A 64,371-nucleotide genomic window follows, 5' to 3' on the forward strand; every position below is an offset into this window, starting at 1 on the left:
TGGCATTTGTGGTTCCTTCCCGCAATGACCCGATGAGATAGGGTAGCCTGAGAGACAGAAAGCTGATCTGCACAACACAGTAAGCCAGACTCTGGTTTAGTGCCACTGTGAGAATGTGCAGGCTCTCATGAAGGAACGTGCAGCTGCCTTGATTACAGCTTCATGCCTAGTGAGGAGCCCTGTTTAGGGAAGTTTTTAATGTTTGAAGTTTTATCCTGTTTTTAGTCCTCTGTTGGGAGCCACGCAGAGTTGCTGGGGAGGCCTAGCCAAATGGGTAGGGAAAGATAATAATATCATCATCATCATTATTATGATTAACTTAACCATGAGTCTCACTTTAGAAGGCACACTAAGCCAAACCTTGGCTCAGCACAGCAGTAAAAAGGACTAAGCAGGAGCAAAGTTGTTGCCAGCTCCTCTCTGGGAGCTAGGTCATAGTCTCACTAAACCATAGCTTGATTTACTAGCTATACCAGTATACCTGAAGGAGCATCTCCACCCCCATCGTTCTGCCCGGACACTGAGGTCCAGCTCCGAGGGCCTTCTGGTGGTTCCCTCACTGCGAGAGGCAGAAGGGAACCAGGCAGAGGGAACCAGGGAACCAGGCAGAGGGCCTTCTCGGTAGTGGCGCCCGCCCTGTGGAACGCCCTCCCATCAGATGTCAAAGCGATAAACAACGACCTGACATTCAGAAGACATCTGAAGGCAGCCCTGTTCAGGGAAGTTTTTAATATGTGACATTTTAGTGTATTTTTCATCTTTGTTGGAAGCCGCCCAGAGTGGCTGGGGAAACCCAGCCAGATGGGCGCGGTACAAATAATAAATTATTATTATTATTATTACTACTACTACTACTACTACTACTACTACTATGATTTGTGAACCAGTGTCCTGGTCTACCTGGTGACAAGTCAGTAAGTCAAGTCCTAAATTTAAAATCCAGGGGACAATCCATGCAAGCAAAGACCAAAGTCGAAAGGTCAGGAAACACAGCCCAGGGTCAGTGCAAGTAAGCCAAACCTGAAGTCCAGCAGTCAGGACACAGTCCGGAGTCAAGCCCAAAGCACAGTCCCATGGAGGTCCAGGAGAATCCAAGCCAAGGTGCATCAACAAGGGCAGTTGAGCAGAACCCAAACCTCAGCTCTGCTTCCTTTTTGCATGCTGATTGCAGCAGCTGGGCTTGATGAGGCAGGGGACCTTCACCTGTTCCAAGCCTACTCCAGCTGAGGAATCACACACCTCCTCACAGAACTAGCGAGCCCCACCTGGCCAGCTAGGGAGCTGGGCTGTGTGCCCTTGCCTGTCTTAGCCTCCTGGAACACCCCACCCACTGTTCCCTACACCACAGAGCCCCCTCTATCTCTGGTGATGGGTCCTGTTGTTCTGGTTCCTTGCACTGAACCGCATCCCCTCGCCAACCTGTGAGTATGTCCTTCCTCATCCCCTGTCCTCCTCTGAAGGGGGTGGCTGGAAGTCCAAAACACTCACAAACCCATAGTTTTAATTGGACTGTGCTGCAGGGAAAGAATGAGGAAGAGGTTGGGGAAGTAAATGAAAATTATATATATATATATTACACACACATACACACACACACATATATATACACACATACATACATACATACCTAAATATATATGTACATAGCTTAAGTTAACTGGTTTACAAGTATGTACTAAGGTGAATAAGAATAAACTTGAAAGACATTTTGGGGATTATTTTATAAAAGAAAATTGTTGGAAAATGCAAACTAAAACATGAATCCTTTGAATTTCAGCTCCACAGCTTTGTACCAGCCTCATCTATTCTGACTTACAGATGGCCCTAAGGAGTTGACTGTGGCTTATTCACATTGTGATAAATGGAACTACAGCACAATGCAATGATGAGACTTGCATCTCTCAGCACCAGCTCTTCTGTCTTCCAAATAGGTTTTCTTCAATAGGGAGAAAGAGTGCCTAAAAGTAGCCCTGACTTCCATTCATAAAGTGAGGCTTGGATGATGCTTTCAAAATTGATCCTGGGTTTGGGGAACAAGGACTAGGGCAGGGTGAGCAACTCTCAGTCTAGGCCTGCAGCCAGATTTCATTAAGCCTTCTGGCTCCCAACCCACCAACTGCACCTCAGCAGAGAGTGCGAAAAAGGCTTTGATGTTGTGCAAACTGTGCACATTGCGGCACCTTACTCTGCAAAAAAGATCTGCTGGGGGGGGGGGCGGAATGGAAGGGAAAATTTCTCAGAAATTTCTGTTCCTTGGAAACATGCAAGAAGCTGTAAACTTCTGCAACTGCATGTATGCAATTTTCAGAAGGCAACTGTATTATAGTTCCTGCCTTTGTTCGAATAGCTGTAACTCAGGACTTGCAGTTTAGCTGTGCACCGACCTCACTGGCATTCTTCTGCTGGGATTGCCAAGTCTCTTTGCCTTTTGTAGGGTCAAAACTTGGAGGACGCTGCCCTATACTGAGTCACACTACATGTCAATCACTATATTGTCTACGTGGACTAGCAGTGGCTCCTCCCAGTCCTACCTGTAGATGTTTGGGATTAAACCTAGAACTTTTTGCAGGCGAAACGTGCTCTACCCTTGACCTATGTCCCTTTCCCAAAGAGAAAGTACCCTATACATAAAGGGTATTGGTGAGCTTCTTCTTCTTCTTAAAAACAAAAACACTTTTCTTCCATTGAAGAAAATGCTAGATAAAGCTTGAGAGGAGTTACTAAGAATGAAAACATGTGCATCTTTTTCTTTGGGAAATAGCTTTGTGGGTCTTACTATTTGATGGTTTGGCTTTGCCAACTTCTGAAACGCAACCCTCAACAGCACTGGAGTAAAGTGGCCATTGATCTGTTAAAGGTTCTCCACCTACGGGCTAGAAAGTTGCAGGGTAAAGAGCAAACTGAGGAAAGGAAGTGGATTCGTCCTTTTGTACAACACATGGACTTCACAGCAACGGTGTTAAGTACCGGTTGTCTTAGTGTAGCATAGTGTTAAGATGACAGGGTTGTTTTATAATGGCAGAACACAGTTTAGAGCCCAGAGGTCACCTGTTCAGTGCTCTAACTCAGAGCACCCTAGTATTGGACAAGCAAGAAAGAAATGAACGAAAACAACCAAGGTGGTGGTAGAGGTGCCTGAAACGCTTTACTAAATTTACCCTAGAAATACTACTAATCCTTGCTCTGGATTTGTGATGCAGTGTAATTCGGGTAGTATGGATTTATATGGGTAGGCCAGCCTTCTCAACTTGGTGCACTTGAGCTGTTTTGCACTTCAAATCCCACCAGCTTCTCTGGTTGCTTCCCCACCGACTTCAATCTGCCCTTACCCAGCCCTGGCTGCCTGCCCTACATCCAATCCAGGGAGTGACACTGGCTGTTGGCTTCCTCTTCCATAGTCTAATATTGGCACTATAAAATTCAGGAGGGAGGAAGTTAGGGGCAAATTAGTTGGTTCTGTCTGCCATTGGTTCTGGTTCCACCTACAGCCTCACTCACCTCACAGAGTGTTTGTTGTGGGGGAGGAAGAGAAAGGAGAATGTTAGCCGCTTTGAGACTCCTTAGGGTAGTGATAAAGCGGGATATCAAATCCAAAACTCTTCTTCTTCTTCTACAGTTGGCCTCTCTGGCATCTATCTGCTCTACTAGTTTCCACAGGCAGCAACCACCACCACTGGTTCTAAGGACAGAAAAATAATAGTTGTCTACTTTTGTATTTTCAAAAGGGACACACACATAGACTCAAGGTTCATAAAAGAGGAGAAAACAGCTGATGGGGAGAGGGCTGGAAGTAGCCTTTTTGTAGAGATGAGCCTAATTTGCTGCAAATAATTATTGTCAAGACCCTTATTTGTATTTTAATGGCAAAGATTCTCTGTGAATGTTTTTTTTATTTTGATATGCAGCATTTTGACATCAATGGTTTTCAACTGCAGTTCATTTTAACAGTACATGATGAACAATTTGAAATAGGATTTAGGAAGTTCTCTATTTGTTCCAGTCATTTGTTTAAATCACCTTAGTTGAATGACTTTCCAGTCTGAATTATGGGATTAAGTTTTGATTCTCAGAACGCAGGTTTTGGAACAGTTCAAAAACTTCATTTTAGCTCTACTACTTTGACAGGTTTCTGAAAACATCTATATAACTGCATAATATCAGAGTGTTCTACTTTTATAACAACCTCAGCTACTCCGCACACTTTTTTAAAGGCCACACAATAGTTGGGAGAGAATAGGTTAGAGAATGTGTGTGATGCTTGTTTCTGGCTGTATCCAATAGGTGCCTGAGCCAGAAATAAATTTCTCATGGCATTATATCGCACCAATTGCATTTGGCTGGCAACCACAACCAGCAAGGCCAATTCCAGCAACATTGCAGTGAGCACAGGACAGTCACTCTTGAATTAGCTGAATCGGGTCAATTAAACCAGCCCTACGCTTACTGCACAGGCACTCAAAGTGAGTTGCAGACTGTTGCAGACTCAAAGTGAGTAATGGTGACCTAAACCAAGGTTTCGTCACCACTGGCAATCATCCCTATCCTCTGGAAGTGGCCTACTGGGTGTTAAATGTGTTTTTGTTCTCCTGTTGTTTTACCACCACGCTGCACTTGCCAAAGATGGATGCAAGCTGTTACATAAGTACGCCCATCAGAATTCTTCCAGCCCTTTGACAGTGATATCCACGGTGCTAGTGTGCCATCTAGGGGCTACACTGCACACATAACCTTCAGCAGGAAGGGGTATTCTCCAAGACCTTTACAATTTGGTTTTTACAATCAACTCCCTCAAGAGGAGAAAAAGGAGCCTGTTGCTGGAAGACAAACCCCTCTCCACCTGTAGAGGCTCATTGCTCATTAATACTTGAGCCTCGCCGTTCAGTGAGGTTTGCACAGAGGCCACACACTGTTTAGGGAGACAACATTAAACTCCAGAAGCCAGAAATTAAGGACGAGAAAAATGGCTCTAATGCAGCATCCAATTATCTTTAAGCCACCAAAGGATTAAGGCAAGAATCAGATAAACACAAAACTACTAGAATAAGGAATGTTATTAAGGAAACCCCAGGGAGGAAGCGATTGTTTTCCATTGCGCTCTCTCCCCCCTCTCCAAAGGCCCAGATCTTTAATCTTGGCTGCACCAGCCTGCAGAGTTAATTTTTAAATATGCTTGGTGAACTGAGGCTATTAAATATTCATGGTTTTATCTTCAATAAGTTTGGGTTCTTCCCCCCTCACCAAAACTAGTTTAGCTGTATATTTTATTTGTGATTACAAGCTGTCTGCTCTACTTAAAAGCAGAAGGAGCTGATTACATAATTCCTATTCACACATGATTTTGGACCCCCGCTCCCTAGTTCCCATGTAGCATGAATGCCTGTATTTTTGTAATCGCGCCATGCTAATTATTTATTATTATTTATTAATTAAATTTGTATACTGCCCTATACCTGCAGGTCTCAGGTTTACAGGATACTGTATTAATAAAGGATACTAATGAAGTCAAAATGGCAGATTTCATGCTGGTACTGCCAAAAGTGCTTTTGCCAGGACATATTTGCAGGTAGAACGGATGGATTTTAATTTTATTCTGCTTTCATAGGAAAGCAGGTATTTCTAACAACAACCCCAGGTGGTCTTGTTGCAAGATTCTGTAATCATTAGTTTATAATTAAGACATTTTGGTTTGCATCTGATGTTGCACCAGTGGGGTTTCAGTCACACAACAGGACTTGTTTTCCTCTCCTCCCCACATGCACCCCCTAAATCTGCTCCAGAGGGCCCCCCAACCTTCTGGAGCCAATCTTGAGGGTGCATATGGGGCAGGAAAGGAAAAGGAAGCTCTGTTGCATGTGTCAGCAGAGCTGCAGCACTGGATATGGCCCGTTGATTTTCAGTTTCAAAATACTGATTTAAAACCCCAGCATGGATCTTTGTTCAGTGGGATTCAGCTATACTGGCAAGTATGGTTCTGATTGGAACTAAGCTCCTTGCCTGGACAAGACATACTCAGATTGCAAGGATGCCTGTGAAAAAGGCAAACACCACCCCCCCTTCTGGCAAAAGCTCTGAGTAAGCAGGGCTGCAGCCAACTCTTAGTGAATAGAGGCTGTTTCGACAGCTGGCAGCAAAGCTGGAGCCTGTGCCCTTCTGGAAAAGCATAGTTCTGGCCAAGGCAGTCTGAAATTTGCTGCAGCTGAGAAACTGTCCTGTGGGTGACGGTATTTAGCTCTGCAGCAGCAGGAACAGCTAAGAGAAAAGTAGGGCAAAAGTTTTCCCTCCTACTAGAAGTGGCATCAGGCCAAGTGCGTGACTTGAATATCAAACGTGAGTCAACCATCACTCCCTGCAGCTGGGGTGCCCAGTGCACGTTTTTCCAGGGCTCATACAGGTGTAGCCTGCTGGTTTAGCAGGTAGCAAAGATAGGATCTTACTACCAAGAAAGGGCAGAAAAGGGTGGAGCAAGTCAAAGGCTTGGAGCATCAAGCAAGCAACACGGCAAAGGAGAATGGGAAGCCAGGATTTGTTTTTTTGGGGGGAAGGCTTTATGTTAGGGGGGCAGAACTGAGTTATCCGCAATGTAATTGGGTCAGTTAGTTATGTATTTTATTTATATACTTGATGGGGGGGCAGCTGCCCTCCCTGCATCCATCCTGGCTACGCCCACGATGGAAGCACAAACATCGTCATCAGAAAAAAAGACTATCATAATGAATTCTAAACCAGTGCCAGTGCATTCCTGCAAGCTAGTAGAAAATGGTGGAAATGTACTGGAAACTGTATTTAATACTAATACAGTGGTGCCTTGGTTCCCGAACAGCTTGGCTCCCAATCAAATCGGCTCCCAAATGTCACATACCCGGAGGTGTTCCGGTTTGCAACTGTTTTTTGGAAGCCGCATGTCCCTTTCGGCTATCGGCATTGTTTCAAGGTCCAGTCAGCCAACCAGAAGCCATGCCTTGGTTTGCAAACGTTTTGGAAGTTGAACGGAGTTCCAGAATGGATTGCGTTTGGGAACCAAGGTACCACTGTAGTTGGCATTTCATAAAGTGTTTAAAAGTGCATTGTGTTGTTGTTTAGTCAGGTACTCCTATCTTCCACTGCCTCCCGCAGTTTGGCCAAACTCATGTTCGCAGCTTCGAGAACACTGTCCAACCATCTCATCCTCTGTTGTCTCCTTCTCCTTGTGCCCTCCATCTTTCTCAACATCAAGGTCTTTTCCAGGGAGTCTTCTCTTCTCACGAGGTGGCCAAAGTATTGGAGCCTCAGCTTCAGGATCTGTACTTCCAGTGAGCACTCAGTGCTGATTTCCTTAAGAATGGATACGTTTGATCTTCTTGCAGTCCATGGGACTCTCAAGAGTCTCCTCCAGCATCATAATTCAAAAGCATCAATTCTTCGGCGATCAGCCTTCTTTATGGTCCAGCTCTCACTTCCATACATCACTACTGGGAAAACCATAGCTTTTACTATACGGACCTTTGTTGGCAAGGTGTAGCTTCTTGTCCTACATAGAGATTTCTCAGGAGACAGATGAGGTGATCAGGCACTCCCATTTCTTTAAGAACTTGCCATAGTTTGCTGTGGTCGACACAAAGGCTTTTGCATAGTCAATGAAGCAGAAGTAGATGTCTGTCTGGAACTCTCTAGCTTTCTCCATAATCCAGCGCATGTTTGCAATTTGGTCTCTGGTTCCTCTGCCTCTTCTAAATCCAGCTTGCACTTCTGGGAGTTCTCGGTCCACATACTGCTTGAGCCTTCCTTGTAGAATTTTAAGCATAACCTTGCTAGCATGTGAAATGAGTGAAATTGTCAATTTCAGTTTCTTCAGCGCCAGTAGTTGGTGCATAAACTTGGATTACTGTGATGTGAAAAGGTCTGCCTTGGATTCGTATCGAGATCATTCTATCATTTTTGAGATTGCATCCCAGTACAGCTTTCGCCACTCTTTTGTTGACTATGAGGGCCACTCCATTTCTTTTACGGGTTTCTTGCCCACAGTAGTAGATATGATAGTCATCCGAACTGAATTCGCCCATTCCCGTCCATTTTAGTTCACTGATGCCCAGGATGTCAATATTTATTCTTGCCGTCTCATTTTTGACCACATCCAACTTACCCAGGTTCATGGTTCTTACATTCCAGGTTCCTATGCAATATTTTTCTTTACAGCATTGGACTTTCCTTTCGCTTCCATGCATATCCGCAACTGCGTGTCCTTTCGGCTTTGGCCCAGCCGCTTCATCAGCTCTGGATCTACTTGTACTTGTCCTCCGCTCTTCCCCAGTAGCATGTTGGACACCTTCCAACCTGAGGGGCTCATCTTCCAGCGCCATAACTTTTATATGCCTGTTGTCTTTGTCCATGGAGTTTTCTTGGCAGGGATACTGGAGTGGTTTGCCGGTTCCTCCTCCAGGTGGATCATGTTTGGTCAAAACTCTCCACTATGACCTGCTCATCTTGGGTGCCCTGCTCGGCATAGTTCATAGCTTCTCTGAGTTATTCAAGCCCCTTCGCCACGGCAAGACAGTGATCCATGAAGGGGAAAGTGCATTGTATTCAGCCTTAATTCTGAAAGGAAAGTCAACCTCCGTATTGCAGAAGGGAACCTGAGAGTGAGAGAACAGCAGCATGCGCAATGTCCCCTCAACAATATGGTTGAGATGAAATCTGAACCAGGAATTCTCTGAGTCACAAAACCACACTCCCTTAGCCACTAAACCACTTTGATATGTCACCTTAAAATGCAATTTTAAAAGCATTTGTGTCTCTTGACTTTGGCATTTGTACATTTATACATTTGGTTTACAAAAGCTCAGGACAGTATCTTATTAAAAGCACATGTAATATCTGCAGAAGTTAGCATTTTGATATTTACTTTTTAAAAACAGTCTTGCCAGAACTCGTCGCATGTTTGAATGTGGATTGTTTTATTTCTTCTCTGCCCTTCGCCGTAAGGTCCCTGTGCAAAAGTGCAGTATTAACATTAGCTAAAACAATTTACAATCAAATTAATAAGGTGGATTCTTAAAACATAGCAAAGACCATGGTAAAGATGTGCATCCTCAAATTATGACAAAAACTATACAATGCAGGTGCAAGATACACTTCTGTGGGGGGGGGGAATACCACATCTTAGCTCCCCCATACCCCTTCTAAAGGTGCTAGAACTGCCAAGGCAGCCTCTCTGCTGATATTAAAACTCGAGAGTGTCTGTATGAGAGGTGGCAATCACATAATCTAGTATGAGGTATGGTGACCAAACTGCAGGAGGCAGTGGAAGACAGGAGTGCCTGGCGTGCTCTGGTCCATGGGGTCACGAAGAGTTGGACACGACTAAACGACTAAACAACAACAACATGCTGGATAATCTCTGAACAATTAACAAAACACTAGTTTTGACACATATAATCGAATGTATCTATGGTTCTTACCTTTATCAACCAACACCACCAAGACTGGTAGTATGCTAAGTCTAATAGATTAACCCTCTGGAGTTACCAAAATGGCCCTGGGCCAGTACAATGGGGGTTACAATCTGGAAGTAATCTTCCATCTAGATTGAAGGGATCCCTGAAGTGGTTGTTGGAACTAGAAGTCCCTAAATTGGTACTTGAAGCTCAGCCAAAGGAGCAGGTGGACAGGTCTGTCACATATTTCATTCACAGTTGCTCAGAAAGCTCTGCTCAAAAGTATCTTTTACTCAGGGGATTGAGTAATGGTTAAGCCATGAAGGCCATAGCTGTGTGCCCTACATTTGTTAGCCTAGGGACTTTTAACTCCCTGTGCAGATAAATGCATTTGGTGTCAGCTAAAGAGGCACAAAACATTATCTTTCCCTTGGCATACACACATTCAGGAACTAAGTGACGCAAAAGGTGTATAGCTTGAATTCAACAGAAAATAATTTGCTGTTCAGCTGGAAAGCAGAATACTGGAACAAAGCCGTGATAGATAACACAGTACTTAATTACAAAATTGTGAATGGCTGCCACGGCACATGCAAGCAGTTAAGTGCCAATTCTCAGATATGGGATGGCCAGTTTTGAAACATCCAAATGCCAGCTGGCAGTCTTTTTAAAATTTAGGTTTTATTGAATTCTCTTTTATGAGATTGGTTCCCCCATGTGCAGCTCTGATACTGAGAATGATGGAAGGAAGGCAGGCCGTTAAAGACTATGCAATGCTTTGGAGTTCAACTCCCATCAGCCCCAGCCAGCACAGCTGGTTGGCCCAGGTTGATGACAGCCATAGTCCAAAGTATCTGAAATACACCAAATTGGGGAAGGTTGTATGTAATACACCCTTCTGAAATCCTTTTTCAACCACTTCAGACCTCTCACAGAGAATATTCAGATTCAGTATTTTGCTTTCCTCAGATAACAGTGGCTTAATTTAATACATTTTTAAGATTAATATGGTGGGGAAATTAGTGAATTCACACAATCCCGCTTCTAACATTCTGATATATGTTAAAACATGTAACCCATCCTTGGGTAAACGTGGAAAATGTGTTTCTTTAAATGAGATCTTTGATACCAGATGTCAAAGTGAACACAGAGCAAAGTCTGTTAGCGAAGCACAACTCAACCCACACTAAAGGCCAATTTTAGTTACATGCTGAACTGCTTCTTCCTCCACATATATTTCAAATTGAATGGCTAATTCTGCATACAACGCTGTCTTGCCCAATTAAATCTATAGTGTGAGTTGCTTTCTTGATCCAAGCTGAAGGTGTGGAGCTGCACAGCTTCATAGCATCCATGCATCTGGGTGCTATAAGCCAGAAAATTCTTTAGGACTCTCATTTGTTGGGGTCCACATGCCAACATTACAGCAAATAGAAACTTTGGTATACACTTTCACTGGTACTCAGACGTTGGGTGCATATTGAAGTTTTATGCCTGCCTCCTGTCTTCATTTTGCTTATGAGAAGCCCTGAAAGTAATTATGGGGTAGCAACTTATTTATAGCAACATTGACAGCCTAGTACTCATAGCCTTGCAATATGTTCATATCATTTGCAGACAATTCTTTTCAACATATGCCAGTGGCTTTAACAGATAAGTGAAATTCCCAATGTAATTTCAAGGCTGTAGCAGCTACCTAAAGTCTCTTTTTTCATGGTGGTAGCTTATTATCATGTCACTGGAATTCAAGGCTCAGGAGTGGATAAAAATCAAGTTCAGACTCACTCTAGTTATTCAGCATGCTCAGGACAGCCACTTACAAGTTACCAACATTCCAAGGAACAGAAATAACATTCAACAGGAACTCATTCCTTCAGTACAAGTGTAAAATATATTCATACTGGACACATGAAATGGAGTACGCACTTAGTTCTTTGTAAGACTTTCCTCTTCCTCTATATTTACCATGAAAAACCAAGGAGTTCACTGTGTCTCTTTATTGGATGAAGGTATATTACAATAGACAAACATATTACACATGCTATACAAAATATACATTCTGATAAGTGAGAAAAATATAAATAGATACAAGGAAATGACAGCTGCAAGCAAGGAGGCATTGGTTTGTGCTGCCTTAGAAATGTCCAGCTACAATTACTTTGGCATTGACAAAAATCGAAGTATTAGTCAGTGGAAAGAACTTTCCTCCCATCAATTTAAACACAGAGAAGAGATGGGTGAAGCATGTTTCAAAATTAAGTGCCCTTGCTTCAGTCCCAAACAGTATCCCTTACAGTGCCTCTTATTTTAGAACGAGAGAAAAAATTCACCCAAGGAGTCCCCCCGCCCCCCACAATTTATACCACACATAGAATGAGGCACTTCACAATTCTTAGATTCTTTCCTCTGCGTGCAGGAGTATTCTCAGCTCAGCTCAAAGATCCAGCTCTACTGCTAAATCCCATCACTCCTCTAAACCTGCGTGAATTACCATATTTTTTGCTCTATAAGACTCACTTTTTCCCTCCTAAAAAATAAGGGGAAATGTGTGTGCATCTTATGGAGTGGATGCAGGCTGCGCAGCTATCCCAGAAGCCAGAACAGCAAGAGGGATTGCTGCTTTCACTGTGCAGCGATCCCTCTTGATGTTCTGGCTTCTGAGATTCAGATTTTTTTTTTCTTGTTTTCCTCTTCCAAAAACTAGGTGCGTCTTGTGGTCTGGTGTGTCTTATAGAGCAAAAAATACGGTACTTTACACAACAATCTTGCCACGATGGTAAAGCACTGAAGTTGAGTGACGAAAAGGCTTGGGCTGGTAAATTTCTCTCTCTATTTATGCTTTTAAGTTTCTAGCGTGAACACTCAGCACCATTTATGCCATGGTTCATGTGAATCCTGGCATATCTCACTCCAGTAATGCATGTTGATACAGGATGAGACCTTGTCACTGTACACTTTGCCAGCCTCTTTCCTAAAACCTGAATAAGGCATACCGGATTTTCTATGGGAAAGTCAAGCCACCCTAACTTTTTTGGGGTGGGTGGGAAGAGAGCTGCAAGTGCTCATTTACTGGAACAGCTTTACATCAGGCAGGAGAGGAATGCTTTAACTGGAGGCATGTGCTGCTGTACATGCAGAATCAGCAACATGAGATACCACTGCAGTACAGCCTTCCATTAATGAATGATTTTAACCACAGTGTGACATCATGACACACTTTTGACTTGGATTACAAAAGAGCAATTCATGCCAGTTGCCCTTTCTTCAAAAGATGTGAAGCAGACCAGATCAGCTTTAGCTACTGCATTACTCTTACCCTTAAAAGCACGTAGTACTTCACAAGGGGCTGTCTAAATGAAAGACACTTCTCTTGCACAACTCTTGGCCTAAGACCAAATCCCCTGACATCTGAGACTAAAGTGCCTTTGTTCTGTGAATGATGGAATGGCTCTCCTCCTCCCTCTCCCCACCCAAATATTGCATATCCAGTATTTTCACTTTTGCTGCTATAGATCAGATATGGGCTATCACAGACAATAAGGCATCAAGCAGTGAAGGAGGCGGCAGTTAGCAGTGATACTCTAATGCTGATCATATACATTCAGTACTGTGAAGCAAACACCTGGCAGAGACAAAGATAGATGGCTACATCTCTCTGCTCCGAGAAAGAGCGAATTTAGGCTTCTCGTGGACCACAAGCTGACTTGGCTTTAGATGTTTAAGACACTTTTGAAGGCCCCTGCTTTAGAACCCTGTAAGACTTTTGGGCGTAATATAAAGCAGGAATAAGCAGCATGAGAGTTGGCACTATCCACTACTGCCTATAAAATAAAGGCAAGGAACTGCCATGAAATGAGTTTGCACTTGTATAGCTTAGGTGCCTGGCTGGGCTCTTGCTGTAACTGGGACAAGCCCTCTGGGGATTCTTAAGTACAAAGGAAGAAGAAAGTACAGTTGTTCTCAGCTAGAACTCCGGCTTCATGTAAGAGGATACACAGCCATAAGAGAATCCCAGAATTCTAACTACTAAAAGGAAGCCTGCAATCAACCTGGCCCAGTCTGATTCATAATGAGCTGTATGCAAATAAGTTAACTTAACTAGGATCTCGATTGTCCTGGCAGGACTTTCTTACCCACATCATCTTAATATAAAATGACACCCAAACAGTCCAGGTAACACCTTTTACTGGGCTGTATGGAAAGATTGCTGCACAGAACTTGAGTTGTGGCTAATCTGCACATATAGTTTTTATGTGTTTTGTTCTGACTTAAGAAAATGCCAGGCCATAGATAATATAATTATCTCTAATTCCATGTTTACAGCTTGCAGGATGTCTTCAGGCTGCACTCTAGAACCCCAAAATGTCACAGCATGCTAAGATTAGTAAGAACTAATAGTGTGACCTTCTTTACCCTGAGTTAACATTTCTTTGCTTGCAATTTCTCCCCAAATCCCCTGACTTTTGATCATGTGCTATAGGAGACAATTTGGGGTACAACAGCATGTTTGAAGGTTGAGAACTTCCTTTCCATTCCTGCTGTGACAGCTGGAATAACCAAGATTTCCTCTATGGCTAGCTACAGGTGTTCGCCTCATTAAATCTGAAGACACATGTATGTCCGACACTTGATTTCTCTCAGATCTCACTGGAAAGCATTATTTGAGATATAAAAGTTCTACCTAACCTTTGACGGCTCATCCACATATAGACATTATCACTTCCATCTTTCTAATCTCTGGGACACAGTGCTGCCATGGTGTTAATCTTTCACAGCAGTCGTGAATTTTAGAAAACGACCCAACTTGACAGCTCATTTACCTAAGACTTTCAACAGTAACTGACACAGGAAAACACTTGAGCTAAGTTTGGTGCCCAAATTACATATATCTCACCTTGTTTCTTCTCCTCTGCAAGGCCAGCCCTACCATTAGGTAGAATGAGATGGCTGCCTCAGGCAGCAGAAGCTGGGGAAAGAGTAGCAGCAGTGCAGTGTTGGAATACACACATTTGAGTGCCCCCATGGCTTATCCTGCACTTCTTAGCTAGTTTGTTGCCCTCATATGTGACAGGGATGCTGCACGCTACCAGTGTTCAACCATCAATCCATTTGGCTTCTGTACAGAAAAGGGGCAGGGGCACCATGTTTTCCTTCCACCTCAGGTAGCACAATGACTTGGGCTTGCCCTGGTATGGATCAGTTCACATGAAAGCCCCATGCAAGACAGCTACTACCCGCACCTAAGACAAAAAAATGTGTGAAGAGCCATCACATAAGTGAAAACTTCTACAAACAAAGTATCATATGGTAATTATAACCATCGTGTGCAAAACATGATTGTATAAACTGGCCCTCAAGCCTTCAATCCTAGGAAACAAGCCATTTATAGTATCTGGTCAGCAAATGTCCAAATGACAGGACAATATGTAGTTTTTGGCATAGTGTTTTTTAACATTTCAGCCTGAATGTGTTTAGTAGTGTATACAAAATATTTATATTATGCAAATGTATTTACAACTGAAGTATTTATTCACAGAAAGGGTAGAGTACGTTTGTGATTGGGCACAATGATATGAGTCCCTGCTAGTCATCAGGAGGAGAATATAAGTCAATCAAGTGCTTCATGCTTACGATTACTGAGGGATCTTGAAAATGGGCTCTTACAAGTTTATTTCTTCAGCAGGAAACAACATCTGTGAAGCTTTCAGGGGATTGCTCCCAGGCAAACAAAAACCTCTCATTTATCATGTCCATTGCTGTGTATCCTTTATTCTTTTCTGCCCACCATTCAGTTCATTAGACTGTTGAGCCTTGTGCACATCTTAGGCAGAACAGAAGGAAAGGACTCTGTCATTCCTTTCTCCCTCCTTACTTGTAGCTTGTAGTCACTGATTTAGTCCACTGATGCTGCAATGCTACACACATACACCTGGGAGTAGGACCCATTTAACTTGAAAGAGACTTACTTCTGGGTAGAGATGCCTAAGATTGTTCTGTAAGCCTCTGTTGCAAGCATGGAACATCTTTGACCATGAGGCCAAACCTGAGGTAGTAAAGATACTGTTAACTCCAAGCCTGCTCCTAAGGCTTCTTACTTTTGATGCATTTTATGTAGCTTCATGATGTTCCTGTATGTTCCGAGTCCTGTTAAAGTCAAAGTTATGTTCATGTAACCTGTGGCAAGGTTTGGGGGAAATAGCTTGCTCACGTTCAGTCTCTGTGATGCATTCACTTTGCAGAACTCGAGGCACCTCATGGGTCTTTGGTTGAGTTGAGAAGTGAGAGTGCAATGATCCCATATCTTTATTGATGCCCCATAAAGGCAGCTGAAAAGGATCTGTGGAAGGAAAATGAAAAAAAGAAAGACTGAATTTATGAAGAAAGCTCCCAGCACAACGGTTCTCCATTGTCTTTGAAATTCTGGCAGCGAGAGGCACATTATTAAGTCAAACTGGTTTTGCTCTTCCTAATACTGCAAAATTATTGCTACAACCAACAAACACAAGCCTAAGAAACAAGAGGCTCCCTAGAAAAACACAACCACAAGAATGGCTGACTGTTGAACCTGCAAAAACCAGAACAGATTTCTAAGTGATCTGAAGCAAGTGTTAAGAATATAGTCATTAAGGAATACTTGTATCATATCACATACCATATCATATCATATTGAAAGCAGAATGTTTGATTTTATTTTGTAATGCAGCCACTTAGTACTTTAACTATCTGTTCTGTGACAGACTGCCTTGCTCTTATTCAGCTGAAAATGGAATAATTTTAAAATCAAGATACAATAGCATCAAAATACACTACTTACCACTGCTGCATGGTTGAGAGCATGGCTTCCTCTCATGTAGTCTGTCTTGATTGTTAAGGAAAACAGACATGTCTCTGTCACCTGAGAGACTATCCAGAGTGATGGCTTCATGCTGGGGGCAGACTGGATAGGGCTCTTTAGACATCTGCACCATTAGGCTGGAAAGCGTTTGATCAAGTGGGTCATCTTCGGTGATGTATGTGTAAGGGCAATATTCTCTGGTTCTGGAGTAGATGTTGGCATTGTCATAGCAATCTGAGCAGATTACCAATGGCCCTGTGCCACCTAGTGGAAGCAGAATAGTGGGTAGTTAGCAGAATATTCTGGCATGGGTCATCACTATAGACCCTTACAAGGTGGCAGAAGCATAAAGCCTAGCTTGCAGAGATGGCAGTCCTTTGAGCCAACTGGCTGGAATTGGCATCTGTGCATATATTAAACTCTGTGCATATTAGGAAACAACTTTGAAAGCATAGAAGAGTCTTATCAGCAAGTGTCACAGACCCAAGAAGAAAGCTTCAAAATAAAATTCAAAGAGTGAGGCACTTCTACACATTTGCCGAAAGGGAAAGGACTCTTTCCCCCATCACAGTTAACATAGTAGCACTTAGGGTTTTTTTTTTAAAGAAGCACAGGAACACAAAAAAACAGAGAGCGTGGGTGTGTGTTGATTCCAGTATTTGACAATTTGCCTACACAGGATAGAAGCTGTGAGCATGTATTTGGTACAAGTACCTTGTTATTTGAGAAGATATCTGCTCCCTTGAGGCTAACTGTGATAAGCCAACAGAAGGAGAAAGGAAGGCAGAGGGGACTTTCAGCGATGTAGCAAGTGAAGTCTCATGCTGGGATCACTTAACACATAAGTTATGCTTTGAGCATGCACTTTTGCTTAAGAATGCAAAAAGTGTTTTGCTCAATCACATCAAGCACCACAAAGTCCAGCATTCTTTGCAATAACTTCAGCAACTAGCAGGCACTTGGTGAGCCACTAGAAACTGGCCAGTGGACCATGATCTATTTTCTGTCCCCCTCTGATCAAGAGAATCAGGGCTTACCATCTGTGCCTTTGTGCACATATCCGTTGGAGGGAGGCATAAGTTGCTGGTTGCTTCCTGCTTCAGAATTACTATAGCCTTCCTGTGGCTCTGACAGAGTCCCTTGGGAGGATAAGTAACTGGGAATGTCAGTAGGTAAATTTACCTCCTCTGAAAGAGAAAAAAACAACAGCAATATGATACTGCATTTTTGCTATGGCAACAAAATCATCCAGCAGATGTCTGTAAAAATGATGGTGCTCACATAGACCTCACAGTATACAAGTAAATAAAGATCACCTTGTGGGGATAGAATGCAGTTCCTAGGAATATTTTCCTTTTATTCCTTTCTAATGCTGATTTATGGCAATCTTTCACAACTGTAAAAATGAAATTTCCCTACTGCGATACAACACCCCTTTGTCAAAGCATAATGAACCAATATTCTGAACATTTGCCATTTATAATGGCAATTTCTCTCTCAAATTCTGTGGCTTTGTTGAAAAGCTACAAGATCATCACAAGCAGCCAGACTAAATCCTGTCTATGCTCATTTACTGGTTTGAAATACTCTCCTATCCAACCCCTACTTCGTCCCTTTGCTCATTTGACTGTTACATGGTATCAGAGACTGTCCATACCTATGTGCATATAATATCCATTATATACCCTCTCCATCAGATGTCAGGCTGTTTTCCAAATGAAGAACCACCCTGGCAAAGGGACCACATACCAAAACTCCTAACCGTAACACAGGATTTTCTTCTGGTCACGCTGAGCTGAATGACTCCAATCCCTTATCAAAGCACACATACTTATGCCGAGTGCTCCTCACCTGTGCTAGTGATGCTGTAGTCTTCACTCTTCCTTCTCATATGGTAGATAACAATAACCCATATCAAGGAGGTGCCCACAACGCAGCAGACTACAACAATTATCACAATGCCAACTGTCGTCCAACCATCTTCTTCCATGCCACTTTGGGAAGTTTGGGAAGAGTCGCAGTTTGGTGAGGATATGACATTCAGGTAAATATGGCCACGCACTGTGCCAAGTGTATTGGACATTATGCAAGTGTATTTTCCAGCATCCTCTAATCCAGCATCTACAATGATGAGGAGTTGATTGGCGGCAGCAAAAAAATGTCTTTCTGTTACTGTGAGAGGCCCATCATCTTTGGTCCAGTTAAGGCGAGGGGCAGGACTGCCACTAGCAATGCACTGCAACACTGCTGTTTCACCTTGGGCCACAGTCCTGTCTTCCAGGGGCCTGACAAATGAAGGTGTTTCTGAACACAAAAAAAGGACCAGATTAGATTTAATGCTACAGAATTACAATGACAACTGCATGAAACCAAAGATACACTGCTACATATATGCAGATTGTGATTTTGAAGACTGATCTGACAGCAATGTAGCTCATGGACAAAACAAAAGGGGAATGTGTGTGTTTTAGGCTATACTCTCTCTGACAGAGAAAGAAGCCTGGTGTGGCTAACCTGTGGCCTTCAAATTGTTGTGGAATTACAACTCCAGCCAGCCACTGGTTAACTACCTCTGCTGAAAGTGTTTAGGGGTGTTCTGCTTAATTACAGACTTTGTCCAGTTCATGAGCCAAAGCTCATGGGAGTATGAGAACAGCCACCTTTAAAAGAGTTCTTGGTTTTCTAAAGACGAAGTAGTTTTAGGGGGACATATCATTTGTTTAATTAAATTCTTACTGCACATGCATGCCCTATACAGAGTCTGTCTCTAAAAACTTAGCACAGGAGAGCACAGCAGTGACAGCATATTAAACCAGATCTCTTTCAAATTATCCAAAATTAAGTGGGTCAGCAGCAGGCAACCATACTAAAAACAGATGCTCTTGAATTATTTGTGTCAGGAAATTTTTTTAATGGGAAATACCAGACCAGCTTCTTCCCAGATTGTAAATCAAACAAAAAAGGAAGGAGAAAATTGTGGTGTCCCTTTTCAATGCTGCAATTGCATCCACTGGAATGAGCTCAAAACTACTTTTGAAAAGTACCACATAACTTTAGCAAATCCAAACCAGTAGGCGAAGCTGATTCAATTAACTTATCTCCCAAGTTTGTTCCTACCCCCCAAATAAGGTGAGACTTAGAGCAGTTCTCAGACTTGTAGGCTTCCTCCTCCTCCTTGTATGCTTCCTTCATTTGCCTGTGGGGTAGCTCAGTCGGTAGAGCATGAGACTCTTAATCTCAGGGTTTGAGTCTTATATTGGGCAAAAAGATACAGTGGTACCTTGGGTTAAATACTTAATTCGTTCTGGAGGTCCGTTCTTAACCTGAAACTGTTCTTAACCTGAGGTACCACTTTAGCTAATGGGGCCTCCCATTGCCGTGGCGCTGCTGCCATGCGATTTCTGTTCTCATCCTAAAGCAAAGTTCTTAACCCAAGGTACTATTTCTGGGTTAGCGGAGTCTGTAACCTGAAGAATATGCAACTCGAGGTACCACTGTATCTGCATTGCAAGGGGTTGGACTAGATAACCCTCACGGTCCCTTCCAGCTCTACAATTCTACGATTCAATTATCTTTTCATCAGAAAAGGAAAAATCTAAACTATGAGATCCTGTACTTATCTGAACATCTGGCCTACTATAATCCCAAATATTGAAACTATCCTTTAGTAATTTGAGTACCTTGGTTACTAAAGTAATGCCATGTTCAGATAAGAATGGGCTTTCAAGATTGGGTGTCACCTTCTCCACATGGTGAACGGAGATGAGGATGAAGTGCGTGAACTTTACTCCTCCTGCAGCCAGAGCATTCAGGCAGCCCACAAATACCACCAAATACAAGCATGAAAATATACAGTAATCAAATAACCCATGCAGGCTTCAATAATTTGCTTACCTAACACTGTCAATGTGGCATTTGCCGACAGACTCCCGGCCACATTTTGTGCCATGCAGCTGTAGATGCCCATATCTTCTATTTTCACATTTGCGATGAAAAAGACATCGTCTTCTGGCATCACATGCATGCGCCTTTCACGAGCTGCAGGGAAGTCTGTGCCTCCATCTTTCTGCCAGGAAATCTGAGGTGGTGGATGGCCTTCTGCAGCACATTCCAATTTAGCTACAGCTCTAGTCCGGATTGTTAGATCCATTGGCGTTTTCACAAAAGAAGGCAGTTCTGAATGAAGATACACATTAAAATAACTAAGTAAGGTACCTAATACTAGTCACAGCATCCCTAACTTTCACTTTGTTAAGAATGGCATAACCCTTGTTAAGTTTTTCAAGCTCTTTAATTTAGATCTGTAAGAATTCTAGCATACTGCTCTTAAAAACCACCCTAAACAGCAATTCAGATCTCACGAGAAAGGAGGATGTTACACCTAGCCTTTCTTTAAAAGAAATAAATAAACTGGCACACAGCAAGCTTGTAAGCAAGCAAGTATTAGGAAAGCTCATCATGTTTGAGCTTTTTTCTTGAATGAGGTTGCTTGCAGAAGTTTTAACACTTTTTCACAGGAGAGACAAATGATTTTTTGCCTTTTTCGAATATGCCACCCCTCGAGAGCTCTCTTTCTGTCCCTCTTACACCCATTAATACTGATTACAGCGGATGTGAGTTATTTTAATTCAGCCAAAGGTAAGTAAAAACCTGCCCTGGCAAAGACAACCCCATTAGGCTGCTTTCATTTAGTAAAGGGTAATACACAAGGGAATAATTTGAAACTGGCTGCACCTTTAGCAAGGCAAGAGAGAATCTTTATTTGCCTCGCATAATAAGCAGCTGAAGCTGCTTCTTAGACATGAACTAGTTCTAAAGAGGCAGTCTTGGATTGATGAATCTGTGCACAAAGAGATTACAGCTGGTACAAACACTGCTCATTTCCGAACTAGAAAATGCTCGGGGAAAATGCTGCTGTTTGGGCAGCTCTCTCTGTCTGGTTAGGAGGACTCTCTGGGGACTTGTGCAATCCAAGCTTTTTTTACATCCAAAACTATTCCAATGTCTTCAGCTTCCCTAGTGCATGGGTAGGCAAACTAAGGCCTGGGGGCTGGATCAGGCCCAATCGCCTTCTAAATCCGGCCCACGGACAGTCTGGGAATCAGCAAGTTTTTACATGAGTAGAATGTGTCCTTTTGTTTACAATGCATCTCTGGGTTATTTGTGGGGCCTGCCTGGTGTATTTACATGAGTAGAACATGTGCTTTTATTTATAATGCATCTCTGGGTTATTTGTGGGGCATAGGAATTCGTTCATTATTATTTTTTTCAAAATATAGTCTGTCCCCCCACAAGGTCTGAGGGACGGTGGACTGGCCCCCTGCTGAAAAAGTTTGCTGACCCCTGCTCTAGTGGATTAACAAAAGAGAAGACCTCTGGGGGTGCCTTTCCTTTAGGCCTCTGAGTGAACGATCCAAAGTTTCCAAACCATTTTAGTGATTTTTGTGTGTGTACGTAGAAAGGAAAAACAAAAACTACTGCATACCATTGACAGTCAACTTGGCCTTGTTGGAATAATTAGATCCAAAGTGATTGGAGATGATACACTGGTATTTTCCTTCGTCCGTGAAGTTCACATTGAAAAGGTGCAGGAGAGTAGTGTACTCCAGTACTTCGCCATCTTGCTGCTGGTACCTGACAAAATTCTCAATGTCTGCATCATACAGTATTTCACTGTCTTTTCTCCAGGTGGTGGACATAGGCGAATCACTGCTGCTCACCGCCTTGCAAGTCAGGGTGACGTTGGTGCCTCTTAGTGCAATGGCAGTCTCAGGATGCACTCTGATCTGTGGCTTGGGAAAGTTATCTGTGAAACACAGATCACATTTCTTCAGCATGTAACTAAGCTAACAAATACTGGTGCAGACTGTAACAATTGAGATTGTGCTGGAGGTGACACTTGCCCTTAATTCCTCAAACTAAGAGATTTCTATTATCTATGTGATCACACTAGAACTGGCTATGTGGGAATGAAGCAGGTTGTCAGTGTTACGAGTATAAGCAAGAGGTACACTGCAAGATGAAGGGATTTTGTCATGAGTCCTTAGAACTCACCGTTAAGGAATATGAACATGAATAAATCTCCAGAAGGACAGTTGCAAGGTCTCTTAAAACCCAGTTGTGGATCTCAATTGGAGGGGGAAAGAACCACTTTATGCATTCAGCACAAGTGTTATTACCACTTCCTTGTCACAATGTTTGCTAACTAACAATCTGAATGCTACCTACTTTCAGGAATTAAGCCATACTTCACTGGGCAATATTAATTTCCTTCCCTAATTACAATTTAGTTGTTAACACACACTCATCATTTTCCTGAGTATTTTGGCAATGCATACATATTGTGTGCAGCCAATTGTTGCTCGTAGGAAGAGAGATAAAGCTCCTGATACTCAAGCTCTCAGATTCTGCCTGCCTAAAGGACTTCAAGAAGATCCAGACTACAATGTTAATATCTACAATTGCTTTTTTTAAAAACCCAGTTAAAAGTCTTTGCAGTTAGTAGCAAAAATTCAACAGTAGTACTAAACAAAAATACTGCAGCCTCTTCTTAATAGATTTTTGGATTAAGGGGTAGTCAACATGCATATGTCAAGGTCTTTTCTGGTAGCCCTGAGGGGACCCTCCTCTCTCTGCTGCAATTAGGCTTGAAAAAAATGTCATTTATTGTGGCAAATAGAAGGCTCTTTCTGAAGGCTAATTACAGCTTGGGCTGAATTTGGGTGTGGACACCACTGTGACATCCGCCCACCCCCACCTGTCAATTAGCCTTGAAATTTTTTTTCTATTGGCTACAGTCTCTGCAACAGAGGACGGAAAATTTCAGGACTGCCACAGCTGGGGAAAGGAAGAGTTAACCCCAGAAAATGTAGCCCACCCGCAATTAGATTTGAAAATTAGATTCTTGCAAGCCTAATTGTAGCAATGTCTTTAGGCTTGAAACAAAACAAACAAACAAACAAACAAATTTTTTTTGCAAGTCTAATTGCTGGGGCTGTAGTGTGGGGTGGGTTGTCCCCTCAATAGTTTCTTATGTTCTGAGATGTGCCCATGGGCCAAATGAAGGTTGGCACCCCCTGGCTTAGATCCTGGGAAAGGAAGAGCTTTTACCTTTCAGCATGACATAATTCCACTGGCTTCAAAACAAAGGCTTCTTTCACACTCTCTGCCCCTAACTTTCTCCCTCCACAACAGATTTCCCATAGGCCTTTCAGTTATTGCTAGACTATGACTCCCATAATCCCCACATTCTGTCATGCTGGCTGGGGCTGATGAGAGATCAAAGTCCAACAACTTCTAGAGGCCCACAAGTTCTCCACCCCTGATTTACAGTGACTTGATATAATGGTTCCACTGTGGGAAAACTCCTACAGATGATGATCTAGAAGTATCTTTAAATGAACCAGTGTTCCTGTTAATCTCTGGAATCTGGATACAAGAGTGCCCAATATACATAAACAGGAAGCATAAATGTTGCCTTGTAACACTGCAGGGAGGGCATCACAATCCATGAAAATCCAATTCAGGTTGCAATCCAAAACACACTTACAGAAAGTAAGCCACACAAAACTCAATGGGGCTTATGTCTGACTAGACATGCATAGGATTGTAATATATCCACTGAACAAGTCAGCGAAGCCATTTCCCCTCTCCCCAACTCTCACACATGATTATTTTCCAAGGCAGATGTGGTAAGGGCAATGTGCCCTGGGAAGCTATGATACAAATGCAGTAAATAAATAAAGCCGTTAAGAGCACAAACCACAGATGAAGTCTTCAGGGTTCACACTGAGGATGCTCTGGCCAGACAGCCATTCGGGGTGGGCACAAATGACACCGACAGCATCCTGCAAATGGTTGTGGTTAAGCCACTGGGGCAGCCATTTCAACTGGCAGTCACACAGTAAGCTGCTAGTGTTCAATACCCTGAAAATGTAAAGGCAAAAGGAAAATGTCTAAGTTTTTGTAAGTAAGCAAATGACACTTCATCTGCAGTCACCAAGCAGATCCCCCCCCCCATACATCTGCTAAAGTATTTGTAACACTATATACGTGAACTGCCTGGTAATGAGTCCTAACTGTATTCTGAGTAGCTTCAGCGTCTCTCGTTGCTGTAAACAAATTCACATTTCTCCATCTTCACATATAATGTGTTATTCTAAATGAGAGGCTGTTCCACAAAAAGGTCACCTTCCTACAAAACACGTTTTTTAAAGCATCCTTCGCAGGACAGTAGCAGTACAATCACGTAAAGGACAAGTAAGAAGAAACACCCCCCCACACACACTATGCACCAAGTCAAGAGGGTAAAAAGACATTAAGAGATGCTCTTTATGTTTTAGACAGCAATAGGGAACATCTGGTCCTATAGGTGATGTTGAACTCCTAACTCCAATGGCCCCACATGGCCATAAATTGTGGGAGTTGAAGGTCACTGGCTTCCAGGGGACCACGGGTTTCCTATCTCTGTTTTAGACAGTTCAGGGGATCGCAGCCCTTTAATATAAAATATACTGTAGTGTAAATATGTGGCAAAAGAATATAAATCCCAATCTATACCCTTAAAAACTATATCCACACCCACAATCATGCCTCAAGGATAAACCTAAGATTTCCATCAAAACAATGAGCAGTCTATGAGAAATAAAACATGACACTGTAATTTGACTGTTTAGATGATGCTGAGCAGAATACCTCTGGGACTAAATCAATTTCTAGCATTGCATTATACACATGTATCTTATTGGTTATATAACTGATTTCATAATAATGCCTTTCACAAATACTGTAATTCTGAAAATGCCTCCCATTCTTGACAGCAGGTATGAAAGTAACTGGTGAAAACCCAGAGTAATGTATCAGTCCATTTGAGAATTCTTTTCCTGAACACACACAGGAAATGGTCCTAAATTGCTCAAGTGCAGAGCCAATTTTGACCTCTATACCCTGTGCAGGGAAGAACCTTCAGCAAGACTGCATTTTACAGTCCATCTGGTAAGAATTAGCTGAGAAGCAGTTTTAACAAACAGTCTTCATATTCTTCATTTTAGAGAGTGCTTATATGATATTGCTTGTAAAGGAAAGAGCAGGGTTCTGAAAAAACAAGCCTGATGCTTAGAGGACAACAACTACTCACAAGGCAGAGAAAAATACTAATTTCCACAAGAAAATAATGTGGAACAGCATTCTCCATCTTTTTCCAATTACAGAGAAAGCACTGTGACCTTGGCCCTTTCAAAGTACACAAAGCTGTCTCATTACCTTGCAAGGCTAGATGTTTTCTTATTTTTCTCTCCTAAGCCTCACTGTCCATTTTCTCACCAGTATTACTTTCAGGTACTCATTTCATGCCAATTTTTGGAACTCAGTCCTGTGAATGGTGTACCAGATACCTGACTAGCCAACCACCACATGCTCCACGCCACCCAAAAATATGACTTGCTGGGCGTGTCATGAATCTGTTTGCATATCTGTGTTTCATGCAGAGCTTCAACAGATGGTTGCTGCCTGAAAATTACCTTGTGTGGAACTGAGTTGTTTGCCTCTAGCACCTTGAGAGGGGGGACTGTTCAGTTTTCTGATGTCAAACCATATTAGCATTTTGCTTCAGACATCAGGCTTACCGTATATGTATCCCGCCATTTCTTTTGTAAGAAAACAGTTGGTATTCCATATTCATTCTTAAAAGAGTCATCTAACCACTGGCCTCTCAGATGAAACACCACAAATATTTTCAGGACCAGCTTTACCAGCCCCTCCCCCCATCTTGAACTTCTATTATCAGCTTAAATGTTTATGTATGACTTAAGGCTGTCTTTAGAGTATTGCATATACTCTACAGCAAAAATGAACTCGTATACAGATTGTGGTGTACTTCAGACCAGTACTATGTCATTAACTGAAACTGTCAGGAAATTTCTAAAGCCATTTATATTGTTAGCCCAGTTTGCATGTTATATTAAGCCATAGTTTAAAACAAACTATGGTTCAATGTGAACAAGCAGTGTGCTGGTGCACCTGCTCAAATATTCCCAGGGCATTTATTCCCAACGCCTGCCATGCTGCAAATGAAACAAGAGTCTGTCTTGTCATGTCATCCAAACCCTGAAAGAAGTGGTTTGCTTCTCTCAGACCATGAGGAGTAAGCCAAGAACAAGCCAAGGAAACTAACCATAAGCGTAGGATCAGACAGGACAAGTAAGACTTTGGCTTGTTTTATCTGTGGTGCAACAGCAGGAACAAGGGAGGAGAACCAATGGAGCATTTGAGAATGTATTACTAAAGACCATGAAGAAATGAAACTGAGTTCCAATATACTTTTATTGATCACAAGTGCCTTGCAAGTAAAATATTTATACCAGTTGTAACATTTCTATTGAAGTAAAATATGTAGGACTAGATACTTACAGTTCTTTAAGAAGAGGCTGGGAAAAAGCACTTTCTTGAACAGACATTATAGCATTGTTGTTCAAATCTCTGCAAAATTAAGTAAGAATCATGCCTGCATGAGTGAATTGTGTTCTGCACCTCTGAAAACTGGGATGCATGCAAATTTGAAGAGAAAACTTGCTTGACAGAGAAAAGGTTGCAACATATACTTACAGATATTCAAGAGCCTGAAGGCTAGAAAATGCTCTCTTTGTGATTGACTTAATCTGGTTTCCTTGCAGAATCCTAAAATATAGCACAAAGGAAAATCTTAAGTAATCTTAAGTAAATTAACCAACATTTGTTACAACAACAGAATCGGGGAGCCTGGTAAATAAGTGTTTAGGACCCCCACCCCCACCAACTCTGATGCAGAATGTGTTGCTACTATAATGGCTTCAAGCGCCCCTCCTACTTCTCTGGCCTTAAGATTGTAAAAGAGGAGGAAGAGGAGAGTATACACATTTCCAAAGCACAGAATTAAGGGTCAGAAAATAACCAGCAGGAGGGAAAGGCAGCTTGCAGAGACAGGCAGTCAAGTGGTAGGCACGTCACAAATTGCATGGGCAGAATTGGGAAAAGATATAAAGATTACAGGTAAGGGGTCCCTGACAGTGGCTAGAAGTTTCTGGCTAGAAGTTTCCCCATAGCTATTTGTTTTCCAATAAACATACAAGAGGGGAAAAGTAATTTGTGTCCCACCACATGGTGGTGCAGGGGCCTTTTCTTCATAAATTGTGAGGGTAAGAAACCTTTAGTGTGATCGGTGGAAGGGAGAGGAAGAATACAAGCTGAACTGTGCTATCTACAAGGCTACAAAAGCCCTTGGACCCTGAAATCAAAAGGTTAAAAATTACCCCTTGCCTGACTTCCCTTCCAGGTGGGATGAAAATGAGCATGACTTTGAACCATGCCTGTAAGAATATATTATAAAAGACAAATTACCTGAAAAATCCTAGCTCAAATATGGGATGTCCAAGCCAGTTTTTTTCTTGATGTACTAGTGATCATAAGTGTTACTAAATAGATTTTTCAATTCAGAGTAAAACTCTTAAGGTGATCATTTGTATGAGTGTAATCAAAGCTCTAAATTGTGTAGCAGGGAGCTTCCAATAATAGAAGAGGCTCCCCAGTTCAAAAGAATGCCTTAATTCATGGTGGTTGTAAAGATGGATAGGCTAACAAGGGGGGTGGGGAGGCTTTGCAGTACAATCACATGCCTGAGTGGGGCTACTGTTGCATAAGTTTTTGAAGTTTTTACTAAATACAAATATTTGGGTCTTTACTTCCTTTCTGGTAGGGATGTCAATTCTATAACGAGTAAGACTTACAATTTACTGAGCCTGTCAAGTCCAACAAATGCTTCATTTGAGTCTTCTATGGCCCAGGAGATCTCATTATTTCGCAAGTCTCTAAAGAAACAAATGCACCAAAGAACAACACATGAGAACTTTAGCCACAACTCCAACACCAGCTCCCCTCCGTTCCCTTTGCTGGCTTGTGATTTTTGAAACGTAAGATGTCATCTTTGCAAAGAGATTGTCTGCCTGTTTTACTAGACTGGGGCTATAAATCCTCATAATGAGAAATCTGCTGGCTTCAAAATGGCAGCACTCTTCACAGAGACAGTAACATTAGTGCATAGTACATACTCTACCCTACCCCGTTATGATCAGACATCTTTGCACGAAAGCAATTTTGGGCACTTTCAATATGTGAAAATGTCCCTATGGAACCAATACAAAGTGAAAGGCAACTGCTCAGTCAACTAAAGTTACCAGCATGCTTAGGACTCACATGCCCTGCAGCACTGTTTCCTCAGCAGAGTAACATCTGTTAATCTAGTAAACACAATATGCCATTGACCATGAACTGGGGGAGCCTTCATAAGAGACTTATGAATTGAATTAATGCTGCCTTTACATTGCTTAATCTTCTGGAGTGAGAAGCTTGTAATAACGTTAGCATATTAAGAGATTATATACAGGTCAGGTGAAGAACGGCTAGGCATAAAAGAGTAGAGTTTCAGAGAGAAGTGTGGGTGGTTCTGCTCACAAATCCTGTTACAGGCTAATGGGATTTCTGTCTGACCCTTACACTGCACTTCTACCCCCAGCACAGAAGAGAAGGCTCTTGTTTAAAACCAATTCAGCAAGCTCCTCTTGGGCAGGGGAAGATGCTTCATTAAGGTCTAATAGATTCAGCAGTGCATTTCCTTTACAAGGCAGGTCATAAATATATCACAGCAACAATTCTCATTTTGTTTACAGCTCAGTGAACAGAAGAATTTAGAGCTTAGCCAGCAGTTTATCAGTGACAAGGCATATAAGACGCAATCAATACTGCATTTTTAAATAGGAGGATTCTGCTGTTTGATACAATCTATTGGTATATATCACAACATTAAATATGTTGTTTCATTTGTTTCATTAATATTATAAAGTGAGAATACACTTGAGAAGATCTGCAATGCTTTACACATAACTGCATAAGCGTCTGTAGTTCAATGCCTTGCCTACTGACAGGTTCCATAACTAAAAAGTTTTCTCTCAATGGCTGTGTTCACAGGTCACACTAAAATTAAGTGGCTAAACCATAGCTTAGCAAAATATGTATAGGCCAAAAGAAGTTGCAGCAAGCTATGGGCTTATGCATAATAGCTCTTCTTTTTCTGTGTGGTTTCTGCTTCCCTGTGGTTTTTTGTTCTGTCCAAATCATCAAATTGTAGTGGGGCTGTGGTTAACACTAGTATGTTTGAAACAAGCCAAGTTAAATCACAGTTTGTTGGTTCAGAAGCTTCAGAAAGCCTCTTGCTGACCCTGTGGGAAGAGGAGATGGGAGGGGGGGACCATGTGAGTCTGAGACTCACTATGGCTGATTCTACTTACTGAAATTGTGCTTAACCAGGGATAGCCAACGTGGTACTTTCAGCCAGCATGACCAATGGTCAGAGATGATGGGGGTTGCAGTCCACAACATCTAGAGGGCACCACATTGGCTGCCTCTGCACTAAGCTGCTTTAGAGTGATGTATTAACACAGCCAATAGGTCCACTAGAATTAACTTACACCTTACAAATGCAAAGAGAAGCTTGTACAGTGGTACCTCTGGATGCGAACAGGATCCGTTCCAGAGCCCTGTTCGCATCCTGAAGCGAGCGTAACACACGACTGCGCATATTGCGTTTTGCCACTTCCGCGCGTGACGTCATTTTGAGCGTCTGCGCATGTGCAAGTGGTGAAACTGAGAAGCAACGCGTTCCGTTACTTCCAGGTTTCCGCAGAGCGCAACCCGAAAATGCTCAACCTGAAGCGTATTCATCCCGAGGTATGACTGTACTGCATAACAAATCTTCTATAGCCCACTTTTCAGCCTGGAACTAGGTCCTTGAAGTGGTAAAGTAATAAAAATTGAATATATTCAATTTTATGAGAATTTTCCTGGCTGTTAAAATTCCCACATTTCCATCCCACTTTGAAGCATGGCAAGTTCTTTTGAAGAACTTAAGAAACTCAAAGCAGGCCCTTATTGTGTGGGCCAGCTGAGTTTGCTGTTCATGCCTGGTTAGGCATGAATGCTTGGAGCCCTGTTAAACATTTTCACCCCATTGTCTAAAGAGCCAGCGACCCTGAACCAAAAAGCCTGTGGGTCAGCTGCCTGACACCTCCTAAGATTCTAACAAAATCCACTAATTAAACTGCTGCTCTTTTTCATGCTATTGTAAGTCTAAAAGATTAGTTTTAACTGGATCATTAAAAGTTTGTATTAAGATTAAGAGACTATATAACTGCTTACATAAGCTTTTCTGAAGACTGTGACTATTTAGGCGTGTGCTAAATGAACCAACATTTGCATTCATTTTTTCATTTAAAATCTGCTACTTTTCATTGGGTTTTTACTTATCACAGTGAATAGTTATACTCTTCATAATAAATGTCTACTTTATTTGTCTGTTTTACACACTTACAAAGACTGTAGATTTGAAAGTCCTTTAAAAACACCATCCGCGATATGACTGACTCTGTTGTCACTCAGATTTAATCTCTCCAATAAACTCAGTCCAACAAAAGCAGATTCATCTAGGCGGGTCAGCTGGTTGTAAGATAGATCGCTGAAATGTAACACAATGGAGAGAGAAATTTAAATAAGATAAAAAAGTAGAAGTGCAATGACATCACGAAACTATTTAAGAAGAATGAGACCTTTTTGTTGGAGAAATTAAGCAACTTTCCCTGAGAAAGGAACTAAAGGAAGATCATTTTTGTTACTGATTTTATTCCAGTTAACATCAGAAAAAAGCCCCAAGGAATCAAATCATAGTTCTTACAGTTCAGAAAGCCTTTGGCAGAACTCCCACGCATCAGGACTGATCCTGTTAATGGCATTCTGGCTGATATAGAGCTGCTGTAATGCCTTCAAACCATACAGCCAACCCTTGTTTATGTCTGTCAGGTTATTCTGTTCCAGTTCTCTGTAGAAGCAAAAGCAAATGTTATATGTGAGCACTATATTTTTCTACCACTTTACTGGGGACACATGCAGAGTGATTTACAAATACTAAGCTTCATAATAGTCCTCAACACACAAGTAAAAATCAGAGGGTGCAGTGAAATAAAATGTGAAATAAAATAGTTAACTAGGAAGCAAGAGACATGGGGAAAGTGAGGCAGGAACAGGGTCAGCTGATGAATTCAGTAACTCAGTTCCATTTACGATTCTATTATTTAGGATAACATGACCTGCCACCATTCTATGGAAACCTAGAAGTTACACAATAGGGAACAAACTGTTAAATGTGATGATTACACTCTCTACCAAATCCACTTAGCCAGCTTGCTCCAAACTACTCAACCCTGGGAGACTGTTCAAATCTCTAGAGGCATCCACTTATCGTTCTTTGCTTCTTCTAAAGTTAAAAAAGTGGTGACCACTTTAACACTATGAAGACATTGTAATAATGTGTTTTGTCCTATGAAGGAACATAACTGAGAAGTAATCAACTCAATCAGAAGACATGCCAGTAATTCAGCATAGTGCTCAGGAGATGGCTTGTCTGATGGAATGATCTTCCTTCTCTGTGCCCTCCCAGTTCTGGAAGTTCTCCCACCCATTCATCCTAAAACAATGAGGAGGAAGGAGAGCGGGGAAGAGACCCATTGTGCGAGTGGATGTCCTTGCATGGGCTTCTGCTAGCAGGACCGGTTAGTTAAATCCAGTCCTAGGTTTGTTGATTATCAAGTACAATCCTCCAGGCCTTCTTATGAAGAAACCATAACAATGTGTACTTACAATTCTTCCATGTTATCCAGTCCAAAGAAGGCACCATCCATTAGCTTGTTAATTCCATTCCGCTGCATTTTTAATGATTTTAAGGAGTCCAAGCCTTGGAAGGTAAGGCTCTCGATTGTTTTAATTCGGTTTCTTTTAAGTTCCCTAAATAATAGTATTATAAATGTTAGTTGGTTGAAATCAGAGTATAATCTTTATTTGCTCTATGCTTCTTGTCTCACAAAAACGCTAGTAGTACTATTAAGATTCTGATCTATGCGGATGTCATTTAGCCATTCAAAAGGGAAGTAGCACAACTGCAAAAAAATCAAATGCAAGTGAGCAAGAACTTAGATGCAAAATCATGCAACATGGATTCACTGATTATCAATATGAATTTCTCTACCAATTCTCTGCAGTTTTGGAGGAGCAATACACATCCGGACCACAGCACGGAAGGAACTGCTCCCCACCTCCTGCAGTGATGATTATCCCACTGGAGGCTACTTTCATTCTTTAAAAAATGTGCACATAAAATGCAAAGATATATTTAATCTCACACCTTTTTGATAGCGCTTAGCAGTAGCAAATGAGTAGGGTGGAGTGGTAGCAGTGCCCTCCCAGCCAGTTGGCAGGTTGGGGAAGAATGAATTGTCCCCATCCTGCCAACTCTGATTGGCAGCAGCGGTGGCAACCCTGCAGATGCGCCTGCACCTGCAAGGTGGACCCCATTGGTGACCTAGCACTCCTCCTGACCCTGTTTCAGTCCAGTGAGTGAAGCACCCACACCCTAAGTCCTGTTGCTAACAGTGCTTGACATATTCAGCATGAAGGTTCAGAACCCATAGGGTATAATCACTTACAATAACTGTACATGAGGCAACCTGAAGGTCTTCAGTGGAATCGTGCTTATTCTGTTTCTGTTTAGTTTCAAAACGATTAAGAAGCTGGTTAAGTTATCGAAACAGCCTGCTTCCAGAGTAGTGATTCTGTTGTTGCTCAGATTCCTGTTAAAGCACAGTCAAAAGGAACACACAGTTTTATATCATTGAATCTTGCCTGACAAACTACACAATAATTTCAAAGGAGCTGCTATTCCTTCCCTCAAGGAAGCCCAGTTTCAAAAAGGAGAAAGTTTATTGCAGGTTATTTCACTGATCCTGAGTGGCTACAGTCAAGAGCTAATCAAGGACAATTATGTACATAAGAATATAAGAGCAGCCAGTTGGATCAGGCCAAGGGCCCATCTATTCTAGCATCCTGTTATCACAGTAGCCAACTTAATTCCTGTAAGAAACCAGTGAGCAGATAAGCATATGAGCACTCTCTCCTCCCTTGGTTTCCAGCAACTGGTATCTGGGAACACTGTTGCCTCCAACTCTTCTCCATGAATGTGTCTAATACTATTTTAAGGCCATTCAAATTGGTGGCCATCAATGCCTCCTGGGGAGAACTAATTTCCACTTCTTTATGTCTGTTTGAATCTAGTGTGGGGTCACCAAAGCAGCACCTGTGGGTGTCATGCCACCCATGAAAGCTTCCAGTGGTGCCCCTGAGCAGATGCACCAGCTTTCATTAAAAAAAAAAAAGTAAGTCTCTAGTCCTCCTATAAAGTAGTTTTGGAGCAAAATGTGCAGTCGCCTTACAAGTGATTTCCATGAAATTGGAGTGGTATGGCTACGCTGTATATTTTCCCTGGTGCTGAGGAATGTTCCCTGTTGTTATTAGACAGAAATAGCATCTGTGTTTGTGTGTGTTCTCCATAATCAGCACCAGCAGGACATAGCTGACTTCCCAGGGTAAGAATGAAGTTATTGAGGTTGGTCGTCTCTACTTTTGTGTCATGCCACACTCCACACAGCAGCCATTTTGTGTTATGCCATGCTGCCTCCATGGCAGCCATTTTGTAACTGGTGCTCTCTCTCAAAATTCAAAATGAGCCACTCATCAGAAAACATTGGCAAACCCTGATCAAGTGTAAATCAATTTCAGTTGAGTAATCCACACCAATGAACAATTATATAAACATTTATCATGTTCATCCTCCTTGCCCCCTCCAGCAAACAGAACTGCATGTTCCTGCAATCCAAAGGGATTCGGTTACAAGACCTTGAATTATGAAACTATAGCATTTCCTGACCACATTAGTAATCAGAACAGATTTACAACTTTGTTTCAGAAATCATTCTGCTGTTGAAAAGTTATGTGAAGATGAAACATAAAAGAATTCCGTTGCACAGCATTCCATGCTAGTTCTTGAATCCTTTGGGAAAGGTGTTGAAGATGGATATACAGATGTTCAAGTATGTGCTTTCAACATAGCAGGTTAGCAACCTCCTCCTACTTACAGATACTTCAGCTGCATCCGTGGGAATGAAGAGGCTTTGATTTCAGAGATTAGGTTAGAGCTGAGGTCAAGGTTCTCCAAGGAAATGTAATGCTGTAGCTGATCAGGGACAATCTCTGAGATTGTATTATGCACTCTAAAAATAGAAAGAAAAGTGCTAGACCATTCCTGAAGTTCAGCAGCAAAATTTAAAATATTTTAGGCTAATGCAATGTGTCTCTAATGCAACACACAGAAGTTATTTTGATGCTTGTAGGAATTTGGTTTAAACAGCCAGTTGAAAGCTGAACCTCATTCTCTTAGTATGAGTGTAAGGTTGAGTTTACAGCAAAGCATCAAGGGATAGAACATTTCTCTTTGGGAATTATGATTCCAGAACAACTTAACTGAACAGCCCACTGTCCAGGGGCACAATGTAACAAAAGTCAGAGTAATCAGATGGGCAAGTTAGAAAGATTATGGACACTATTCTGCTATTAACTGGTGTTTCGTAATGTAAAGACATACAATACTTCAAACATAGATTTACACTGAATAATAATAATAATAATAATAATAATAATAATAATACCCTGCCCATACCCAGCCACTCTGGGCAGCTTACAGTATATATAAAAACATGAACAAAACATCAAACATTTAAAAAACTCAAGTGCATGCTTCAATTTCCTTTAACAATGTTCCCACCAGTCCATGTTTGTGCACTGCTCATGCTCAACTGCAGATTTTAAAAACCCATAAATATTTACTTACAGCGAGAGTTGTGTGATATTAGAAGTCAATTCACCAAAGTACGGAATGTCAGTTAGCTCATTGTAATTCATTTTTCTGAAAGAGAGATTCCTTTACTGGCACTCTGAATATACAGGTGGTCAATAAAGACAAAGGGTAACCTAAACACTGTATGTATTTAAATATCATCACAACCCTTTCATGCTGGTTTGACACCTGCAAAACACAAAGCTAGCATATTCCTCAACTATGAACATAATTACAAGTCTGGAAAGCTAAGCAATTCAGAGCACATAACTGTTTTACTTAAATTAGTAAAACCAAGAATTTCAATCATCATGGCTGGGCGAAGAATTCAGCTAGCAAGATTAGTAGTAGTACTATAAAATTGGCCCTGATACACCTTATCAATGAAAAGTAAAGATTTCCCAACAACACAGCACTACTATTTCTATCTTAATAATCAGAAATTAAGCAACGGAAGTGCAACAAAAAGCGCACACTCCCAACTAACTGTAGTTGATTAATATCAGTATTCAAATGACAACCTTCTATAGTTCCTGCCACATTTACATCTTCTAATCATCTCCCCTTCCTGGGACCCTTCCTCTGGGCTGTTCCCTGAGCCAACCCTACTGTCAAAAAGACAGGCAACTGGTGCCCTCAAGATATTGTCAGGACTACAACTCTCATCGGCACTGACCACTGGATCTACTGGCTGGGGCTGATGGGAGTTGGGAGTCTAGCAACAACTGAGGGCACCAGGCTGGCCATCCCTTTCTGCTTAGCTCATTTTTTCTATTTCTCTTTTCCTAAACCTCTGTCTGTTCTGTCCCCCTGAAATATTACAGCCTCTCAGCTGTTTGCTGACGGAAATTACATTACTATGCCTACCACCAAAACAAACCCATGGCATATTGCAATATAGCTAGAAGAACTTACACTTCTTGTAGTGTTTGACCCGATGAATCAATGCTCCAGTTAGAAGATAATAAATGACTCAAATCTCTGAGGATGGAAAAAGAAAATTGCAAGATTATAAATAGTTCAGATAGTATAAAACTAAATTTATAAAACTTCAATGATGCTAGAGGTACAGTGGTACCTCGGGTTAAGAACTTAATTCGTTCGGGAGGTCCATTCTTAACCTGAAACTGTTCTTAACCTGAGGTACCACTTTAGCTAATGGGGCCTCCCGCCACCGCACGATTTCTGTTCTCATCCTGAAGCAAAGTTCTTAACCTGAGGTACTATTTCTGGGTTAGCGGAGTCTGTAACCTGAAGCGTCTGTAACCTGAAGCATCTGTAACCCGAGATACCACTGTATTTGCAAATTGATTACATACAATCTTATGTTACATCTAAGAGACAGAGAATATTCTAGTCTCACATCTGCAGCTTTTAATTCATTCATTCAAAAATTCATCTAAGTTATCTAGTCCTGAGCAACTACCACATGCCAATCTGTACTTCAAACTAGTAGTGCAAAGTCCTAATACACTGGAAAAGCTCACTAAAAGGGGGACAGGGGGTAAAATGTGCTTTAAATATTCTGACTAAAAGTTTGGTTAAAAGGTATCAAATTGGGCAAACTAATCTACACTGATAACATGGATCATGGCACCCTTGGTTCTTTTATACAACTGACTGAATAGACTGCTTAGCTAGAACATGGTTTTCCCCTAGTATGTTTTAGATGTTCTAGATGTTTTAGAAACGAACCCAGATTGCTTGTGATATCCCAATTGGACAGGTGCCACCTGAATAAATTACCAATTACTGAATAGAAAACCAATGTTTGCTATTAGTTTGAACAAGCATCTATTGCACTCCCTATGTCAGCTTTAAAATGGACTGAAGAAATTAAATGTAAAATGTATTTGAGACAAATGCCAGCTCCAAATCAAGTGCTAAAGTGTTGAGATAAAAGCAAATAAGCCAAAATATATCAACTTTTGCTTGGGGGGATAATTAAACAAACCTATTGAGAAAAATCTAATTTTTCAAGATTTGGCAAGGTAACATATGTATTACTCAGAAAAGGTTTAAATTAGTAATATTATATTATTAATATTAAATACTATTAAACAGTCAACATACTGGAAATTCTGAGTTAACTAAGACCTTTTAACATACTGCAAGACATAAGTGTGGGAGGAATGTAAAGAATATAGTCTCAATTATATACAATGTTTTAAAAAATAAGTCACCTGACTTGCAAAATAAGTCACCCGACTTACAGTAGAATCAGGATTTACAACAAAATATTTCAGATTTGACTATAGGGATATAATCTCTCATGTTTTTCAATATCAGCTTCCATGAAAGAAGCAATAAAATAAAATACTATTACAGTATAACTGAAATGAACACAGGTTGAAATTTTTAAGTAGAGAAACACATTTGATGGAGCTGTCATTAGAAGATCACAGGGCAGTTCACAAGATAAAAATACAATGCAAAGGCACAAATAAATAGTTAAAACAAAAACAACAAAATAATAACCCCTCCCACAAACACATCTAAAAGGCTGTAGAATATCAATCTGTCAAAGACCTGATTAAAGAAGAACCTGAGATAAATCAGAAATACGACTTATAATTATGATATTACTCCAGAATGTATTGCTTGAACAAGAGGTGAATGGGCTCAACAATAGAAAGTGACTAATCAAAGTTCAGGAAATAGCAGGAATTGACAAACTGACTGATTCTGTGTATCAAAAGTAGTAAGCTACATTTTCAAGTTACTTACTGTGAACAATAGTCTCAACTGATTATTTAAATATTTGTGGGCAGAAACTGTTGAAGGCACACTTGTTAATTTATTTAATTAACAAAATATAACTTAAAATAACCCAATACCAGAGTCACTTCAAACATGCAGTTCCTTACACTATAAAGTTGTGGGCCTGTACTCTGATACTTCATATGGCTGGCCATTTGTTTTATATCACACCACATGTCAAAAGATTATATCAGATATATAAGTTACTTCTGACATGCACTTTTCCTATGAGACATAATTTTTGTAGGATTACTAGCCTCATACAAACATGCTTAAGTCTAAGTAACACATGAATTTACCAAACGTGTGGTGTTTTTCTGTGCTAGGGGAAGTGGGAAACTTTGGAAGGAACTTGGAAGAGCATGTTTTAAAGGTCAAACAGCCTCTATTTCCACACTTTATCTTGCTGCGTATTTTATGATTTTAAATCTCTGCTGGGGTTCTTTCACCAAAACACACTTGCCCCCAAACTGGATCTTAGAATCCAGGGAATTCTCCTTTCTATATATATTCCACCACCACTCTGGCAAACTATTTTGAGGTAGGTAAAGCTTTATGCAAGGAATCATCTGTAAGAAATCAAGAGGAACTTAAACATTCAAACAATACCAGAGTTGACAGGTGGGGAACCATACATATCCAATCAAAATATTCAACGCTGAAACGGCGACTTCATTATAGCAAGGCTTATAACCTAACTGAAAGCTTTCAGAAAACGTGCACACCCTTCTACTAAATCTTATGTAGCCAATATTATTTGAGTGTTACAGCAAATGTCTAAAAATCTGGTGAATGTTTACAGTTACACATGAATGCCAACCACGCCAAGATGAATTTTTAACTGTCAAAAAATTGTTTCATATTTTATTCACCTTACGTTATAAATGCTTAGAGTCATGATTAGGTAGATGTATGTAAGTTTTTGAACATTTACAAGATTTGCCTGGAGTTTACAATATTCACAAGACAGAACTGTAACATGGAATATTATGGTAAATACATATGTAGCCAAGGTGGTGCCCCTGCTAGAATGGCCAATGGCCAGGGACGATGGGAATTGTAGTCCAGTAAATGTGTGGTAGACACCATGTTAACTATCCCCGTGATAATATATTTGGGAAACCTATTGGCTGTGAGTCCTGGGAGACCTGCTCCCTGCCTTGCAGGCCTTTTCCTACCTGGCCTAGGAGGGCAAGACCCTGACTGACTCCAGCTACAAAAGCTGAGACTGCTGAAGAGGACAGAAACCATTCTGGTGCAGACGCAAGTCATTGAGCCTCAGCTGTCACCTGCCATGGCAGGTTTAGCAGTAACAGCAGCAGATATGCTCAATGGTTATGATAATATTTTATTCTCTCGTTAATTATGTTGTTTTAAATGTGCATTTTCTAACTGGCTTCCTTTAAGTAATGTTTTCTTTTGAAATGTTTTAAGTTTTTTTTGTTAACTTTGCTGTTTAAGATAATATTTTCGTTTCCTGCCAATTTGTTGCTCTAAATGTAATTTTATATTTTACTTTCTTCATTAATGTTTTGTTCTGGATTGTTTTATTTGATGTTTTAATGTGTTGCAAACCATTCTTGAGATTTTTTTCTTTAAAATATAAAACAGTATAGAACTGAAATTAATAATAATGCTCTGAAAGGTGAATGAAAAAGAAACTTATTCTGTCAACATCAGCATGATTGTATGCATTTTATGGAAGGTTCTAACCTGAACTTTCAGAGGGGGACTAAGTTGCTGTTTCTTATTGCAAGAACAATTTCCCTGCTGATTCTTAAGAGGAAGACCTTGGGCCTAAAACTGGCGCTCCTAAAACAACTACAAACATACAATAATCAAAGCAGACTTCTATTTTTACCTTGTTAATGCGTTTTGGCTCTCTTCCAGAAAGGAGATGAGACCCAGGTTGCTTGTGCTGACAGCTCAAGCACAGTATGTGAGAGAGCAGGGTTGGCACCTAGAGCAAGTTTATGAAACAGTCCAGATAACAAAGATGGCAAGCAGTTTATCTTGTCAGAATGAGCGAACTGTTGACGGATGCTGGCATGTTTGAACAATATCTCCATTAAAACAGAAAGTTCCAGCCCAGCTAGTCAGCCATACCTATCTATCGATGAAGTAGTAGCTATTGCTCCCCTGATTTTTCTAAAAGCTTTGTCCCCAGTGCTAGCTGATAACAGCACCTGCTATTTACATTTTATAGCACCTCTTTTTAAGATGCACTATTATTATTGCTATAATGGAAGTGCTACACCAAAACAGGAGACAGAAGATCAAAAATAAATTCTCATTAAAAAATAAAAAATCTGGTTTGAGCAGACTCAAGAGGATACACATTTGCTGCTTTGAACTTTCAACCTTTGAGTTATGTCAGATTATGTCATACTTAGAGTATACCAATTGAAATAATGGACTTAAGTTAGTCATGAGTCATAAGTTCTCACTACTCTTAAATATGGCTTAGTTAGTCTGATACATACCTTTACTACAAAGCAACTCAGTGGACAATTAGGAGCCAATTCACACACCACTGTCAGGTTAGTAATGAAATATGTGGAACATTTCCTCAAAATAACTTGCCCTGTTATTCTTTCTACCAAATCTTGCAATGACCAGCTTCATATTTTGAATCCTACTGTAATCCAGTAACCTGCCACACCATCATGACGTTGCAATATTTAGCTAGTAATGTTTTAAACAGTAACAACAAACAGGTTTTCCAAAGGCAGCTCTGCTGCTTGTGTTGCAAAAACAACATGCATATTAGGCAAAAATAACTGCACTTTGTTCTATGAAGCAATCAATAACTGGTTAGGAACAAAGTGATCATCATATTCAAGCAGATGATTTCCCCCTCCCCTTTCCAAACATGTCAGAGCATACAAAAGTCATGCTAAGGCAAGTAAGAAATTCATAATAACCTTAAATGGAAACAAAAAGCTGACTCGAGTTTTGCTGCTTAACTGTTCTACCTCTACTGGGTATCTGAAGAAGGTATCTGAAGAAGTGTGCATCCACAGGAAAGCTTATACCCAGAACAAACTTAGTTGGTCTCTAAGGTGCTACTGGACAATTTTTGTAATTGCTTCGACTGTGTCAGACCAACACGGCTACCTACCTGAATCTATTCCACCTCTACTGTTAGAGGCAGAGTGCTTCTGAATGCCAGGTGCTGGGAATCGCAAGTGAGGAGAGAGTTGTTACTTTGGGGCATCCGGTTGGCCACTCTGACACTAGGATGCCAGTTGGGCCATTTTTCTGATCCAGCAGGCTGTTCTAGTGTCCTTAATCAAGCAATCTATTTTGTCATTAGGTCACAACCAGTTATAATTTTATGACACGAATCTGGCAAATAAGTCAAATTCATTGCTACACGGCTGGTTTGTTTATCTTGTAGGTTTCTGTTTTTGCTTTGGCAAGGACATTAGCTGGTGGACTTTGAAGGGCTGACTACAAGATCAAGCAGATATATCTTTGCTAAAATAAGTATAACTTAAACCTGTATAGGAGGGACAGCTGCCTTAATAAAATCTAGTTACACCTGTCTACAACAGGGATTTCATGGAGAGTTGCAAAACAAACAAACAAAAGGCAATTAAGAAATCTCTAAAGAGAAAGCCTTCCCCTGTCACAAAGTTTAACTGTATAGAAAACAAACCGCAGAAGTGAAACAATTTTTGTTACTGTATAATGGAAATGGAAAATTGCTCGTGTCAGGTTTTTTAAGTCATTAAAGTACTTTACACCAGGGTGGATTTGATTTAAATCCAATCAATTTTAATCACGATTTTAATCACTAGTCAGTAAGACTTGATTTAAATCATTTTTTTACAGAAAGACTTATTCTTCCTGGTATCATCTTAATATTTACAACCACAGAAAGGTTTCATTTTTGGAATAATAAATTTTAAGAGAAGTTTTTATAGTTGAATCAAAAATTACTGATTTGGTTCTACTATTAGAAATACATAGACAGATAATTATGAAATTATTGTGAGGTTTAATAGGTTAACTGTTTATATTTGGACAACTTTTCTGCTGTACTTTATTGGAAGGAGAAAAATAATCATTTCCTTATTAACAATTTAAACAATTTATTTAACTTAAACAATAACATTATAGCATATGTATCCATGCTTGTTAACTGATGTGATTAAACAATATTTTTTTTAAGAGACTGAGTTTTAGCACACACTAAAAACTTAAAACTAATCCTTATTTCCTGATGAATAGCCTTTGGACTATAATGTAACTTAAATAGAAAACTATCTTTATAAAGTTTTTTCCTCCAAAAACATTTTATTTTAAAAATCCAATTTCCTCCCGCCGGGCGCGCGAGGCTTGGGGCGGCAGCCTGAAGCACAGGGAGCCCTCCGGAGGTGTGCGCAAGGCTTGGGGCTGGAGGGGGGATAATTTTTTTTATTCATTTCCCCCCCAAAAAACGAGGTGCGCCCAAGGGCCAGTGCGCCCTATAGGACGAAAAATGTGATAAGTAAACATAAGGAAATTTACATCAGTAAACTTTCCCGTTCTCTCATTTGTCTTCTAAAAAGCCTCTGTAGGAGGTAGAGAATAGAGGGCTCTCATGGACAATATGGGATGGGTTGCTGCTGGGATGAGAATCATCCAATACCCTCCTATCAAACATTGTTCAGGAGGGACTCCTGAAATAAACAAGAGGCTGGAGGGGGGAAGAAGAAGATAGGATACTAGCATGAAATTTTATGGATAAAGCCCGTTAAAACTGTCTTCTCTTCAGTTTTTCAATACTATACATACTATGAGACTATCAACAGGAAAAATACACTAATGCTGGTCTCAGCAGGGAAAGCGGTTTTTACTGCTGTTATAAACCAAGCATCTACATATTCTAGTCTACAGGGATTCAGCTGTAGTAAGCAATGAATTATTAAAATACCAGTATCATGTAGTCAGAGGTGCTGTTAATGTAGCTGTTCGGTACCATGAAGCTGTAAATAATTCAGGGAAGGTATGAAGAATCACAGCACGTTTTTGAAGCAGTTAGGTCTGAATTTTACAAAGTAGCAGAGAAGTGTGGATGATCTTTCCTTCCTCAGCAATCAAAACAAGGGCAGCAGGGTTTTTGTTTTGTTTTTTAAAACCCCCATTACTCTTCAAATATTAGCTTGGAACACTTAGAACACCAATTACATATTAATGGTGCTATTACAGACTTTGGCAAAGACATCTACAAAACTGTGCTGCAATCTGTAACTGTGCTATATTTGTAAACTGCAAGTGGGGCCTTTATTTTTGTATTTCTTCCACAGTATGAAATTGCCAGAGAAACTGTACCTTCCTTCAGGCTCATGCTTCACAGTAGGAAAAAAGAGCATTGCTGACTAGGGACTTGTTCACACTAGAATGGGTCCCTGAGGCAATGAATGAGGGAAGAACATCAGCTCCTTGGTGCCAGAAGTGATGTTAGTAAAAATGCAGATGTTTCAGAGGGAAGCAGCAAATAAGAGACTCACACAAATACTCACAGTGACTTTACAGATACAGCTTCGCAACATTAAGACCTAGAACAGACTCCAGTGGACTTGAGGCACCCTCACAGAAGCTAATCATATCTTTGTCCCACCATCATCACTTATGGTAAAAAGAAAAAGGTTTTAGCAACCTTTCATGCTTAATCAGGGCCCATCCAAAAACCACAACCTATACCAGGGCAAAAAGGGATCAAGGATTGTCTTAGCTGCACAGAAATTCAAACTGCATTGCCAATTTCCTTCTGTCTGCGGCTTCTAGACCCAGATTAATGGTACAGCTGCCTGATGTCAAAAGTCTCCTCTTTCAAGAAGGTCAAACTGACACCATAGGTCTCTAACATTAAGTCAGTGTCAGCAAAGTATCCTGCTTGATGTATGGTATTAGATCATCATTTCCACAGTCAACAGAAATGACTTTCTAATAATACTGCTCCAAGTGAGCAGTTGCTATAGTTATTAGTTAACTGCAAATAGGGTAGAACTTTCAGATAATATTATTAAGCAGCAGTTTGCACTATGTACAGGTTGAGAAAGTCTGCTACACAGCATTCATTATCATGCCCATATCAGAAGATGCTTGCATAAAATTCTTCCTTTGGCTAGCTGTGCTTTCTTGGGCTTGTGAAAGAGATGAGTGGCAACCTTGGAACTTGGAGTGGTATCATTTTCATCCACCTAGGAATCTGTGTATGACTGCAGAAATGCAGCTAGCCATGTAAGCTTTATGGAAAACTCCTCAGTTTGCCAGCCATGCATCTAGCACCACTCAATTACCATTAATATTTTTAAAATTATTATTCCTATGAAGTTTTAGAGGTTTGCTATGTTAAACATTTCTAGACATTTGTTCTACACTGAGCACATTTTTATTTTGACACTGCAAGGCTTCACTTGGCACTCGTAAGCAACACTCTAAAGGGTGACAGACTGGTTAGAAATGGAAGAGAAAATAGTAATCACTTTGATTATATTGAATACCCCACCACAGAGCCTGTTTGACTGCATCAGCTATTAGCACAAAGCTACCCCCATGGGAGTATCCAACTTGCTATTTTCCTTTGCCATGAATGATTCATAATTCAGCCCTAGAAAAACAGCCTATGGTATCTTTCACCACTATGCCAACAGAAACTGCCAACAAAATCCCCTGAGGTTCTGTTCTGCAAGTTATGAACTAATGGGCAGATGTGCCAAGGGCAAAGAAAGCCCTCGTGCCCTACATCACAATAAAGTGTGACATCTGGCAACTGATTTTTGTCTTTGAAAACCTATTATAGACAGTTCAAGTGAAAAGTAATAATTTTACACACTATTAACTTGCTATTTGTCAAAATACTCCACAATCACAATGAATGTACCCATGCTGTTATTTACAGCACTTCGAAGATTGCATAACATGAGAACCCCACCTTCTCACTGTATTTGCTGCTAAGCTGTTCTGTATACACAATCCTTTGCCTGCTTGGACATAAGGTTTTTTTTTGGGAAAAGCTAAAAATCTGCTCTCATTACAAATGTCAAGGAAAGATTTTCTTTTGTTTTCCTAACGAAACACCTCACTTATTCTTGATGAGGAAACCATTTTTCTTGGCAAAGGCTTACATGTAACCTGGAAGAGACTTGAAAGGCTTGTTAAATGTAATAAATTCCTAAATGGTGGAACATTATTAGTGCACTTAAGTAATATTAAGCTCAACTTCATAGGTACCACAGGCAGAGCATTTCCTAGCTAGCATGTTTTGAGTGAGGGAAAAAAGGATTAACTTTTAAAGTTACAATTAACATGAACATTCTCACATTTTGGCAGTGCGGATGGTTCTGAATGATCAAATGTCTAGTAGTTGATGCAAAATAGTTTTTCAGCTTCTTAGAAATGAATGATGATAGAAACCCATGTCAGTGTCAGAGAACTGTTTGTGAATATACCACAATTGTATACTGATGATTGTGTTGATAGGCAGTTACAACACAAATAAGATGATTTCAGTACTGGGACTGGTCTACCCAGTCTGCTTTGTAGAGTTAAAGCAGGAGTATCTCGTTTAATAAAGCCTACTGTTTCACTTGAATTCCATCAGGAACTACACTTATTTTCTGAATTATCATAAAGTGTTAATGAACCAAAATGTAACTCTGACCTATTTGTACCGCTTTAGAATGAAAGCAAGGTTTTCACATGATCCAATACGCCACATGGAAAACAACCCTTCCGCAGTTCAGCCTCCATACCCAGGGACTGGAAACAGCCAATGTAACACCATTTTTTAAAAAAGGAATCAGGTGGGGGGAGGGCCTTTCCTGCAAATCACAGGCCACATAGCTTAACGTCTGACAAAATGCACTGTTAAAGACAAAATCACCAAATATACAGAAGAATAAGCCTTGCTGAAGCACAGCCAGCATGGCTTCCACAAGGGTAAGCCCTGTCTCACTAACCTATTAAGAGTTCTTTTACAGTATCAACAAGCATAATCGGAAGAAGTGATCTACTTGATATTATGTATGTGGAAAAAGCTTTCAACAGACCCCCAAGTAAGTTTGTTGTTGTTGTTTAGTCGTTTAGTTGTGTCCAATTCTTCGTGACCCCATGGACCAGAGCACACCAGGCACTCCTGTCTTCCACTGCCTCCCGCAGTTTGGTCAAACTCATGTTCATAGCTTCAAGAACACTGTCCATCCATCTCGTCCTCTGTCATCCCCTTCTCCTTGTGCCCTCAATCTTTCCCAACATCAGGGTCTTTTCCAGGGAGTCTTCTCTTCTCATGAGGTGGCCAAAGTATTGGCGCCTCAGCTTCATGATCTGTCCTTCCAGTGAGCACTCAGGGCTGATTTCCTTCAGAATGGATAGCTTTCATCTTCTTGCAGTCCATGGGACTCTCAAGAGTCTCCTCCAGCACCAGAATTCAAAAGCAACAATTCTTTGGCAATCATGAAATAATAAATAAGTAGTTCCTATTCCCCAATAAGTAGTTTCCTATTCAACAGGAAGCAAAGAGCAGGAATAAATGGACAACGTTCCTGATGGAGGGAGGTAGACAGTGGAATCCCTTAAGGATCAATACTGGGACCTGTGCTTTTTAACTTGTTCATAAACCATCTGGGGTTAAGAGGTGAGCAGAGAGATGGCCAAGATGCTAATGATACTAAGTTGTTCAGTTGTTAAAACAAAAAGGGATTGCAAAGAGTGGAGTTGGATGGTCAAGGGAATGGAGAAACTCCCCTATGAGGAAAGGATGTCAAATTTGTAGCCTTTTAGTTTAGATAAAAGGTGAGTAAGAGGAGAAGTGATAGAAGTGCAGAAAATTATGCATGGCATGGAGAAAGTTGATAGAGGAAAAGCTTTTCTCCCTCTCCCATAATGATAAACTCATGAACATCCAATGAAGCTGAACATTGGAGAAGTCAGGACTGACAAAATAACTCTTCACACAGTGCACAGTGATGGCCACCAACTTTGAAAGAGAATTAAACAAATTCATGAGTGTAAAGGCAGTCAATGGCTAATAGAGAGAACAGGATGCTGGACGAGATGGGCCACTGGCCTGATCCAGCAGGCTCTTCATATGTTCTTAAGAATGGCTACGATACACTTGCCAAAACAAGTACTTTTTAAATTACAGACTTTATAGTTTTAAAAGAGATAGATCATTGTTTTGTTTCATTCACTGCACGTTATAGTAATGGGGAAATGCTGTTGCTCAGTGACAGGGCACACACTTTGCAGAAGGTCCTTGGTTCAATTCCTGGCATCTCCAGAGGTGAGAAAGACCCTGTTTGAGACCCTGGGGAGCTGTCACCAGACTCGACAATACGGAGTTAGATGGCTCAGCAGCCTTAAGCTAAATTTTTAATAATGTAACAAGCAAGAAAGGGGGAAAGTGTGTTGTAGCTCCTCCTCCCCCTTCTTTTTGTTGGAAACCAAATACTGAGTTAAAGGGGGGGGGATTGGGAGGGGACACAGAAGAGAACTTCCTTTGTTTCAGATTTAAGTAATTGTAAAATCATAAACTGTCTTGGCTAGGACTGGCATTAAGAACATTTAAAATTTAATTAAGATAAATACTTGGCTATAATACAAGAACTATTTATTTTCAAGGTGTGAACTGATTTAATCCCAAACCACTTATAGGTTGTGAGTTCTTGCTCATCTCCACCCCTTCAATTTAGTGAATTTGAGGAAATTAACACATATGCATTCCAAATCTTACATGTTTACTTTGAAGTACGTATCATTGTGCTCAAAGACGTTCAACATTTATTTTATTTCAAGGTGGCTCTAAGGGCATGCAGAAGATCCTAGGCGCAGTCCCTAGTCTCTCCAGGTAGGGATGAGAGATACTCTGCCTGAAACCCTGGAGAACTGTTGCCTGTCAGCATAAACAATACTGAGCTATGGTTTGATTTGGTATATGGGTGCTTCCTATGTTCCTAATAACACTTCATCACCACAAGGACACCTTATGGAGCAACTGAATGATCCCCACTTTCCTCCCCCGCATCTCCTGATTCTGTCCCCAACCCTCCAGAGCAGATCTGAAGGCACACACAAGGGGAGGAGAGACAGGAAAGCACACTGCACTAGCACAAAAAACCACCCATACTTTTTGTTATAAGAAAACTCAAAGCAACTAAACTTCTGTACAAGACTCAGGATTTGAGTGCTTTGCATTAATCCAATGACCACTACACCTACAATCCAGAGAGCTAGCAAATACACAGAATCATAGACTTGTAGAGTTGGAAGGGACCCTGAGGGTCATCTAGTCCAACCCCCTGCAATGCAGGAATCTCAACTAGATCATACATGACAGGTGTGTATAGCTCATCATAGTGTACATCTTCTAATTTATGGGCTTTAATTGAGTACTTGACACTCTCTGCAAATGCTTTTTTGGGGGTGGGGAATATGATGCTCAGACATTGTTTGTTAATGAAGAATCCTTTCCCAGAAAGACACCTGGGCTATATACAGATCACAGTTAAACCAGTCACAGTTAAAGCAGTCAATCCATAAGACAATACCATCATCCATTCTCCACATGGACACCATGTTAAAATGCATGGATTGGAAGTTCAAGTGGAGATTTTGAATGGAAAAAAATATGTTTATTTAAAAGACAGAGAGGCAAGGAGGAAAAGAATGGATGAACTGATGGTGTGCCTTCAACATGGTGAGTGAAATAACGCAAGATGAAATCTTATATATAGCAAGTCAGACCAAAAAAAGGTTAGGAAAAAAGTAACATATCCTTACATACTTTGGAAAGAGAACAGCAGCCCCAATGAGCAAGATCAAAGGCCTATCCAGACCAGCAATACATTTCAGGGAATGGCCAGGGCACAAAAGCAAAATGCTCTTCCATAGTTTGTCACCAGCACTGAATACTGTAAATTATATAATGCCTCTGAACCTGGAGGTTTTATTTAACTAGCAGTTTGACAGATTGTGAATGGATCTATCACTTTTGCCGGGCTTAGGGTGGTGCACCAACTGCAACTAGACTTAATTTTTGCAATGCACTCTATGTGGGACTTCCTTTGAGGAGCCTACAGAAACATCAGTTGATCCAGAATGTATCAGCAACAAAACTAGTTGATGTTTGTCTACATGAGCATATTATACCTGTTTTACAACAGCTGCACTAGTTGCCTATTCACAATTCAAACTGTTGGTGATTATCATTGAACTCATAAACAGCATGTGCTCAAGATCCCTGAGGGTTTGTCTCCTCCCGTATCAACTTGCCTCCACCCTAAGATCCATTAGGGAAGCTCTTCTTCATGTTTTGATTGTGAACAAGGCACAGCTGATTAGATCACAGAAGTGAGCCTAGATTGTGAAACTCCCTATCTTGGGTGCCAGTTTGGCCTTCTCTCTCCTTGCTTTTTGCCACTTTAAGACGTTTTAGTATTAGTCCAACAGGCATTTGACATGCTGAGTTTTTCAGGATACTTTTGTGATCTGATTTTAAAGACTGGTTGCATCTTCTGCACTTGCCTTTTTTCTGATGTTGGACGCCTCTTGAATTCCATTGTTATTTAAAATGTTAGGTCCCTGAGAACTAACAATTCTGTAGAAGGGTGGGCTATAAATATTTTTAATATCACCATAGTCTGTGGACTCCATTAGCTGCTGTACAGCATGCAGAGGGTCAACAATCGGCTGGTATTGACTGCAAGTGAAGGTTTGTCATCATGAACCAGCTGCCTCAACTTGGGAGAGGGGCATGTTCTTGTCTCTATCACCATACTAAGCTAAAATTACTGATTTCTTTTTTAAGTTGACTGCTATTGCAAAAGAAAATGGTGATCATCCTCTGGCTATCAAGTGATAAAGTAAAAACAGAATTAACTAAAATAAAAATGTTTAGTTTAACAGTAACTATTAAACAGTAACTATTAAACTGTGGGAGGCAGTGGAAGACAGGAGTGCCTGGCATGCTCTGGTCCATGGGGTCATGAAGAGTCGGACACGACTAAACGACTGAACAACAACAACATTAAACAGTTTTTAAAGGGGAACAAGGATTAGAAATCATAAAGCATTCATGTAAACAATAAAAAGCAAGTTTCAATGATGTATTCAAAATTAGATCAAACAAAATTCTAGATGCATACATTTTGCAGGATGAGTGTTAGGAACACTGCTTTAAGGTGCTTCTGGTCTTACTTGCAAGGCTGGTTCCAGAGAGCAATGTGGCAGGCATGTTCTTGACCCACCTGGCATTTGTATTATGAGGTGCCACCAGGCACTTTTTTGTCCTCGGTGCTATTAAATGTCCATGTGAAGACATAAGGAGCAATCACTTCAGGATTTGGAGCAAAGTGTCATCAGTATGCTATTGGAGCTTGATGAAGACTTTTTAAAATTACAGCAGATATTTTAAATAATTGTTTCTGATTTTACAGTTAACTTTAAACCATTTTATTCCCACTATATTCCTTTTGTACACCACTTAGAAACTATAGTGTTAAGCAGTATATAAGTGGTTGAAAAAATGAATAAAAGATTTTCCTGCAGCTTGGATGAAGCACTAGAGGTCTCAGCATGCTCGGTGAAAATGGGATGCTGACTAACTGCTGAGGTTTGGAGGGGCGGAATGGAATGAAGAGACTGGAACCCTGAACAAAGGATTTTCACACTGTAATGTTTTGTTTTAGGGCTCCATGTGTTACCTACCATCTATATGCTGTTTGGTATAAGTCTTGCACAACAGAACTAAGTCACACATTTATTACACAATATGGAAAGCTAAATGCCATATGACGTGGCTCTCTTATCTTGATTAAATAAAGCCCACGCTCAGTAGCAGAGCATTCTCTAAGAGGAGGAACCACAAGCAATGATAGCACTTTTCTAAACCTTTAAAAGCAAAAAAACATTTTTTCAATTAAACTTAGAGAGCAGCTAGCAGCTGTTCACCAGATTTACTTAATCAAGCAAAGTAGCAGAAAGCATCTCATGTACTTCTGCCTGCAATCCCAAACTCTTACACAGGAACATTTCCCACTGAATTCAGTGGAATTTACTTACAAGTCGATATGCACAGGATCAGACTGCAAGACTGGTAAAGCTCCTTCTCTCATACAGTTCATCCTGGACCCTGTGGTTGGTAGGCTTGTTGCACTAGGCAGTGAGGTAGGTATATGAGAGCGTTCTCTGTTGTGGTCTGACTGTCAAATATGCTATTGCTTGAAGCTGAGAAGACAGAGACCCTGACAGGTTTCTGCCACTAAAGCATTCTTATTCTCCAGGCATGTGAGGTAAAGTAGTGAGCCCACTTTTGTGTTTAAGTACTTCCAGGCTCTTCTGCTTTATTAAAAAAATACTTTTAGTGACCATTTTAACTAACATACATTCTTTGTGTAACAGCTGTTTATTTCATGACACCCTGGAAATCACTATGTGTGATGGTCTATAAATTTGGATAAATAAATTAGGCATCATATTCAGAAGTATCCAAAAATGAATCTTAAATGGTAGATTTAAGATTAGACTGCACTAAAGGATTACATACACTTCATAAACATCTATGCAGAAAAGTAATCAGATTTCAAACGGGGGTTTTACGCACTTATAACCCGTTTCTTCCAAAGATCAATATTTTTTTTTTTAATGATGCTACAGCTCCTTTATTTAGAAAGACATGTTGTGAAGGAAAACACATTAGTCTTGTATGCACATATACATCCGTGCATACAAAACTAATGGAAATTCTGAACTGTGGGGCCAACAGGACATAAAATGCAAAAGGTCTGTGACATTTCTAAGCAAGGAGCCTGTATACATTTGGGCTTTGCACAGAAATGTTACAGACCCCATTGTTTATCATTTTTTATTATTTTTTCACTCTGTACCCACATGTGTATATATAATCTGCCAACTGAGGATAAGACTTCATGAATCTTGACAAAGTGAGCTCAAGTCTACAAAATCTTATGCTGGAATACATCTGTTGGTTCCTAAATTAAATGCTGCAATCTACTCAAAAGCCCACTGAATTCAACTGGGCTTACTCCCAGGTTAGGGACGCTGGTGGCGCTGTGCGTAAAACCTCAATGCCTAGGACTTGCCGATCATATAGTGGGCGGTTCGAATCCCCGCGGTGGGGTGAGCTCCCGTCTTTCGGTCCCAGCTCCTGCCCACCTAGCAGTTCGAAAGCACCCCTAAGTGCAAGTAGATAAATAGGTATCGCTTTATAGCGGGAAGGTAAACAGTGTTTCCGTGTGCTGCGCTGGTGCTGGCTCACCAGAGCAGCTCCGTCACGCTGGCCACGTGACCCGGAAGTGTCTCCGGACAGCGCTGGCTCCTGGCCTCTTAAGTGAGATGAGCGCACAACCCTAGAGTCGGACACGACTGGCCCGTACGAGCAGGGGTACCTTTACCTTTACCTTTTACTCCCAGGTTAAATAGGGTTACAATTGCTATGTAAATTAGCTGCATTTCGTTCCAACAGGACCTGAGTCATGGCAAGTTTTTCATACTGATGTCAATAGAATCCAAGTTCTGGATTTTAAGTGCCACAATACTTTTTCTTGTGTACATGGCAAGCTTAGCCATCATCTGCTTTATTGTGCAGATTTAGACAAGCCTCGCGTTCTCTGGTCCATGGGTCACGGAGAGTTGGACACGACTAAACGACTAAACAACAACAAAAGACGCGTGACAAAAAAATAAACAAATCACACTCCTCTGGCTTGACTGTAATATCCCCAAGATATTCAAAGTCACCTAACTAGCAACTGCTTCCACAGTCAGTAGCAATACCATTATTAGGAAGAAGTAGTCTCATAATTAAATGACTTGGCATTAAGGCCAACTATGAGAGGTCAGAAACAGCCCTGGGCTTATGACCAATGACTAGAAGAGTCTCATCCGAAACAAAAACAGCAACCACACTGCAAAAAGAAATCCCAGTTCTGTCTTTCACAATATGAATTGCAGACAGATTCAATTTTTACAAGTCAAAACAATACAAATACATAAATGTGCACTACCTTACCTTTTTCACTTGCCTTTGGTATGCTATTTATAGACGCTAGCTGACTACACAGAACAATATTTAGCATAGGGTTACCTTAACCATCAATGATGCTTCAGTGTCTCACTGAACAACACAAAGACACATCCCAGGATCTTCCCCAAGCCAGGCAAGACTACTAAGTTTAGCAGTTGTCCCTCTCCCAAGTACTGTGATTCCATCAAGGGGTCATGAACTTCTCACAGAGAACTTCCAATACCTGCGACCTACTACAATTACCAAAATTAGTTGCTAGAAGTCAAATTGGTTTATTTGGTACATTTATATTCCATCTTTTCTTTCAATGAGCTCAACATGGTGTACATGTTTCATGACAACTACACTGACATAAAAACTACCAGCATGTATATTTGAGTGGATAAACACTAAGCAAAGGAATACTGGGGCAACTTATTTTCATGAAGACAGCCCCAAATTTGCCAATCAGAAAAGGGACACTCTTGAAAAGGTTGGAATCAGAACTACAGAAACAATAAGATAAATAATGATGGTAACTGATACTCAAACTTTAATAACCATTTTTAAAAGGAAACAAGAGTCATAGCTTTATATATTGCTCCACAATAACCCATATCTAATATACCATTAAGTGATACCTGTCCAACATGTTCAGTGAGATAACTGACAGGCAAGTGTAAAATCTGTGTAACATAATAGAAGGGTCCATTCATGGGGGAATAGCACAGTAGCTACCTAGTCCTTTATCTTCTAGCCAACATACTTCAGCACTTCTTGGAACACTGTCACAAGCTCCTTAATGACATTGAAAACAGTCTCCTATTTGCCTGCCTTGAAGTAAACATCATCTGATAACAGGGCTGAGCAACTGGTGTCCTCTCCAGATTTTGTCAGACCTCAGTTTTGATCATGACTACTGACCACGCTGGCTAGGCTGATGAGAGTTGGGAGTCCATCAACATCTGGAAGGCCACATGTTCTCCACCCCTGCCTTAAAATAACAACACTGTCTGATTTCCCTGATTGTGGACCCTTAGCCAGTACAGCAAAACCCCACAACTGGTGTTTTGGTCTTTTTTGCGTGTTCAGCAAAAGTTAACAGACCATACCACAGATTCACCAAGGCCAGGTTCGGACTATCAGTAGCAACTCCTGCCAACTTTTATCAAGACCAAATGGTAACGCTGTCTGAAAAAGTTCCAATAAGTGATAATAGGACACAACAGAAACCGGCAGGCGAACTATGCTGTTGTAACAGCAGCAGAACCCAAAGCAGATCCCTTCACACAAACGAGTTGCGCGTGAGCGTCCCACCATTTAGCTAACAAACACAAATCCACAGTTAGGAGGGCGAGAGAGAAGACTCATAAGCAGTTCCCATTGTTTTGAGACACGAACTTGGCACCTGCAAGCGAAGGGATCCACAAGATCCTCTTACCTGCCCATCCTTCAGCATCCACTCATACAAACCACCCCCACTCAGCTTTGCCCCGCGTCAAGGTGAAAAAACGAGACGGGAGGCGAGATTTGCCCTTTAGGATCTGAAAAGGACAACTTCTGAAACTCAGGATACCGCTTTGCCGGTGACGACTGAGGGGGGAGGTGGAAGCACCTGCCGTGTCTGCGGGGCGGAGACCCTCCTGCCCCTGGTGGAAAAGCCCCGCTGGGGAACGTGAGGAGGGAGTCGCAGAAAAGGGGAGACTCACCTGGCGGAGGAGCCACCGCTGCGAGGCAAAGGCGAGAGCAGGCCCTGCTCCAGGCTCCGGCCGGACAAACGGAGGCGGCTGCAGTCCAACACACCTCGCCGGCAAGAGCAAGGCGAGGCGGCGCACGGGTCCCCGGACGCCCCTTGGAAAAGAGGCGGGAGGGGGAGCAGCAGCAGCAGCAGCGCCGCCGGCGGGAACAGCGCCATTGGCGGCGCCCCCCGGCCAGGCCCGGAGCTCCACCGCATCCTCCGTCCCTCTCTTTCTCTTTCTCCCCCCCCCTTCCCCGCCCCCGCGAAGGCCCTGCCAAGCCAGGCCTCGCCGCTACGAGCTCGGCCTCACGCACGCCCCGCCCCCTGCTTGCTCCACTCGGCCTGCCCGTGCGCAGAGCTGAGCCCACAGGGGAGGATCCGGCCTGGGCCTGGCCGAGCTCTGCGCACGCGCGCCGAGCCTTGGGAGAAGGTTCGGAGGAGGAGGGGCGGGGCCGCGGAGGCGCCTCGGGCCGCGGGAGGGAGGCGCTTTGAGCGTCGGCGGAGGAAAGGGCGGGGCAATTGCACCGCGGGGGGGGGGGTGAAACTCCGCCCTCTACGCTCACCTTCGCCGACGGCGGCAAGGTTGACTCGGGCGCCTTCAGCAGCCTAGGTGTGTTTACCCAGAAGTAAAGTCCACTGTTTTCAGCGGGCCTTACTCGTGAGTAAATGGGAGCGGGGCTGCGGGGCTTATCTATTCACCTGCGGGGATTAGGCGTTGCCCTTCGTCCGCCCTCCCGCTCCGTGCTTGCGGGATAAAAGGGATGTGGTCAGCCCTGAAGCTGTGCGACCCTCACCGTCTCCTCATAAATACAGGAGTCCATTGGTTTTTTATATATATTTAATCCCTACACATCCACCCATCAAATTCCACATTATATCCATGTCTATGAACAGAACCATGAAAATTAGGGACATCGCACTTTCCAGCGTCACCATTGTGCAAAAACGTGAATCTAAGGCATTGATCCTGCTGATCTTACATAAAGGTAAAGGGACCCCTGACCATTAGGTCCGGTCGTGACCGACTCTGGGGTTGCGGTGCTCATCTCGCTTTATTGGCCGAGGGAGCTTCCAGGTCATGTGGCCGGCATGACTAAGCCACTTCTGGTGAACCAGAGCAGCGCATGGAAACGCCGTTTACCTTCCCGCTGGAGCAGTACCTATTTATCTTATTGCACTTTGACGTGCTTTTGAACTGCTAGGTTGGCAGGAGCAGGGACCAAGCAACGGGAGCTCACACCGTCGCGGGGATTCAAACCGCCGACCTTCTGATTGGCAAGTCCTAGGTTCTGTGGTTTAACCCACAGTGCCACCCCTTACATAGATTTCTTCAAATCCACCATCAAAGTAGAACTCAACCCCCTCCCCAAGGACGGCTCTCTATGAAGGGTGTCCCTCAGTGTGTTTGGTTGAGCATGCTAAGCTGTCCCCTCCCCATTATCTCAGTGTTATCTGTGATCCCAAACAAATGCACTTATCTCCTTTCAGACCATTCCAAGTGAGGGCTGGAGCATGCAAGGCCAGCAAGCACAGAATGCTGAGAGCAGGGCTGGTGTGTAGAACCCTTATGCCGCTTGCTCATATTGCTGAACAGTGCTATGGATCTTTTCGATTTCTTCAGGAACCCACTCCCCCCAAATACCACTATCAAAGTGCATGTATCAGTGTCCATGGATTGTACCACAAAAAAATCACACACACATCACTTTCTGATGCCACTGCTACACAATCCATCCTGAGTCTCTAGAGGTGGCTGTCATTTTTTCTTGTAACAGAGCATCCCAAAATTCTATGTGTAGCCCTTTCTGGTCTAGCAGCTGTTAAATGACCTTATTAAGGCCTTATCTTCTTGAGGGGGAAAATCAGTATTTTCTCCATACTCTTGCCAGTCAGAATGGGTGCTACCATTAGGCAGGGTGAGGTTATTTGCCTCAGGGTGAGGTTATTTGCCTCAGGGTGAGGTTATTTGCCTCAGACAACTTATCATATGACAATTTTGTCAAGTTTCTGTTTTTGTCTCTCTCCCCTTAACTGGATTAGACGTTAATTACAAAGTGGGCCTATTGTGATTTCTTGTGTTAAATATGCAAGAGGTTTGTTTACTAACAAAGGATTATAATAGACACTGTAGCTTTTTTTTTTTTTAAGAAAGAAGTCTGCTATTTGCCCTGAATCTGAGTGTTTGCTGTCAATTTACATTAAAGAGAAAATATTTTTCACTATATATATAACAAATCATGGAACAATGAGGACAGAGAGGAAAATGCGTACGTGAGGTTGCCATGGTTTGGAAAACTGCATGTCTATATTGAACCTTACTGTCAAAACAAACAACCTGCAAAAACAATTGAGCATAGATATTTGTGGTATTACCTTTTGCAACCATTTCCTTATTCATCTCATAGCACTTTTACAAATCCCTAGATTTGAAAAAGCAAAATGAAGAGAAGGGATACTGCCAGACTACTGAGCTAAGGCCCCTCCCTAGAATGAATGCATATAACTAGGTAGAGAAAGACACTGTTGTGGCACTGTTTAAGTACCTGTTTCCTGTATTTCACTGACACAATTACCTATGTTCCTTCTTTCCATTATATACAGAGGAACAACTTAATGTGAGCTACCACATATGATTAAAATATAATATGGAAAGTGGTCCTCTTAAAACTCAGCTGAAATCATTTCTTACTAAAGCTACAGGAACAAGTGACCTGATTGTGAGCCTATGATGTGGGAGAATATTCCACTGAAATTTAGTTGCTTGGGGTTGCAGCCCTATTCTCACCTTAGGGAGTAAATCCCATTGAACTCACTGGGAGTTACTTCTGTGTAAAGCTACAGAGAGGCCAGACTGTAAAAGCTGAACATTTGCTCAAGGAATGAGGAAACACAAAAGTGTATAAGCCACTTTTTGGACAGGTTTATGCCACCAACTAAGAAACTGTTGTGCAAGAAATTATAAGTTGTTAGCTACAAAACCCTTAGTTCAAATCTTGCCTTGGCATGAACTTACTTGGAGACCTCAAATCCCTGTTTCTTGGTCTCAGCCATGCATTTGCAACTTGGGTTCAATACTACCCAACTACTTGACAAGTTGGTGTAACAGGGATCAGCAAACCTTTTCAGCAGGGGGCCAGTCCACTGTCCCTCAGACCTTGTGGGGGGCTGGACTATATATATATATTTTAAAAATAAACAAATTCCTATGCCCCACAAATAACCCAGAGATGCATTTTAAATAAAAGGACACATTCTACTCATATAAAAACACGCTGATTCCTGGACTGTCCACGGACCGGATTTAGAAGGCGATAGGGCCGAATCCGGCTCCCGTGCCTTAGTTTGCCTACTCATATTAAATAGCAAAAAGGAGTTATCACATTTCCAAATATAATCCTATACTTATTTTTTTTAATTAAAAAAATACTTGGAAATGGGATGTCAAAGACTGAGCTTGCTACAACACTTCTCTTCCAGGTGTTAAGATTCTTTCATATGCAGTATAACTCTTCCTTTTTTTAAAAAATTAATCAGCTATGTAGACCTTCACATCCTCTGATGTTAGATGAATAGCTGTAAAGGAAGTACCTAGCCACACTGTTCGCTATGCTGATTTGTGACAGGAGCCAGTGGTAGTCTGCTGAAAGTGAATGTTTAGGGGCATGCTAAGGTATAGTATGGGATGCGGGTGGCGCTGTGGTCTAAACCACGGAGCCTAGGGCTTGTCAATCAGTGGGTCGGCAGTTCGAATCCCTGTGATGGGGTGAGTTCCCATTGCTTGGTCCCTGCTCCTGCTCACCTAGTATTTCAAAAGCACGTTCAAGTGCAAGTAGATAAATAGGTACCACTCCAGCAGGAAGGTAAACAGCGTTTCCGTGCACTGTTCTGGTTTGCCAGAAGTGGCTTAGTCATGCTGGCCACATGACATGGAAACTGTCTGCAGACAAACGCCAGCTCCCTCGGCCTATAAAGCAAGATGAGTGCTGCAACCCCAGAGTCGTCCGTGACTGGACCTAACTGTCAGGGGTACCTTTATCTTTTAAGGTATGGAGGGGTTTTTCTCAGGGTTTGCAAGACAGAAAACCCAAACCAAAATGAAACTCTGTTCTTATTAAGTATCCTCTATGAATGAGATTTGTTGGTGTGTACTCCCTACTACCCACAGGTAGGATGGAAGAGTTAGTCATTACAGCCTACTTCCTGTTGTGCAAGCCCTGCTGAGAACCTCCCAGGCAACATTCCATTCAGTTCTCTACAAGTGTTTATTGGCAGGACCAGTTAGACAGCTGTTGCCAAAATGCAAGAAAAACATACCCCCCCCCCCCGCCTCGGGTGCTTGCCAGGTGTGGGGGAAAGCCACCCAGGAAGTGACAACACCCTCTGTTTGATCCCCTGCTTCCAGTATTATTGTGATCATGTTTGCCTTTCTGTACAGTACAGATTCATTTCTGCTAGCTGATTTCTCTCTCTCTCTTTTCTGGGTCAAGCTCAGTTTTCCATCATTACCACCCCTCTCTCCTAGCGAGGCATCTTCCAAGCTTTTGAAGATAAAGACGTCTACGAAAACCTTGTATTTCCTGAATTACCAAAGAAAAATATGAATTCCTGCTGTATTTCTTTCTGAAAATGGACAGTTTATGTCTCCTGGTTCAAGGAGCTTCTGCGTATTCAGTGTGTCTGCTGAATCATGGGGACTTCAGCAATTCCCACCCCCCTCAGAAAAAACTGATGTTCCATCAGTTTGAGTGGCTATTATGAAGTGGAACGTTGATTTGAGGGTTGTATGTATGGACTTGGTGTGTTTACTGACTCTGATAAGCTTGTACTTTTTGTCTTATCACAGCAGGGATGAAGTAGCACCTCTTCTTTCAAAGCAGGGGCAATTATGTTATCTCTGCGGCTGCTATTTGCCAATCTTCCACATGCCCAGTAAATAAGCTCTTTCAAGTAAGCTAAGCAGCAGAGGAGGTTTGTTACACTAACATGCAAGGCTACCAGTATTTTGAAAAATTCCAAAGTCCAATCAAAATGTCAAGCTTTTGAGTCTCCTAGAACTCATAATCAGGTAGATGTTAAGCAAGATGTGAAGAAGTTGAGCGGAAAAAGCTGGCTAGGTACTGAATCCATAGTGTCTGTGTTGGTGAAAAATTCATTTTTGCTGCATAGGCAACTATCATTTTGTGCATGTTGAAAGCACCATTGCCTCCTCTCAATAAAATCAGGATGATTGCTCCATGAACAGGTCATTTAGAAGTAACCCTTGTTTCTCTGAAAGTCATCATAAAAGAAGGGGAGATGGAGGAGGAGGACAGGAGCTTTCTCTATCTGTTCATACTCCTGTCTCCTGCATTTAATGACAACCACACTTTGAAGAAGAGAGTTTGGATTTTATATCCCGCTTTATCACTACCCAAAGGAGTCTTAAAGCGGCTAACATTCTCATTTCCCTTCCTCCCCCACAACAAACACTCTGTGAGGTGAGTGGGGCTGAGAGACTTCAGAGAAGTGTGACTGGCCCAAGGTCACCCAGCAGCTGCATGTGGAGGAGCGGGGAATCGAACCCGGTTCACCAGATTACGAGTCCACTGCTCTTAACCACTACACCACTTTGGAACACACTCCCCTTGGAAATTTGGATGGCACCAACAATTTATTCTTTTAGGTGCCTCCTTCAGATTTTCTTGTTAAATAAAGGCATTTTCAGAGTAGCATTGTTGGGTATCGTTCCTGTTGGTTTTGCATATAAATTAAATGTATTTTTCATGTTTCTATGTTACTGGGCTTGGTTTTGGCTTTTGTTTTTATATCACCACAATATTTTTGAATAGTTGATGGTTCATAAATTCTTTGAACAAACAAACACAGTTATCATCTTCTAGTTAGAAACTACCTTTCCAGTGAGGACAAAGCAAAACGTTTATTTAACACTTCAGTCACACAACCTGCTCAGTGCCTGCTGAGCTCAGCTTGTGCTATCAGCAGTCATACAACCTCCCTCTGAGAATGTGCTACCAGATTGAACTCAACATACACTAACTGTATTTCCAGCGGCATCTGTGTTTCCGAGCCATAAAATCTCAGCGCAAAGTCTCCACTTCACTGCTGAGAGATCCCCGTCTCCACTCCTGCTTGCACGCAAGTAGGAGCGGGATTGGGCAGCTCAGCTGAGGAGCACCCGGCTGCCTTCAGGTGATGCAGGGGTTCTCGGATGCAGCTTCCGGGCTGCCTCCATCTTCCCCAACCCCACCTGAGCAGCCCAAATCCAGCTCCTGTTCCCATGCAAGCAGCAACGCTGCTCAGTGGAGCAGCCCAATCCCACTCCTACTTGCCTGCAAGCAGGAGCAGGCTGGGTGGGTGGGTGCGACATCCGTTGCCTGCTCGCTCGCCAGCCCAGCCCAGCCCAGCCTTCCCTCACTCAGTGCCTCTGGAGCTGGAGGAGGGGGTGGTGGTTGTGGCTGCGGCTGCAGCAGGGGCAGCAGCAGTGGAGGGACCCAGCACTGGAGGGCAGCAGGTGCCTGCTTGCTTGCTGCCCGGCCCACCTACCCTCACTCTGAAAACAGAAGTGTGGCACTCAAAACGAAAGCTATACTCAGAACAGCGCACGTTCAGCTTCCGAAAAAAGTTCCAAAACCTAACACTCATTTCCAGGTTTGAAGTGTTTGGGTTCCAAGTAGTTCAAGAACTAAACTGTTCGAAATCTGAGGTACCACTGTATTTATTTCCCCCGATTTGAACTGTATTTATTCCTCCCCCCGTGGTGATTTTCTTGAGTCAAAATGAGAGTACCCCTAAACATTTTTTAGAAAAAAGCACTGAGTTAGACCATAAAATTATATATCAAAGAAAAGATAATTTAATGAAGAATATAATGTAATAATTTTTATGAAAGATTATTTATTACCACAGCAGTCATAAAGAAGAAACGTGAAACACACAAAAAATGAGATATACAGGTTAAATTGCCGTGTTGGCCCTTTGCGATAAATAAGTGGGTTTTGGGCTGCAGTTTGGCACTTGGTCTCTAAATGTTTTGCCATCACTGCACTATAAGGTAAATGTTTCCATAAGAAGATAGCTCTGAGCGATCCAGCCCCTCCCCCCATTTAAACCTATTGCCAATTTCCCTAAATCACTCCAACTCAGTTTTCTCTCATTAATCAGGCACTGGGGACTATACCTGCAGTCTCCACTCAGGTCCATGGTATCTTTCTTCTGAGGTCTCTCAGGCATCTCTCAATACTTCTGCTGCATTCTAGGCTGAGCATTCGTTGCTAGCTCAGGTATTCAGCAAGGCTGCTGCATCTTGGCTTTAGAACTCTCTCAAAGGCTGTTTCTTAGACCCTTTTCTGTGCAGACTTCCTCAAATCCAGCTAGTGATTTCAGCTCTTGTGTTCCCTTAGGTGTTTGAAGCTTCTAGGCCTAGATGTTTTCTTCAGTTGAATTTTCCATCCTCTTCCTCACATACCTTCAAGCGGTGCTTTTTTCTGGCAGCATGCAATGGTACACAGTACCATCACTGGGGGGCGGGGGGGGGGAGGTAGCAGGAGGGTTCTTGAACCCCTTCAGAGCATCACTCTCCTTTCCTAAGCTAGGCAAATGCTTCCCGGGCTTGGAGAAGGAGGCGTGAGTTTGTGTCCCAGCAGAATGTTGGATGGTATGACCAGGGCCAGATTTAGGTTTGATGAGGCCCTAAGCCACTGAAGGTAATGGGGCCCTTTATATGTCCAGCTGTCCTTTGTCAACAACAAATTGTCACTGTTTTTTGGTGTTGAATATATGCTATATGGTAATTTATAGACCTAACAGGTATCCAAAGCCATTTGCACACAACAAATGGGAGCCTACACAACACAAAACACTGTTGCTGTATGTAAATTTTATTTTATTTGTTTTTTATCTTTATTTTGGAAATGTGCATCCAGTTTTTAATTTCCTTTAAAAAAATTTGGGGCCCCCAAGAGAGTGGAGCCCTAAGCTATAGCTTGTTTAGCTTATATGTAAATCCGGCACTGGTATGACCCTGTAGTGAAAATAGGCACGCAGAGTCAGGTACTGAGACTACAGAAAAAGGTATGGGGTTGCAGCAAGTCATTTAATTATCATGCCTCATGTAATAACTATATTTCAATATCTTAATGAAGTTCCAGTAAAGCATGTCATTGTTTTACATGTAATTGTTTTTCCTGGCCCCAATGAATTTTTGCACCCAGGGCAATCGCCCAGAGTACCAGCATCATTTTTTCTTGTAACAAAGCACTGGTCAAAGCACACAAAAATCAACATTCATAGAGGTCTGAGACCTGCCTTTTATGCCCAAACAGGGTCTCTCCAGGCAAATGTTTTAACTTTGGATGGAATTCAGACCCCGCTCTCCCCAGTCAGGCCAAAACTGATGCGATCAAGCAGTATGTTCACTGCCTTAATCAATTAGAACTCACTGGTTTTCAATCCACTGTGTCTTAAGACTGAAACCTCAATCTCAGAACAATTTTTGTTCTGACACAAAGTGGCAGTTAATTGAACAGCCACCAGCAATCTCCCCTCTGATATTTTGCATACATCACAGCTCTTAAAAGAGAACTGAGACATTTTATAGCCACTCTTCCATTTTTAAAAGTGAATTTCCTTGTCCATTCTTTTACAGTGGTACCTCGGGTTACATACGCTTCAGGTTACATATGCTTCAGGTTACAGACTCCGCTAACCCATAAATAGTGTTGTTGTTTAGTCGTTCAGTCGTGTCCGACTCTTCGTGACCCCATGGACCAGAGCACGCCAGGCACTCCTGTCTTCCACTGCCACCCGCAGTTTGGTCAGATTCATGTTTGTAGCAGAAATAGTACCTCGGGTTAAGAACTTTGCTTCAGGATGAGAACAGAAATCGTGCTCTGGCGGCGTGGCAGCAGCAGGAGGCCCCATTAGCTAAAGTGGTGCTTCAGGTTAAGAACTGTTTCAGGTTAAGTACAGACCTCTGGAACGAATTAAGTACTTAACCTGAGGTACCACTGTATATATTTTACCCCAGAAATAAAACCTGATTTCTTCAAAGGGGCAAAAAGCAAGTTCTTATGTCCTGGAGAAGACTGAGCCCAAGTTATTTTCCTTATCATCTAGTTATCTATAGGGTTTTTTGTATGGAGAAATATTCCATTAGAATTAGGTGTTGCCTACCACTGACAGATACCTGTACCTATACTGCCACCAAGTGTCTGCATGAAAGTTCACAGTCTGATACCTGATGCTTTTCTGAGCTCTGTCCCGAATGGTGTTGGCAAACACGTTTGAAAATCAGATGGCAAATACCCTGGGTTGCTCTCAACCCAGGGCAGACAATTCACAGCTACCTGCTGTATATCATAGCAATGCTGCTGCCTGCCACCATCACCGGTAGCTGCATCATGAGGGCCTCACTGATGCCAGGGATGCCACCAGAAGACATTTTGCTGAGCATCCCCCCCACGGCTGGCATCAGGCTATACCAAGAAACAGCAGAGAAGAGGATGAACATAAAGACTTGTGAAAGGGTGGAGTGAGGGGCACAATGGTTATATCCTGTCTCAGTACCCCAGAGCATTGAAAGACAAGAGGCAAGTTCCTGGCAACCTATTTATTTACTTAAATCAGGAAAAAAGGAACCTTTGTCCCTCCAAAAGCTGTTTGGCTTCATCAGCCCCAGGCAGCATGGCAGTCCCTCGTAGCAAAAACATAGAAGTACGCAGAACACAGTTTCCCTCTTTCTGTGCCATACTGATTTGGGGTTTATTTTTCTCAGTTTAATGCTAACTACCAAAATGGTCGAACTTACCCACTCTA

General features: G+C 41.7%; 1 protein-coding gene across 1 annotated transcript; it reads right to left on the reverse strand.

Moving 5' to 3' along the window:
• Positions 1 to 11,392: 11,392 nt before the first annotated feature.
• Positions 11,393 to 54,955, reverse strand: LRIG2 (leucine rich repeats and immunoglobulin like domains 2). Its single transcript, XM_083444270.1, has 19 exons — positions 54,530 to 54,955; positions 35,963 to 36,028; positions 35,042 to 35,116; positions 34,290 to 34,424; positions 32,805 to 32,948; positions 31,963 to 32,106; positions 31,001 to 31,144; positions 30,641 to 30,784; positions 28,005 to 28,085; positions 26,848 to 26,919; positions 26,653 to 26,721; positions 24,008 to 24,171; positions 21,731 to 22,051; positions 20,140 to 20,421; positions 18,097 to 18,549; positions 17,283 to 17,432; positions 16,225 to 16,509; positions 12,157 to 15,747; positions 11,393 to 11,888 (listed from the first exon to the last, which is right to left on the reverse strand). The coding sequence occupies exons 1-18, from the start codon at positions 54,772 to 54,774 to the stop codon at positions 15,518 to 15,520; spliced, it is 3,204 nt and encodes a 1,067-aa protein (XP_083300396.1). The 5' UTR covers positions 54,775 to 54,955; the 3' UTR covers positions 11,393 to 11,888; positions 12,157 to 15,517.
• Positions 54,956 to 64,371: the final 9,416 nt, after the last annotated feature.

The sequence above is a fragment of the Podarcis tiliguerta genome (assembly GCF_965153285.1).
Source record: "Podarcis tiliguerta genome assembly, chromosome: 6".
NCBI lineage: Eukaryota > Metazoa > Chordata > Lepidosauria > Squamata > Lacertidae > Podarcis > Podarcis tiliguerta.

Bases quoted from the DNA above. Each gene is read 5' to 3' on its own strand.
- LRIG2 (XM_083444270.1), bottom strand. From the start codon at position 54,774: ATGCGGTGGAGCTCCGGGCCTGGCCGGGGGGCGCCGCCAATGGCGCTG. The intron at 35,117-35,962 runs GTAAGTTCTTCT...TCTCTCTTTCAG, and splicing joins GGTCAAACACTACAAGAAGT to AAAAATGAATTACAATGAGC. The intron at 32,107-32,804 runs GTAAGTGATTAT...ACTATTATTTAG, and splicing joins TTGCCTCATGTACAGTTATT to GGAACTTAAAAGAAACCGAA.